The sequence below is a fragment of the Prionailurus bengalensis genome, chromosome A1, assembly GCF_016509475.1.
Source record: "Prionailurus bengalensis isolate Pbe53 chromosome A1, Fcat_Pben_1.1_paternal_pri, whole genome shotgun sequence".
Taxonomy (NCBI): domain Eukaryota; kingdom Metazoa; phylum Chordata; class Mammalia; order Carnivora; family Felidae; genus Prionailurus; species Prionailurus bengalensis.
The window spans coordinates 197,344,743-197,404,655 of NC_057343.1; the positions used below are offsets into that span (position 1 = coordinate 197,344,743).

Consider the following 59,913-nt stretch of genomic DNA (forward strand, 5'->3'; position numbering starts at 1 on the left):
GTGGGGGGCCTGGAGACAGTTCAGTGGGTCCCAGCGGGCAGTCCGGCTCCTAGGGCAGCTCCCAACCTAGCACCATATGAGGGGGAGGGGACAGGCTGGCCTTCGGCCCCCCAGCCTCCCGCCCCAGCCCTGCTGTTGCCTTTGGCCAGAATTCCTCCAGGGTCACTGTGCTTCACGAAGCCAGGTTTCCTGGAGGGAGTAGGTCTCTCCTGTTCATCTCACCACCTCAGTTCACCCGCGGTAGCCCCAGGACAACCGCGACACTTGGGGAAGGAACAGAGACCTCTCCAAGGGACACCTCCAAACTGTCTCCTGGAGGCCCGGACATATGAAGACACACGCCCTCCTCCATCCTACTATCCCATTCTCTAGCACTGAGATGTGACACTGGGGCTTGCCACCATTTTGTATGACTGAATTAAAAATAAACCCAACCAAAAAAAATAGAATATATATATATACACATTATATATATATATATATATATATAACACAGTGCGACCCCAGCACCCAGGGTATAAACTCTGGCACCAAGAAAAAAACAAAATATTAAAATACTTTAGCTTCTTAGTATCTGGGAGGGGGTTAAGGGGGTCTCTAGGAGCCCTTGGCCACAGGTAGCTGGGGCAAAGCCATGGACAGCAGTCTCACCCACTCTGCCCAGTGTCTGCCAGGGGCCAAGGTTGGGTGGGCGTGGGGACAGCATATGTACATTGGGACATGGATACTGGCAGACTCCTGAACCGCCTCAGTCTTTTACCACAGGAAACACCACACGTCATATCCCAGGGTGAGGAACAGGGGTAGGGAGGCCTGGGTCTCTGGGTCCAAATGGCATGGCGGTGCCCCGGGGTCCTGAAGAAGGCCCCAAGGACTGGGTGGATACTATAGGAATCAGTGATCCTTTACCCAAAAGGGAAGGTGAGATGAGAAAGTATTAACCAGAATGTGTGAGGAGGTCCAGAGTTCTCTTGAGGTGGCCACCCCCACATCCAGCCTAGTGACTCTGGGTCCCCCGCTGACCCCTCTGAAGTGCCTGGCTCAAAACAGTCAGGGAAGCATCCAGTCTCTCTCCCTGGTTTGGCAAAAGGCCCAGCTGGGCTCTTCTCCCTATTGTCTGGAGGACGGGGAAAATAGGGCAGCTAATACTGAGGGGATACCCTGCCCGGGGCAGGGAGTGATGGGATGACGGGGAGGGTGTGGTTGGTAGAACACAGTGAGGGACAGAAAAGAGTCTCACGGACTCCCTCCTACCAGGAAGTGGCCTCCCCCCAACAGGAAGTGGCCTCCCCATGGAAGGCTGTGAACGGAACGGACCCCTGGTGGCTAAGGAGGTCCTGTAGGCCACAGACCCGGCACTGGATGCTCTCAAGTGCCTGCGGACCTGCCTGGGCTCTTCTCCTGGCCCTGCCTGGGCCTCAGCCGAGTATTGCTCATAAGTGCTTGGCCAGCCCAGGCCCAGCTCCCCACTCTGCAGGTCAGTCTGGCTCAGCATGCGGCAGGCCGTCCAGGCCATCGCAAACGTTCAGTGTGGCTGAGGTGGCCGTGGCTACCTGGTGTTCTGGAGGTCCTCCCGCAGCCAGGTGGGCAGTGTCTGGCCCATCTTGTACAGCAGCTTAGAAAGCTCGATGTTGTGGTCCCGATAATAGTCTTTCAGGAAGGCGCGGGACTGGAACGGGAAGGAGAGTTCAGATCTCAGTGACGCGCTGATTCAAGAGGGATCCCTCCCCACCACTCTGTCCGCGTCCACCCGTACACCTTTCATTCACAGTCTTTCTGAAAATGGTAGTTTCCAAGGGAAAACTCCTATAGGGCAGGGCGCCAAAATACAATTACACAAGGTAAAAGTTCTCGTGATAGGGAGAAAAGAGAGAATTAATTAAAACCGGGGCAACTGAGAGTCACAGCGTGCAACCTCTCCCCTGCATCCTTTGGACACTCTCCTGCAAGAATAGGGATTCCTCTATGCCCAGGTCCGGTGTCACCCCCGTCCTCACAGGCCCAACCCCAGAGCCCCTCCCCTCCCTTACCCCTCCCCCCGCCCCATCAGCTTCCTGTGGCATCTCCGTGTTCTGAATTCCCACAGTACTTGTGTGCAGCTCCCCTGCTGCGTGAAGCACTTGCTGGCCTGCATCTTATTGGTGTGTGTAACTAGTCTCCCTCCTAGACTAGCAGTCCCTTGAAGGCAAAGCACATGTCTGAATCATCCTCAAAGCCCACAGCACTCAGCCCTTGGCAGAAGGTAATAAATACTCACTTGACTAAGCCATTCCTGACCCACCATGTCCTAGCTTCTATTTCCTCCTTTTAAGAACATCATCCAAGGGGCACCTGGGGGGCTCAGTCGGTTAAGCATCTGATTCTTCATTTTGGCTCAGGTTATGATCTCACGATTTGTGGGACCGAGCCCCGCGTCGGGCCCTAGGCTGACAGTGTGGAGCCTGCTTGGGACACTTTCTCTCCTCTCTCTCTCTGGCCCTCTCCCCGCTCTCTCACTCAAAATAAATACATACATACATACATACATACATACATACATACATACATCACCATCCAAGAAATGCCAAGGCCATTAAGACGCTGAGCACATGGCAGAGCGCCTGGGTGGCTCAGTCGGTTGAGCATCCGACTTTGGCTCAGGTCGTGATCTCACAGTTCATGAGGTCAAGTCCTGCATTGGGCTCTGTGCTGACAGCTCAGAGCCTGGAGCCTGCTTCGGATTCTGTCTCCCTCTCTCTCTCTGTCCCTCCCCCACTCACACTCTGTCTCCCTCTCTCAAAAACAAAGTAATAAACATTAAAAATTAAAAAAAGGTGCTGAGTGCACGGTAAAGGGAAGAGGGGATCCCCGCCAGTCAGGGGGACCCCCTCCGGTTGTCCAGCTGCCACAGGCAGTGCGTCCACTTACATCCAGGTCCATCTCTGGGTATTTCCGGCCTTTGCTTTTGCCCAGACACTTGGTTTTTCCTCCTTCGAGCAGCTGGCACCAAAATCCTTTCTTTGGATCAAACCTGTGGAGTTGGGGAAAGCCTATGGATGGGAGCTGGCCCAGCCCATCCCCCTCCCACCTTAAGGCAACGTTCACAGACCCCAGGAAGGGCAAAAGCCTAGACTATGAAACCCACTACCCCAAGCACACTCTGGAACCCACAGAGAGATGTGTGGGGCTGGTGTTTGCATCCACTGGCCCGAGTTTTGCCCTTGGGCTACACTCAACGCCCCTGCCCCTTCCTCTTAGCAGAAGGCAGCTCGCATGTTCTGAGCCTTCTCTTGTCCTGGTGGAGCAGCGTGAGTCCATCCCTTCAGTGACCCATAACAGAATCCCAGAGGATCCTGGGAAATCTTTTCTGAGCATTCTCCTACTCAGGGCTGAGCAACTTCTTTCACCCAAGAACCCAACAGGGAAAAAAAAAGCTTCGTGGGGGATTTTTGTTGTACTTAAGCATGCTCATCACTGAGAAGTTCTGGCTTTTGGACTAAATTTCAGAAATGGCAAAGCAAGACTGCCTTCAGGATTCAAAGTCATGCTGGGCCTTCGAAGGCTTTTGTGGGGGAGAGATGAGATCTGAAGCTGTCAAGGGGAGGGGAGGAGGCATGCTGGCATCAGAATTCAACCCCAGATCAGGAACCAATAGGAGCTTCTTGGGCATGAGAAAAGCCAGGAAACAGAATTCACATTTGGTGAGGGAGACAGGGATTTCTGGATGGGTCACAGGGTAGGCATAAAGGAGGAAGACGATGATGGAGAGGATTTCTGAGCATCAGTACGTGCCAGGCACTGAGCTATGAGTTCCACACACGTGCTTCGTTCAATACAGTGACCCTTGGGTGGCAGGAATTATCACCTTTGTCTCCAATTTACAGATGAGGAGAGTGAGGTTTGAAGGAGCGAAGACACTTGCCCGAGGTCATACAGCTAAAGAAGCAACAGGTCTGGAATCCTAACCCAGGCATCTCTGATGCCACAGCCCTCCCTTAGCTGCTGTTCCTGTCTGCCTTAAGGTGACCTTCTTTACCTTCAACTTCCAAGAGAGTGAGAAGGAACATTCTTACCACATGACCTTCCCAAAGAGGTAGCCAGGGAAGGTGACTTTATTCCTCCCTCTCTTGAGACCCCCCCCCCCACCTCCATCCAGCCGCATGAGTCATTGTCTGGGACATAGCACTAGGAGACACGACTCCCTAGCCCTGAGCTCCTGCAACACAGGCCGGCACCTACTCAATCTGGGGAGGGCATTCTCAGTGCACTTGTGCCAGGTTCTGAGTGAGTGGGATTATGAGCCGTCACCAATACTCATAGTTTCCTTTTCCTGAAATTATAACTAAGTCAAAATCTAATGCTAAGAAACCCTTATGGGGAACTGGGGCTGTTTAATGGTAGTCTAACTTACTTCAGTAAAAGATTCTGAAAATGTTCAGCACAGACTGAAAAGAAAACCCCAGGGTTGGGACTGACCAGAGTAGAACATATTCATCACCTCCTTTTTTTTTTTTCGAGTTGATACCTTTATTAATATGACCCAAGTCATATTAATATTAGCTTTTCTGCTAGACAGCTATCAGGGATATGCATGCTTCCTAACACTTGCTAACTCTAACTAATCAGTGTCTCTTCCATAATCATTCAAGCCTTTGGCTTTTTGGTCCAGGTGTCTGCTCAGAAAATCACCCTATCAAAAAGCCAAGGCAACACTCACGCCAAGGTTTTGTGGTAGTCAATAGTGTTGGTCACCCCAAGGAACTTTTGCACTGTGTCCATCACTTTGGCGGGTTCTGTTCGCAACAGTTTGCCATCCAAGACCAGAATCTGGAAGAAAGAGAAAAAAGAGAAGGATGATATGGGTGTGTGTTTACTCTAGTGGCAAATAGGTTCCCCATCTTCTAGTCAGCAGCCACAGTCACAAATTGGGGACTCTGCACTCTATAGCCTCTACCTTATCTTCCACTTCTGAATGGCAGGTGTCCCCACGCCTCAGTCTTCTACAGTCCAGCTCTCTGCCAGCTTCCCTGGACCAAGGTCATCTTCTAGAGATGAAGCTATCACCCAAGCATGGCTTGCCCCTCACAACCCTACCACGCACCTCTCTGCCTCTCTCATTCTCTTGCATAAACCCTCCAAGGGTTTCCCTAAAATGCCTGTGATCTGACCCTGCCTACCTTTCCGACCAGGCTCTCACTACGTCACCATATCCTTCCCCTCCTCCGAGGAAGGTAGCCCTACCCCAGGGCTTTCAGAGTCCCCTCAGGGACATAGAGCCCGTTGTAAGGGGACAAGGGCTCAGGGGATTCTCACACATCAGCCTTGGGATAAACAAAAATGAAACCTTGGAAGACCCCGAAGGTCTAGCTTGCCAATGAGGGCATATCTGGCCCTGAGACTGACACGAGATTTGAGGCTCTCTGCCAGCTGCTACAAGCCAGTACTGTGAGCGCCCTCCCAAGGGTCAGGGACAGGCAGCTACCTGGTTGGCGTGAAAGGCGCTGAGCCAGCGCTCAATGTGGGTGGCGTACCAGCCGGGGACCAGGCAGCGGTTCTGGAGGGCACGCAGCTTCACGGACGCGTCAGGCCCAGCCGTGATCACCTCGTGAAAGGTGTACTTCAGGGCCACTGGGTCGTCATGGGCTCGCTGGTGCTGTGTGCAAGGGGAGAGGGTCAGAATGTCACATGAAGGCCACAAAGGAAGAGGCTTTCTTGGGGCGGCACCCGTGGAGTGGCCAGAACACTCTGGACTAGAACCAGCAGCCATGGGTTCAAGTTCTGGCTCTGCCTCTCACTGCTCTTTGACTTGGGGAAGACATGGCCCTTGGAGCCCTAGCTTTCCCATCTTTGCAAGACGGGACTTGGACTAGATCAGAGTTTCCAAATGTTGGTCTTCTGCTCACCACCTCTCGGATTTCTGCCATATCCACAAACCGCCTGCGTGTGCCAATGTCAATATACTTTTGATTTACATCGACTCATCTTTCTTATTCACATAAATCTATTTCAATATAAAACTCTCTACTGCCTCCATAAATAGACAACCAGAATCAGTTGTCACATAAAGAAGGTAATCATTCATAAAAGCAATAAAAATAAAGCAGCGTTCTCAAATGCCAGCCAGATACAAATGTCTGCTACAGGCCCTGAGCCCGAAGCTTGTGCTCTCTTTGTTGAAAACAGAGCTTAGCAGTGTGAGAAAGGACTGAAGAGACATTTGCCCCAAACTGAGAGTGTCTCCTTTATAGAAATCAGACGGTTTTAGGAACTGAATATGTGTGTCCCCTCCCCCGAATTCATATGTTGAAGCTCTACCCCGTAAATGTTAGTATTTGGAGGTGGGAACTTTGGGAGGTAATTAGGGTTAGATGAGGTCATGAGAGTGGGGCCACCATGATGGGATTAGTGCCCTTATAAGAAGTCACACCAAAGAGCACTCCCTCCGTCCTTCTCTCTCTCTCTCTCTCTCTCTCTCTCTCTCTCTCTCTCTCTCCCCCTCCCTCTCTCTCTCTCCTCTCCCCACCCCCCCCCCACCTTTGCCCTGTGGGGACACAGTGAGAAGGTGGCTATCTGAAAGCAGGAAGAGCGCTCTCACCAGGAACTAAATCCACCAGCCTCCACAACTGTAAGAAATACATTTCTGTTGTTTAAGCCCCCCAATCCATGATACTGTGTTGCGGCTGCCGGAGCAGACTAAGACAGGACTGGGAAAGAATCAAAACGGGGAAAATGCCATGTTTGAACCACCTAAAACAATGTCTTGGGCCGTCAGCATCCAGAGACCAGGAACCTGCCCACTAGGGGTAACTCTCATGAGCCCCCACACCCACACTGAGACTCATACACATCTCAGGGTGGGGAGTGAGAGAAGGGGGCCCTGTGGGACCAGAGAGCACGTAGGGTCTATACCTGCTGGCTCCGTGGACACAGCAAAGCCCCAGAGAGGAAGTGGCTGTTCATTTGAAGAACCCAGACAGACAGGCTCAGAGGGTGGCAGGGAAGTTCCCAAGTGGCCAGGCCTGAGGAGGCCATCCAGGACCAGCTGGTGGACCAGCTACCCACCCCCCGTACCCTGGCACTGGATCACAATCCCAGGAAGATTGGCAGGCAGGGGAGGAAACCCTCAAAAGGCTCAGGTCTAAGCTTTCCTGTCAGCCTAGTGGAATGGTGCTCGAAAAAATTAAGTTAGGTCATCGAAGTTAAAGAAAGTTCTAGTTCTTACATAGTCAAGTAGGAGGTAGGAGTCATACCCTCTCTGGCACAGACAACAGTCCGGGTGAATTCCTTACCTGATCCGGTGTTTGCAGCTTCTGCCATGAATGGGGAGTCCTATGCCTTATCCTTCTCTGAACCCCCCCCCCCCCGCCCCGACCAGTGCCCAGTGAGGAGACCAGTTAGTATGGTCACTGCTCAGCAAACCTCCATTTCATTAGGGTGGAACCAGCCTCCACGTCTTATTGGTCAGAATCAGAGGCAGGAGCCACGATGAAGCTGGGAGGGTGGCCAGGTCACTGCCGGCTGGGATGCGTCGTGGATTTCTGCCTGTCTCCTCTACTAGGCTGGAGGCACTGTGGAGGAGGGGCTCCATTCTTACCCACCACCCCGTTCCTAGCTTGGGCCTGACACATAGTAGGTGCTTACTAAATGTTTGTTGAATGAGTGAGTGAGTAACTGCGTGGTGGACAGAGCCCCATGCCCCCACCCAGGGCTCCGCCCCAGCCCCAGCTCACCTGGTACCAGGAATAGGCCCGGTCTGCTGGGTTGATGAGGATGGTCAGGACCTTGGCCTTGGGCAACAGAGCGGCTGCCCGCCGGGGCGCCACTTCCGAATCAAAGTAGTTGGCGCTTTTCTCAAAGTAGAAGTCGGAGGTGGTGTTGGAGGGGATGGGGAAGAACTCCATGTACCTGCAGGAAGCCCAGACAGAAGAGCTCACAGGCAAGACTCATGAGGGGGGCATGAGAGAGTGAGGTGAGGGTCACTGGGGGTAGAACTTCGAAAAGCAAGCAGAGCACAGTGAACCCACGGACTCGCTTCTGGTAGGGATTCTGCATACACGGCCACTCGGCAGTCTCCCATTTTCGAATCCACTCCTTTCCAGGGGGGACCTTGGAGTCAGGAGGATATGAAGACTTACGGAAGTGATACGGCTTGTAAGGCATGGGATGGGGGTCACGTCTTTGAACCTAAACAAGATGCTCCCAGTTAAACTGACAGGGCCTTAACTCCCATTGCCTCGAGGGGGAGAGCTGGGACACCTCCAACCCCAGAAAGGGCCAGCATGGACTGGAGGAGCACCCTTAGCTGCCCCCAGAGTACAGGGTTTCTTTCCTGACCTAGAACGGCACTTTCTAGGCTGTCACTGTGGACCAGGAGACAAAGAAAGGGGGAGTGTGTCACCTCCTGCCAGCCACACCCTTCCCCGGCCTCACATAGGTCAGCCTCATGGCTTTCCAGATAAACCTCCCGTATCTCACCCAGAGTAACGTCCACGCCAGTCCTTTGGGACCAGCTCTGAGTTGAGGACATCTTGGAAAACTCAACCAACACTCCAGACCCTACCAGGGGCATCTACTCAGGCAAAATAGATGTACAAACACAGGGGTGCCTGGGTGGCTCAGTTGGTTAAGCATCTAACTCTTGATTTGAGCTCAGGTCATGATCTCGCGGTGAGAGCCAGCCCCACGGTGGGCTCTGTGCTGACAGCAGGGAGACTGCTTGGGATTCTCTCTCTCCCTCTCTCTCTCTGCCCTCCCCTCACCCCTGCTCGAGCACACTCTTAGTCTCTAAATAAATAAACAAACAAACAAATAAACATAAAAAAAAAAGAAGTACAACTTCAGGGGTTCATGGGAGCCAAAGCCCAAAGACCCACCTTAGCTGAGATTGTAGGATCCCTCCTGTATCCTGTGAGACAGGGTTTCTCCAGGGAGGTCCCAGGGACGCCTTTATCAGAACCCCCTGGGAGCCTGTGAGATTCCTGCACCCCACCCCATACCTACCGACAAAATCAAAATCTTGGGAATGGGGCCGAGGAATAGCTAGCTCCCTCCTATTTCTGAATTTCCTTATTTATTTATTTTTCTTGTTTGTTTGTTTTTTTTTTTTTTGAAAATTCCAGTTCATTAATATACAGTGTTATATTAGTTTCAGGTGTATCTCTGAATTTTCTTTATGAAACAGCACCTGTACACCCACCATTGTCTGTAACACCGATATTGAGAAAGCTCTGAAAACAGAGCCTTCCCACCCCCCGCCGACATTTGTAGCAAAGCCATTTGGCAGCAAAACCTGACTTATTAGTAAATATTCACAGAGTTTGCTAATAGACACATTAACTGATGTATGTGCTATTGGGGTGCTTGCTAATGGGGTGCCATCCCAGACCTGCTGAAAGCGTTGCTGAATATATGGTGTCGCACCATATTACCTCCCTAAAATCCGAAGAAAGGTGATTTCCAGGGGCTACAATGGGTTTTAGACAAGAGACAGTAGACACATTAGAGATTAGAGGTAGGCACGTAGGTAGGTAGAGAGAGAGAGATGATAGACAAAAGGAAGAGAGAAAAATACAAAAAAAACATCCCAAACAATGCCCATAATCTCTCCGCCCAGGTAAACCAGTGATGTTAGCATAATAAACAAGAGTAATGATACACATGTAGGGTAAGAAAAGGCAAATAGTGGAGAAAGATACACACTGAAAGACTCAGAGTGTAAGACTCCCCACGTAGGCTCCACACCCCGCGGTAACTTCGGGTGACGGGTTCTGGAGGGAAGCTGCAATTTCAACCACCACCTCTCCAGGCAACCCCCCAAGGGCTAGCAAGCCCCTCTGAAGGGCTCACAAGAACACCGCCCGGCTCCACTGTCAGACAAACACAGTTGAGAAGGGCCAGCTCTCAGGTCAGAACACTTGGATTTTAGCCCCTGCTCTGTCCTCAACTCTTGGGACCTTGGACAAGTCCCTATCATCCAATGGGACGCAGGATGTTTGTCGGCAAGCAAGGGCGGGGTTGGCTCGGACTTCCAGCAGTCTCTGACCCCAGGCGATAATGTAAAGGGGCAAAGGGCTTCCTCATCAAACGTCCCAGCTGGTGACAAGGCGCCAACATCATGATCCAAGGGTCACTGAGCTTTGTCCCTGTTTACAGGAACTTTGGCTGTGGGTAAGTGCCAGCTGCTTCCTGCTGTGACCAGAGCAGACCTCCTCCCGGGTAGTCTCCGTGACTGCCTTCCCATCCAGCTCTGGAGAGAAAGGGCCACTCACCAGTCGATGCCTTTGTGATAGTTGTGGCCATTAAAAAACTGGATCTCCTCAAAGGTTTCTGAGCTGGGGTAGTTGCTGCTGAGGTCTGGGTGCATGCCCAGGAACAGGTAGAGGGCTGTGGTGCCTGCAGGGATAGAAGGCAGCTGAGACCAGGGCCCAGCCCCAAACACAAGGAAGGAGCCTGGGATCCTAGGTTCTGAATCCAGCTCTCCGTGCCTCACTGGGAGATCCCGGGAAAGTCCCTTTCCTTCTCTGGGGCTTAGTTTCTTCATCTATATGATCAAAGGATTTTATGAAACCCCGGATGGCAAATACAAGGCATGCATGTGGGTATCCCAACTCCTGCATCCACTGTAGACATCAGTAATCCATCATGGCCTTCTAAACACTAAACGGGAACTTGGCCTCAGAATCCTTCCAACCTCTGTACTCCAGCAGCCATGCCCAATCCATTAGTGTCTTCCCATAATCCCAGAACTAGATGGTTTCCAGTTCTGGGCTCTATCCTCTGACACTTGGGAGGAGCTCAGAGTAAAGGGAGCTCCAGACCCTGCAATGTGTTAATGTGAAGAAGTTCTTGAAGGGCTAAGAAATTTGGCTCAAATCCCTTTTCTTCTGGGTGCCCTTCCCTCACTCATACTCTCTTGCCCACTTGACTGTACAGGACCTACTCCCTCCTTCAGAGAGCTCATTCCTTTCCTGTGTGTGAGTCTATATGGTTTATACGCTAGGAGGAGACATCTTGAAAGAGAAGGAGACTATAGGGTTTCGTTTAGTTAAGAGTAGAAGCTTCGGGGGTCATAGAGGTAAGGATTCAAGACTGGAATCGGTCATTTCCTAACTGAATGTGTCGGGGGAGGGGGGTCACTTAGCTTCCCTGAGCCTCAGGTGTTTTGATCTATAACATGGGAGGGCCTATTCATGCCTCAGAGTGTGTTTGTTGGCAAAGACTTAGCAACCACACAGTGCTTCTCCCTCTTGCGCCTCTGGCAGACATGACTAATTGATTCCAGTCCTCTTTGTACTGAACCAGTTTTTCCTGCCATCGCTCAAATTTGCAGAACGGCTGATCTGGGCTTCTCTGCCTAGACTCAGAGACTCCGAGGAAGAGGAAGACGCAGAGAGAGCTCCCTGAGGCGGTGGTTCAGGACAGGTAGGAAAATTCCACGCCCATCCTCCACCCCCTCCCCACTTCCATACTGACAGGCAGTTCGTGTTCATCCCAACGTCACTCCCACTTCCTGGGAAAGAGGGGGAAGATGGCTTGGGAGTGGACCCAGGGCACGGCGGTCCCCCAAATTCTGTGGCTGAGATAGCAGGCAGTGGGGGACACCGGCCAAGAGGAGAGAAACTTGCCTGTTTTCTGGGGGCCAATGATGAGGAGCTTTGGGAAGCGGTCACATGTCTTCTCCTTGGACCAGATGTCTTTGTGGCGTTTATCCTCACAGGGGTCCTAAAACAACAGTGGAGGGAATGTTAGGGGGGCCCCAAACCCAATGAATGGACTCTCCTTGCACATGGATATGTGGCTGTTACAGTGCTGCCAGGTAGAGTAACTACGCGTGTCCTTGTCACATCCCCAGCTCAGGACACTGAGCTGCGAGCAGGCAGGGACCACTTCTGGTTAGCCCTAGTTCAGCCCAGTGCAGGGCACGTAGCAGGAGCTCATGAACACTTATTGAATTTAACTGGATGAGCTGTGTCTGAACCAGGGGTCAGCAAACCTTTTCTACAGAGTTTAGTAAATCTATTGGTAAGCGGTTAGTAACTATTTTAACCTTGAGTACTATCTGGTCTCTGTCACAACTACTCAATTCTGTTGCTGCAGCATGAAAGCAGCCATAGGCAGTACTTACGAGAATGGGTGTAGATGGATTTCAATAAAACTTTATTTACGAAAACAGACTTCAGGCCAGATTTGGCCCATGAGTCATGGTTTGTTGACCTCTGGTCTGAACCATGAGACCGCCATCAATTCCAGCTTAGCTTCTGTGTCTGGATTTTCACAACCCCCAGCGGCCTACGTCCCCAAGAGGTGCCCCCCCAAAACCTTCCCATCAGTCCCCTTTCCTGTGGTACAGAGCCTATGAGCATGAGAAGGGGCATAAAGGACTATCTAAGAGTCTAAGCAGGACACGGGGCACCTGCTTGGCTCATTTGATAGAGCAGGTGACTCTTGATCTCAGGGTTTTGAGTTCAAGCCCCATATTGGGTGTGGAGATTACTTAAAAGTAAAATGTTAAAAAAAAAAAAAGCCTAACTAGGTCAGGCAGTTGCTTTGACCCCCAGTTGATCTACACTGTGTTCCTTTACAGTTTTGTAAGGCTTTTTCAGAAGGTGTGCATGAGTGTTCATGCACGTGGGTCTGTGTGCGAGGTATGTACACGCGTGTGCGTGAGAGCAGCAAGCGTGCCCGTGCTGGTGAGCAAGTGTGCGCCTGAGTTGGCACTTGAGAGAGAGTACGAGGGTGTGGGGGCCAAGCCCGTGTCTGGAGTGCGTGCCTGTGAGTGGCGGGCATTCCGTCTCTGCGACAGGACACCTGGGCCACCACCCCGCCCACCTGCCAGAGCGGGTCCTTCTCCTCGGAGAAGATCTGGAAGTACTTCTGTGCCAGCTGCACGGGGGGCAGCGTCTGCAGCCGGAGGTTGGTCCAGGAGTGCAGGAAGCGCACCAGGTGCTTGAAGGTGTACAGGCCCAGGCGGTCATTCCCATAGTTGGACAGGTGCGTCATGAAAATGCTGATCTGCTCCAGGGGAGGGGAGGCGGGAGGCGGGGCTGGTCAGCACCTGAGGCCCCTCCACCCCACTTCTGACTCTTCCCGTCTTGCTGCGGCTCGCAGACCGAAGCTGCGACCAGTCCGAGGTGTACTGGCGCCATTAAGAAACTCGCGGTGTGACCTTGGCTGAGGCACAACCAGGTGAATCCAGGTCTGACTGACCACCAACTTCTATAACCCTGAAACGGGAAGCTGACCTACTGCGCAGTCACTGGGTGTTCTTTTATATTTTTTGTGGAGTGTTCATGGAAAACAAGGAGTACTCGGTTACCCCGTAAAGCCGAATACAACTACCACTTAACATCTACTGAACAGTATTAAAGCACGGATGGTTATTTCCATTTTATAGGTAAGGAAAGAGAGGGCCAGAAAGTTCAGCTGAACAGTTCAAAATATATGTATCATATTTTACATATGTATTTTACATGTGTATTACACACATACGTAGTTTGTAGATTCATGATTGACTGTGTATATTAATATACAACATTCGTGTATTTATACATACAAAGACTGGAAGGAGAACGTAGACAAAAATTCTAACACTATTGCCTCGAAGGGATGCATGAAAGGGAAAAAAAAAAAAAAAAGACAACTCGGATTGCCTTCCCAAGGTCATGCAGCAGAGCAGGGACAGAGCCAGGGTCGCAGAGTGGGTTTCCCGACTCCTGACCCTCATACCTGCTTCCACCCCCTCCTCTCGAGGCCCAGGAAAGCCAGCCTCGGTGGCAGACACGCCATCCGGCAGCCGCTTCCCTCACCACCAGCCAAGGGCTATGGAGCACTCACAGGATTGAGGAGCACGGTAAGAAAGAGCTCGCCCCCATTGATGATCTTGTCCAGCTCGCTGGAGCCACCAGGGTACTCATTGTAGAAGATGGTGTGCGTGAAGAGGCCGCAGGTCTGCCGCGGGAGGACCTGGGATGGGGAAGGGGAGAGCTATGGCACCTCCAGGCACGGATGGCGGAACGGCCAGGTGTCTCCTCAGAAAAGGCAGCGTCTTGTGTAGCCACACAGCCCCCACTCTTGGGGGCCTCCTCCCCCAAAGGCCACGGGCCTGTGCCATTTTACACACTTCATGCTATTCTCCGTTAACAAAATGAGCAGACCCAAAAGTAATGGAGACAGGCGAGTGAGAACATCTGTCCAGAGAGGGTCCCCTTCCGGTCACACCTGCAACCCCCCTCAAGAGCACTAGAACCTGCCTGGGAGTGCGCCCTGCCCCGCACTGGTTTCACTGCCGAGTCTCTGTCTCCTCTCATGAAACTGGACTCCAAGAGAGGAGGAAACTCGCCTGTCAGGTGGTCACCACCTCATCCCCAGAGAAAATATGAATGCCTGGTATCCAGAGGTCAGTGGATGGATGGATGGATGGATGGATGGATGGATAAACAGACGGACAGATGGAAGCATGAATCTGGCCTTCCCACATATGCCCCATTTGGACTGTTGACAATTCAGCTTTCCAGCGTCTAGGGCCAAAAACCCTGGAGTCATCCTTGACGCATCTCTCCCTCCCACATCTTACATTCAACCCATTAGCAGATCCTGTTGGCCCTGACTTTCCAAATAAGTCCAGAATCTGATTGCATCCTGACTTTGCACCCTGGTCCGAGCCACCACTATCTCATCTGGAAGACTGCAGTCGTCCCCAAGTGTCTCCCTGCTTTCCACTTTGTCTCCTGAAGTCTCTGCAACTCATAGGGACCAGAACAATGGAAATCTTTTTAAAACAGGAGTCTGATCGTAACAGCGCCCCATGCAAACCTTCCCATCTCAGAAAAAAAGCTAATGTCCATCCAATGGCCTTATGTAGCCCTACACAATCGGGCCCATCACCTCTCCGACCTTATCTCCCCCTCACTTGCTCCCCTCCAGCCACACTGGCCTCCTAGTTGGTCCTCAAATACACCCAGCACAAGCCACCCCAGGGCCTTTGCATGTTTTTCTCTCCCTTGAATGCTTTTCTTCATATGGCAGCATGGCTCACTCCTAGGAGGGCCCTCCCTAGTCACTTTATTTCAATTAGCTTCTCCTCTCCTCTGGCACTCCCTATCTCTCTTCCCTGCTTGGCTCTTCTCCATGGCCCCATCACCATCTGACCATACATTACCCATGTTACACACTTATGAGCACACTGTCTACCTCCTGCCACTAGAATGTCAGGTCTACAAGGGCAGGGACTTTTGTTGGTTTTGTACACTTCTGCATCCCCAGTGCCTAGAAAAGGGACAGAGACAGAAGAGTTCATGAAAAATGTTTAAATGAGCAAACGAATGAGGGGCGCCTTGGTGGCTCAGTCGGTTAAGCCTCCGACTTCAGCTCAGGTCATGATCTCCCGGTCTGTGAGTTCGAACCCCGCGTCAGGCTCTGTGCTGACAGCTCGGAGCCTGGAGCCTGCTTCAGATTCTGTGTCTCCCTCTCTCTCTGACCCTCCCCGTTCATGCTATGTCTCTCTCTGTCTCAAGAATAAACAAACATTTAAAAAAAATTTTTTTTTAAATGAGCAAACGAATGAGAGAGGCCTGTTGCCAGTCCTTACCAGAGGTCCCTTTTAAAAATGTTCATCCCCTGATCCCCTATCACAAAAGCTAAGACGGAGCTCACGAAAGGCCAGACTGGCAGCCTACCTTCCCTGGGATCGAGAGCCTTGGCTACCAGAGGGGGCAGCAGAACCTGGCCTGAAACCCCTAACCAGCACACCGAAGCCACGCTTCCCCGGACAATGCGTGTGCACCTGCCCCACGGGCCGCCGGGGGCCCACTCACCATGATGCCATTGTGGATGAAGCCACGGCGGTAGCGGGCCGGCTTCAGGTGGGGGTACTCCTCCGTGCTGGTCACGCGGATACTCCACACCTGCTTCCAGGCCTCGTACAGCTGCACGTGCACAGGGTACACGCCCGAGTGGTGGGGCGCCACGGCATAGCCCATGTCCGTGGGGATGCCATGCTCCTAGGGGGAGGAGGGCCAAGGCAGGGTGAGCATGGGGTTCCTTCCCCACTGGGTCTTATTTTCCCTTTCTAGAATGGGAGAGAGCAATCAGAGGCTAGAACGGCAGGGTAGTGGGTCCAAGCCTTTCAAGTACAGATGGGAAAGCTGAGGCTCAGGGAGGAAAGGGATGTGCCCCGAGTCTCGGAGTGAGGGACTGACCAAGCTGGGACCCTTAACTCTCAGCCCAGAGTTCTTGCCCTCCAGCTCCCAGGAGTGAGGAGCAAGGACAAACGCATTTCCTGCCAGTCTTGGCCTCTGACTGGCTGGTGGGCCCAGGCTAAGCCCGTACCTGGGCCTTGTTCCCTCTTCCCTGAGCACCAGCTCCAGCTTTCCTGAGCCTTCCACTCTGGCCTGAAGAGCTTGGGCTCAGGAAACAAACAGGCCTGGGTTCAAGTCCTGACGGGACCTCCTCCTAGCTGGTGTGTGGCCTCCCTGAGCGTCGGTTTCTAATCTAAAAGTGAGAATATCGAGAACCACCTCTTGGGGTCTCTGTGAGGCTTCAGAAAGACAGTGGCTATAAAGATACTAATAAAATGCTGTCAGACGGAACTGCGCAAGCAGTGAGAGGCCAGCAGTCCAGACCCCCAGCCCAGCCCCTAGCCCGCCCAGCTCCGCCCTGTAGGGAATCTTACTCACGACAGCGAACTTCTTGTTCAGGGCCATCTGCTCGGCCAGCACCGACTGGTTGTGGAAAAGGTGGGGCTGCATGTGACTCCACATGTGGGGGAACCACCAGAACTCCTTCACATACGACAGCAGCAAATCGTCCCCAGCGTCCTCGGCATCAGTACCTAGAGTCAGAGCACAGGCAGCTCGGCCCGGCCCACCCCCATAAGGTTCTCCAGCCCGAGCTGGTGCCCACAGATGGGCGTACGCAGCCCAAGCCCACCCAAGAGGGCTGCTTGGGAGAGTTACCTGAGCTACAGCACGGGAGCAGACAGAGCCCCAGTCCAGGGCCCTGCATTCTAGAGTGTAGACTTCACTCAGTGCGTGACTTTGGCCAAGTCCTTCTCCTCTCGGCGCCCTTGGGCCCCATGTGTGCAATCCATGGTTCCCAGGCAATGATTGCGATGGTTTCTCCTAGCTCTGACATGCCTGCTCTGATCCTGTTTTCCTAGCGGGCCATTTGGCATTTGCCTTTTCCTTAATGATCGGAGCTCTTTAAACATGTACAGGATGTCTAATCCCGCCCCATGCATATTGCTACGACTACCTCTGATATGTTGAGGGCTGAGAATACGAAAAATGCATACAGACAACCCTATTTGGTTTTGGGACCCTGTTGCACACTCCCCCTGCCCCCTGCCCCCCAGAACTGTGGAGTATTAGGGTTTTTCCTAGAATTCAAGAGAGACTGTCCACATTGCTTCTGCCCAAGCAGAAGGCAGCTATAGAAAATATGTACTGCAGGAGACATCTCAGGGGTATTTCTCTCTTGCCCAGCCCAGAAGGTCAGCGTTTGAGGAACTGGGGGAAGCCCAAAAGAAGAGGGAAGGCATGAATCAGGCAACCTACACCCTCAGCCTCAACACTTAAGACTTAAAATAAAATGCCAAAGGCCATCTTTGGGGTGGGCACAATTATAGGACATTCTCACTTTGTGTACTACATATTTCTGTAATGTTCTTAAAATTCAACCAATTACTTTTTTAAGCAGCCATAGGACAAATAATTTTAAAAGACAGAGGTAAGGGGGAGAGAAGAGGGAGAAGACGTCCCCAAAAGACAGCACAGCCTGAGGGGCAGGGAGGGATGAGTGGGGGCTATTGTATTATTGTTGGCCCCAAATGCCCTCTGCCTGGGGCTGTGACTGCTCTGTGGGCTGCTGGATGGGGGTGGGGGGGACAGGGGTCAAATGTGGCCCCAATGTGGGCATGCCAGCCACCTGCTGCACTCCAAAGACATAGATGCTGAGGGCCCCTGGAAGTTGCTCGTGGGGGCAGAGCCAGGCCCACTTACCTGTGTGGAAGAATTTCCCTGAGTAGCCCAGGTTGAAGGTGAAGTTTGGGATGTGCGTGCGTAGTTCATTCTGCGTATCAAACAGGGCCTAGGACAGGCAGGGGAAGAAGGAGCAGGTGAGGGGCAAGCCAGGAGTTCTCTCTTCTTTCCCCTGATGGCCCAGAAAGATCCTGTTGTTGCAGGACCAGATGCAAAATTTGGAGGGCCCAGCAAAAAAAAAAAAAATCAAAATGTGGGATTCTTGCTCCAAAATTATTTAAAATATCCAGAAGGCAATAGCAGAGCATTGACCTTGTACAGGCCCCTTCTGAGTGTGGGGTCCCACAGCCACAAAGCCAGCCCTGTGCCGGGCCGCCGGGCCTCTGGCGAGAGAAGATGTGACTCTAGCCTGGCTCTGTTCTGTGTCCTTGAGAAAACTTTGTAACTGCTCCAGGCCTCAGTTTCCCCAAGTGTGAAATGGAGACAATAATATCTTCCTGATGGGGCTCTTGGGATGACTAAGTGACATGCTGCGTGTAAGACTGCTGGACGTTTTGGCAAGTGAAGTGGTGGCATCGCCGGGTCTGTGGTCACTGCCACCGTGAGCCTCCTATTTTTGCCTGTCAAACGTGGAGGATTTCTCTCAGTAAATGCAAGGCTGATGTCACAGGATCATGACTTTTCCAAAGATGTACTGTGTACCCAGCAATGCCATGTCCCCATGCATGGCACACCCCACACTTGGCAAGTCAATGAAGGGAAGCTGACGCTGGGGAACAAACACACGCTTGTACTCTGGAGTCAGGACTCCGAAAGTCCCCACCCTGCACAATGCACAAGGCTGTTAAGAAACCCACAAGCGCCTGCTGTCAGGATACTTTGCAAACTGGAAGTCCTGGCCCTTCGGGGGCCACCACCGGCATCCTCCAAGGCCATGCACTACCTGATGGATGTGCCCGCTCTTGCTGTGCGGCCTTGGGCAAGTGACTTCACCTCTCTGAGCCTTAGTGCCCTCCTCTGTAAAATGCGACTTACAATAATACCCACCTCACAGGGCTGCTATGAGGATCAGAGGAGGCAATGCACAGAGAGAGCTAAGCACAGAGCTTGGCACTTGCCAAACCCTGAATAAGCAGCTGCCGCTGGTATCATTTAAATTGCACTGCACAGCCAGTACAAGTTCATGAGGCGACATTCATGTCTCTAAAAGAAAGGCTTAGTTGTAGCCTGTGCTTGGGATTAAGGGACCAGGGAGGGAGAAAACCTCTGCCTTTTCAGACTCACAAGGATGTTTAAGGCAAATGGGACCCCGGCTGGCGAAGCACTTTGCAGTCCGCACTGAGCCGAGCCCACAGAAGAGGGTGTCTCTCTTAGTATTCTTCGACAGAAATAGCTCCAAACTGCTATCATCCCTCTCACTGTAAAAATGGGGAAAGTGAGAACCAAGTAGGGCCACTCAGGGCTCATGGGTGACACGGCGAGCCCGGTAGCCTGGTATCCTCAAGGGATCAACCCTGAACCAGTTCCAGGAACTCCCCTGGACAGGCAGCCAAGACTATGGTTATACCAGGCGAGAGTAGAAGGGCATCCTAAGTAGAAAACCACACGATCTACTCTGTTGGAAGTGGGTTATGGCATCGCATGAAACCTCAGAGCTGGAAGGCTCAACAGGAATCATCTTAACACTTTCTTTCAACAGGACCGCCCTTGAAGAAGTGATACCTCAGAAGCAAATGTGCAAAGCAGATCAAAGACTGCCCTGTCCCACGAGATGGGAGCCAGAAAGGCTCTGAGAGCCTGGCCTGTCTGCACATGCCCCTCCGTGAACCCCCCTGGGGTGCCAGGAAACAGCCTGACAACCTCCCACCCACCCCTCTTGTCAGTTCACCACTGGGGCCCAGATGCCAGACAGGGCTGCCCAGGTGTGCCAGTCAGTTTAGGGTCAAATTGATCTTGACTCCCCAGACAGCACCAGCTCCCCAACACCATTCGCTGGGTTCTTCTCCTCTGGAGGTGTAAGGAAGAGAAGAGCGTTTGCCTCTGACCCAGGCAGGAGGACCAATGCTCCCCCGGCCTTCCCCCCAGGCCCCTGACCGACCCCAGCGGTGACTGCAGGATGACAGGGAACACAGCGCCCACATGCGGACTCACGTGGAAGGAAAGCACTCCTCTGAGCAGTGTCTTTTGCAGTCCTAACATCAAAGGGAAGTCTGGGTTTGGTGCTAATCTCGTAAAGGAGGACCGGGTCAGCAGGCAGCAGTATCTCTGTAGAATTTAATCCCCTGGTTTTGTTTTCCTTGGCTCTACTGTTGTGCTTGCCCTCTATTTATGGCAACCGGCACTGATTTCCCCATTTACACTAGGGATCGTTTCCTTTGCAAAGAACTCTGAGTAAAATAGAGAGTGGATGGAAACTGCATTTTAAAGCTAGCTTAATGGTCTTGATTTGGAGGCTTCTCTTTAGTAGTGATGCATGTGTGTAAAATTTCATGGCTTGCAAAATGCTTTTACATACAGTTTTGTTTGGTAAATGCTTTTTGAAATAAACACATGCATTGCACTATTTATACAGACCTCAGTTAAACTATGCCTTGTGTATGATTCAAGCTCTAATTCTTGTTTGAAAAGTTTCGTGGAAGCTCTCGTACTGACATCAACATTTCTGAGAGTGAAAAATCAGGTCTGGATTCAAAGGCAGAGAAGCAACCCTGCCCAGCTCCCAGCCCACTGCTTCAGTGACCGGGTCTCTCCCTCCACAGGCGCATTTCTGAGTTCCACACCCCAGATGTAAAATTCCTCTCTGCCCCATGCTTCAATAAAATTTTCAGGGACACTTTCGTCCAGTAAAACAATTAATAAAACCAGCTGGCCGAGGGAGGGGGATCAACAGCACTGGGGGGAGACAGAGACGGCGACATCATGCTGGGGCATCCCAAGGTCCGAAGGCGGCGAGGCCCTGCCCTACGTGTCTGGCACCCCCGGCCATACCTTCACATCCTCCACCTTCATGCGTGTGCCCTCCTTGCCCACAAAGATGTCGTCGATGTCCACCAGGATGTAGCGGTCCAGAGGCAGGGAGAGGCGCTTGCCGGTGAGGAAGGCCACGGCGTCGACAAAGACGAGCTTGTGCAGCCAGAAGTTGAGGTTGTTGCCAAACAGCACACGCTGGATGCCGTCATGGAGGCCCAGGTCCTGGACCACGGTGGCATGCAGAGCGGCGTGCAGGCCGGCGTCCGCGCCCAGGTGCGGGATGGACTCGGAGGAGCGCGTCTTGGCCAGCAGCACAGGCTCGTAGGTGGAGTGGTTGGACTGGAACACGGTCCAGTCCTCGCCGGGCAGCACGCCCTTCTCCACCTCGCTGGGCCGTGTCACATAGAGCAGCGGGGACTTGGGGTTGATGCTGCAGTCCTTCAGGCCCAGGTTTGAGTGCAGGAACAGGGGGAAACCTTTGAGCTGCGCACTCAGCAGGCTGTTCTCGTTGGCCTGTGGGGGGGGGGGGGGGGGGGCGGGGGAGAGAGGGGGAGCAGAGCCATCAGATCCAGAAGCCCCAGGGGCCCGCGGGATCTCAGGTGGGGACAGATAACAGTAGCGTCAACAGTATTCTCTAACATCCATGGAGGCCTTAGCCTATCCCTGGCCCTGTGCTAACCGAGCTATGCAAACCCGGCTCCACCCATCACGATAATATACTGGCTAACACGCAGAATGTGCTCACCAAAGCCAGGAATACAGTTCATGCACTTGGCAGGCAGGTGCTGTTAATCCTCATAGTGACCCCACGACAGAGGGGTCGCTGTCGTTTGCATCTTACAGATGAGGAGACTAAGGTCCAGAGGGTCTATGTAACTTGGGCAAAATCACACAGAGAAAAGTCTAGCTGTCGGGAGCCCAGACTCTGCCACCACACGGCCTGGCCGCGGGCAAGTTAGGTAACCTCTCTGTGCCTCCGTGTCCTCTGCTGTAAAGTGTGGCCAGCAACGGTGAGTACCTCATGGAGTGGTCGAGGATGATTCTGGCAAAGTGCTCGGGACGGGGCCAGCAGCATCACCAATTGCTCATTCAGTCCTCATACCAGCCTCGGGAGGCTTTATTATCCCACTTCATGGGTGGGGACACTGAGGCTTCGAGGGGGTGCTGCCCTCAGTCACACAGGGGCAGGAGTTGTCACAATGACCCAGCCAGATGATCTGCCCCTGGAGCCCATACACAACTGGCCACCAGGTTCCTCTGCCTGGGGTTTCCAAACTGGCTTGTGCCACACAATCCTTCACTCAGGAGAAATCTTGGATTGCCAATGTAGATGAGACCAAAGAGGAGGCGTCTGCTGGGGTTGCAGGCGCAAAGACACTCTGCCCCATAGCGTTCCCAACCCTCCGTATGCACCTAGCACCCGAGGCCCCCCCTTCACAGGAGTCCAGCTTCTTCTCCCAGGGCCTGGTGCTGCCCAGCTGCCTGGGATCTGCAGACAGTACCCACGGCACCCCCACTCCTCTTCCCAAGACTCACACGCCATCCCTCCCCTTTCCAGCCACCTGCTTCTGCACATGGTACAGTTCGTCCTTGTCCCTGTGCCAGTTCCATTCGGTATTCTTGGCCTGACAAACTCCTGTTCATCCTTCAAAACCCAGTACAAATGCCCTCTTTGCACTGGCCTCCCTGGAACCAGGTTTGAGCCTCACCTGCAGCACTTTCACCTTGGCTGTTGCATTATCTGTTTAGGGTCTCTGTCTCACGAGCCTGCCCTCTCAAAGGCAGGAGCTACATTATTTCCACCTTTGGATCCCCAGTGCCCAAAACAAGGCTTAATACCCAGTGAGAGCAAACACGTGCTTGAGGAGTTAATTGGATTTTTAAAAAGAATAAAAAGGAGGGGCGCCTGGGTGGCTCAGCTGGTTAGGTGTACAACTCTTGATTTGGGCTCAGGTCTTGACCTCACAGTTCGTGAGTTCGAGGCCCGTGCCAGGCTCTGTGTCGACAGTGTGCAGCCTGCTTGAGATTCTCCCTCTTTCTCTGCCCCTCTGCTGCTGTCACTCTCTCTATCGCTCTGAAAATAAATAAACTTTAATAAACGAATAAATAGAATAAAAAGGAACAGACAGATCCCTAGTACCTGGCACATGACAGTTTTTCTGTGTGGGTTTCATTTGTTCATTCCATAACTGTTCAGTGTGCCAGGCACTATGTTAAGTGAGGGATACAGTGAGGAAAAACAGACATGGCTCTTCGCCCTCACAAACCTTCAAATCAAGCAGGGAAGAGAGACAGCAACCAAAATCGCAGAAGTAGGGATAAAGCTTCAGTGTGGCACATCCTACATAGAAGTTCATAGTTCTGGAAGAGTCCGTAACTGGCCACAGTCAGCTGGCTCAAGGAAGACTTCCCAGAGAAGGGACTTTTGAACTGAGGTTTAAAGAATGAGTAACTTTGGGGCGCCTGGGTGGCTCAGTCGGTTAAGCGGCCGACTTTAGCTCAGGTCATGATCTCGCGCTCCGTGAGTTCGAGCCCCGCGTCGGGCTCTGTGCTGACAGCTCAGAGCCTGGAGCCTGTTTCAGATTCTGTGTCTCCCTCTCTCTGACCCTCCCCTGTTCAGGCTCTGTCTCTCCCTGTCTCAAAATAAATAAAACGTTAAAAAAAAAAAAGAATAAGTATCAACCAGCGGGAAAGCTGGGGCTACATTCAAAGAACAGCAAGTGCAAAGGCCCTGAGGAAGGAGAGGACTCAAGGAAGAGCAAGAGGCCAGCAGGGTGATGAAGAGGGAGAAGAGGCAATGAGACAGGAAGGTCGGCTGGGGCCAAATCTGAGGACCCTGGAGGCTGGAAGCAGCAGTGGAAGCCATCAAAGACTCTATCAAAGGGTTTTGAACAGAGGGATGACAGGTTCCAATTTGCATTTTAAAAAGATCCATCTGGCTGCTGTGTGGAGAATGAGTGGGGTGGGTGGGGCAAAGCAAAGGGGCACCAAATGAGGCTAGAGAGGAAGGTAGAGCCATAGGGAAGACCACCCAGGAGCGCTGGCCAGGGGAGCACTGTACAGGGATATTCAGCTGAGGACTGAGCCCATGCCCCAGGTGGAGCTGCCTCTCCCCTGAGGGTTTCTTTTGCTAATATCCACCATGCAGAAGTGCTTTTTTCTAATTCCCAGAAAGGCTCTGCAAGGTTCTGGCCTTGTAAAATGCAGTAAAGGACCTGCATTCAATTCTCCACATACCAGGAGTACCTGCCCACACCCTGTCCTGAGCCAACCTGGAGTGCTGAGACCCAACGCAGAGTCCCATCCTGACAGGCCACTCCGCCCAGCCCCAGGTCCCCAGGACCCCTGAGCCAGCACTGGCCAACTACTTGGGCCATGTGGGAGCAAAGGCAGTGGGGCCCGGTGACATTTCAGGCCCTATCCGTCACCTGCTGTGGCCTGGGAGGCCACACTGGATCACAGGCACTGGGGGATCCCATTTCAAAGCCCCGTTCCTGAGCTGATAGCCAGGCGCTGGCAGCTCAGCCAGCTGCCCAGCTGGGAGACATCGAGGAAGCAAGAAAGCCAAGCTGCTGATCGCCCACCCCAGTGGGCAATGAAAGGAATGGAGAGCAAGCCTCGGCATCACAGGGACTGGCCCATACTGTAGGCCTCCGCCCACCAGAGGGGAACCCCTCCAGTTCCTCAGCACTGAGGACCCGCTCAGGAGACACCAAATCTCCCAGTGGAGTCATCCAGGTAGAGGGAGGAAGGGCCCTGACCTGGGAGTCAGACTCTGATGGTAACTAGCTGGATAACTTTGGGACGCCCAAGGTTCCCAAGGTACCACTTCTGCGCGTCTCCGGTCCTCACATCTGTCGGTCTGTTTGCTCTGACATACTCACCTGTGGCTGGGTGGGAAGGCATGAGTGTGGTTGTCAGTCTTGGCCCTGACTTACTTCGCTCTGTTACTTCAGGCAGCCATTTCACTTGCTGAGCCTGTTTCTTACCTGAAAATGAAGTGCCTCCTTCACAGGGTGGTTGTGAGAATTGCACACGGTATAGCCGGCAAAGCAATGAGGTCAGTGTGGCACATAGTAGGTGTGCGATAAAAGAGGCTGGGTAGCCCTTGTCAATCCTCTGCCGGGATGTGGTCAGCCCCAGGGCCCCTGGAGTCATGAGGTTGAGCTATGACAATGCAGGAACCAGGGCTCCCATCCTCAAGGATCTCCTAGGGGCACAAGTCAGAGCCACAAGACAGACAAAGGTGACCACCAGCTGTGCTTGTTGAACAAGGAATTGGCAAGGCACAGCAGCTGCCACTTACTGGGTGGCAGACGGTGCCACCCGCTGTCATCTTCGACATGGCCCAGTGACGCGGGTGCCGTGATAGGTCCCGCTTTACAGATGGGTTGAATATCCTGCCTGAGGTCGCTCTGCTTAAAAGTGACAGAAAGATTTGAAGCAGGGTCTGGACTTTCCAGCTCCTACTCTTACACGGACCTGGGAATCCAGCACCAGTGGGAATTAGAAAGGGGGAGTCTCCAGACCTCGGGTCCACAAACCCTCTGGGTTTGCAAACCCAATGCAAACCCACTTGTACTGTGGAAAGAGCCAAAAGATGGAACCTGACCACCAGAGGGCTCCATTTGAGCAGAAAGTCCCAGGCCTCTACCTGAGACCAAGCAGGGGTCTTGTCTTACACAACATGGCAGGAAGAACACGAAGACTGGAATTTCCAGTGACCCCACAGTAAGAATGTGAGCGTGTCCCTGCTCCCCGGGGCCTCATGTTCACCTTCTGTGCAGCAAAGAACTGGGGTTAGACAGCATCCAAGTACTGGCACACCAACTGTGCTCACTGCCTGGTCCCCAGAGACTGTGGGAGTTCTGTGCGCTGATGTAATTTCTACTACATAAATGGCATTTGGGGCCCTGGACCTATCACAGTGTGGTTAAGACTAAAGCCTCTACAGTCAGACTGCCTGGGTTCAAATCCTCGATCTGTACTTATTAGAGAGATGAGGGTAGTCACATTTCTTCACCCCTCTTTGCCTCAGTTGCCTTTTCTCTTAAATCAGGATGCTATCCACCCGCCTTAGAGGATCGTTTGATGAGTGTTATATGAGTTCATTCACATAAAGCACATGGACAGGGCATGGTTCTGGGTGAGCACTCAATAAATGTCAGCCATCGAGATGTTTTCCAGCCCTGGGGCTCTGAATCAAACTTAATGAAGTTCATGGCAGGGAATGGAAGAGTCCAGGGGAAAAGAAAAATCAGACAATGAAGGGAGCCTGAGGTTATGCCACTGTAAAGCCATAAACCAGGCCAGCGTTTCCTAGAGGCTGCTCTTTGAAATAAAGGGCTTTGTGATCAAGCCAGCTGGGGAACAAATCTCACCAGGCTGTTCTACTGCAGGACTTCTAAGGGCCTTCAATTTCTTGGCCCACAAAACCTTTTTTAGTGGCAGAGCATCCTGCTGCATTAATGCATGAAAGGACACACCGGGGGAACCCCTCCCCTGGGTCAGGCTCCTCCCTACCCCGAGCACAGGGCCCAGTGCACATGGGTGGCCACGAGTGCCTGGGGACATATGGGCACCCGTCAGCGGCTATGGGCCATTTCTGACCCACTCCTGCTCCTCTCCCAGCTCACACCAAGCAAGAACCTGCTTCAGGACCCGTCACCTCTGTCTGGAAGGCCCTCTGCACAGAGAGCTATGTGGCTCCTTGCCTCACTTCCTTCCAGTACTTCGTCAAAGACAACCTTCTTGGCCATTCCATCCAAAACAGCATCAACTGCCCATACCCCTCACCCCCTATGCCCTTTCCCGGCTTTATTCCTTCCTGTACTTGTCGCCACCTGCCACTTGTTTACTTGTTCGTTGTCTGCCACCCACCCCACCCCACTGCACTGAAATGTCAGCTCAGTGACAGCAATGAGGGACTCTGCACACTCTGATCACCATTATGTCCCCAGTGCCTAGCAAAGGATCTGGACACACAGTGAGTGCTCTGTAAAAATTTGCTGACTAAAGAGATACACGTCCCCACGTACCTCCCTAGGGTCCCTACCACCCATCTTGAAGAGGAGAGTTCTCTAGCCAGAGCCCCTAGATCCCCCCATCCAGCTGTTCCCAACTTCCTCCTCCCCACAGACAGCTTCTCCATGGCACATTCAGCAAGGACTCTGATCCCAGCAGTCATTCTCGGTGCCCCACAGAGCCCAGAGTGGTGCACCTGCCCACTGGGATTTCTTTCTCCTCTTTCCCCCAATGCAAAATGGCCCTGTTCCGGAGGCGCATAAAATGCCACAGCCCGCCACAGGCAAGAGGAAAGAGCACAGGATCCAGAGCCCAGAGTGTCTAAGACTGCATTCAAATCCTGGCTCTCCCACTTATAGGCTACCTAGCCTCAGACACATAACCCTCCTGAGCCTCGGTTTGCCCATCTGCAAAATGAGGACACACCCCATGCCTTGGAAGGACTGCCATGACGTTCAAGGGACCTAGCCTCTCCTACCTCACACCCATTCCCGAGGCTTCCTTTAGGCAAGCGCCTACTGTGTGCCAGGTCCCCGTGCGAGGCAGGCAATCCCCCTGCCATGTGCTCCTAATAAAAGCTAATACCTAAAAAGCATTTATTAGACACCAGGTACTAGGTGCTCCAAGTGCTTTACATGTACTCACCCACTTACCCTTCGTGACCATCCTAGGAGGTAGGGGCTACCATTATACCCATTTTACAGATAGGAAAAGTCAGACACTCAGCTATGGAGCGTAGAAATGGGATTCAAACTCAGCCAGCGCTGCTAATGCTTGGGGACCCCAGCCCCTGCGTACCTTGAAGAAGCCGATGATGCCCACACCGTAGGCCACACAGTACTTGTCCAGCAGCTCCCGGTTCCAGGCGTCCAGGTTGACGTACTTGAGGATGTTCTCATAAATGATGAGGGCGAAGCGGCCGCGGCCCTTGTCGGTGAGCGTGGGCATATCACCCTTGCCCGGTGCGATCTCCGTGCGGTACTTGAAGCGGCTGGACTCCAGGATAGCCACGACCTCCTGGCCCAGCTGGGAGTAGAGGCTCTCCACAAACACCAGCACCAGTGGGTCCGTGCGGGAGGGGGCGGCCGCCTGTATGGGCTTGAGTGGCAGCAGGCGGCTGGGGGCCACAGGGGGCGGGTCCCCACAGTCAGGCTCAGGGGCGTCTGCCGAGGGCTCCAGGCCCCGCTTCCAGCCATACAGGTAGTAGGCCGAGACAAAAACGCTGAACAGGCAGAAGATGAACAGCAGGAAAAGGACAGCCTGCGGGGACACGTGCCGACACAGCCTGCGGAGGCGCGCCAGGGCGGGCATTCTGGCCCCCGGACCTCGGCCTCCGGAGGCCCCTCTGCCCCGGCCACCCCCAGGCCCCACGCAGGAGGAGAGAGCAGAGTCGTCCACTGACCAACGAATTCACAGTCACTTAGCAAGCGCGGCCCTCAGTGGGCAGCAGGAGTGGGGGATCCGGGCCCCCGGCCCTTCCTCCCAGCCAGGGGCACAGTCCGCAGGCCGGTTGCGCTCCTTCCTTCCTCCGCGCGCCTTTATGTCACCATGGCAAACCCCCACGTGGTCCTGTGCACAGCAGAAGTGCCCCCAGGGCGTCAGGGCCTCCTGGGGGGGCTGGGCATCGGGCCGAAGGACACGGGGCAGGCCCGGGGGTGCCGCATGCCGCTCGCTCAGTGGGGCCCACGGGGCCAAGGCTGTGGAGAGGAGAGGAGAGCCAGAGGTGAGAAGGCCGAGTGTGGGCTTTGGGCGCCCGCTGACTGTGGACACACAGGACCTGACCTAGGGGGGTCCAACTCAAGTGCTGCTGCCTAACCCGGCTCTATGATTTCACACAAGCTCTCTCTTGGCCTCAGTTTTCCTCTTTGTGAAACAGGGTTGACAATAGTACCTGCCTCACAAGAGGCTCAGGGATTAGGTCCCTAATCCTAATGTGCATAATGCGCATAAATCACTCAGAGCAATACCAAGCATATGGTGTCCACAAGGGCGGTTGCTATTTATTAGAATTGCACGAGCCCAACACTAGAGCTAGCAAACTCCAGATGCAGGAAGGACAGAGTGAAACAAACATGTGCAAGGTCTGGGAGCCAGAGGTGGGGTTCTGAATCATGGCTGAACACCGCATCCTCACCCACACAGTGCTTCCCCACCCATTTCTCTGTCTGAATGGGCCTAGCAGCCTTATCAGGCAGCCAGAACTTGGGGTTCCTGGGTCCCCCTCAGCCCCATCCCCCGCCCAGAGCCTCCACCTGTATCAATCGCACTGCAGAGTAAATGAAGACCACACACCCACACCCGGTAAACTAAGGCCCCAATTTCCTCATCCCAAACAGCAGCCCCTATACCACGGCCTTCCAGGCTCCCTTAAACATAGTGGAAGCAGCTACTGAAAGCTAGGAGGAGAGAGATGGGGATGGGACAGAGACAGAAGGTGTGAGGGTCTCAGCGGACACAGCTAGGGAGTGAATGTAAGCCTTAGACCTGCCCTAAGGGGTGAAGATCTTAAAAATCCCTCCCAGGCCCAAGACTACACGGTGCCCTGGGGGTGGGTCCAGCATACCAGAGACCAGACAACTGCACTTCTAGGAACTTATCCTAGAGGTTGTAATTTCAGAAGTGTGTAATGATTTCCCCACAAGAAGACAAATCCCAGTGCTATTTACAATAGCAAATGTCCAACAATAGGGGATTGCCCTTAGCAATTACAGTGCAAGCATTAGATAGAAGCCCAGGCAGCCACTTACAACATTTACAATATGTGGAAGAAAGACATTTACTGACGTAGAAATATGGTTACCACACATGTTGTTAAAGCAGAAAACACTTGTAAAACACTATGCATGGTCATATTTCTGTTGAAAATTGTTATGCATAAGCCAGAAACTGGTACTAAATCCATACAAACAAACAAACAAACAAAAAGCCAAAATGTTAACAATGATTATCTCTGAATGATTTTTATTTTCTTCTCTGTTTCCTAATTTTTTTTATAATAATCACTTACTATTTTTGTGAAAATAAGAAAACAAATGGTTTTATTTTTTAAAACATTTTTTAATGTTTATCTTTGAGAGAGAGACAGAGACAGAGAGACAGAGAGACAGAGCATGAGCGGGGCAGGGGCAGAGAGAGAGGGAGACACAGAATCTGAAGCAGGCTCCAGGCTCTGAGCTGTCAGCACACAGCCCAACGCAGGGCTCAAACTCACGAACCGTGAGATCATGACCTGAGTCAAAGTTGGACATTTAACCAACTGAGCCACACAGGTGCCCCAGAAAACAAATGTTTTTAAAATATGTGCTCAGGGGCGCCTGGGTGGTCGGTTGAGTGACGGACTCTTGATTTTGGCTCAGGTCATGATCCCAGGGTTGTGGGGTCGAGTGCCATATGGGGCTGCATGCTGCTTGAGATTCTTTCTCCCTCTCCCTCTGCCCCTCCCCCCACTCTCACACACTCATAAATAAATAAATTAATTAATTAATTAATAAAGTGCTCATAAGCAAGAGGCAGGACTATGAAATGAGGACATGTCTAGGCCACCAGTGTTGCTCCCAGTTCTGCCAATCACATGTTGTGTGACCCAGAGCATACCCTAACCCCTCTCTGGGCTTCCTGCCTGTTAGAGAGGAGCTTGGGCCAGACGTTCTCTGGGGGCTCTTCCACCTCTGATATTCATTCTTAATTTTTTTTTTCAACGTTTATTTATTTATTTGGGACAGAGAGAGACAGAGCATGAATGGGGGAGGGGCAGAGAGAGAGGGAGACACAGAATCGGAAACAGGCTCCAGGCTCTGAGCCATCAGCCCAGAGCCTGATGCGGGGCTCGAACTCACGGACCGCGAGATCGTGATCTGGCTGAAGTTGGATGCTTAACCGACTGCGCCACCCAGGCGCCCCATGATATTCATTCTTTAATTCAGTCCCAGTCCCTACTATATATCAGCACCACGGGGAACCCAAGGCAGCCAAGAAAATAGGTTCCTACAGTGCAGGGGGACGAGTGTAATAGTGGGGGAAGGGTGTTTGAGAGAACTCAGGGACACTTAACGCCCCTTGAAGAGGAGGGGGAGGATCAAGGAAGGCTTCCTGGAAGAAGTGGTTCCTGAACTGACCAGAAGAACAAGTACAGTAGACCAGGGGTAGGAATGGGGAGAAACGCATGCCTCTGCTTGGAGATAAGGGACTGTGCAAAGCTTTCCAGGGACTCCTTGCAATTCCAGCTGAGAGCAGAGCAAGAAGGAACAGGTCTCCTGGGCGGAGGCTGGAGGGCTGGGGTGACAGTCCTATTTATTTCCAGGTTGCAACTGCGTCCCTTTTCCCACTGATAAGGGCAGCTCTCTGCCCTGTGGCCACAGCTAGCCCCACCTCTTGGCTTGGGGCCAGCACAGTGGGTGGGGAGGTACAGCTGCCTGGGTGATGCCCTGCCTGCCTGCCACGCCTGGGGACACCTGCCCACTCCAGCCACCCAACCACACTTCCCCTGCAGGCCTAGGTGCTGTGGTCACTGCCTTGGTCTATTGTGTTAACAGACTTTCAGCGTACATATTAAAGATGCAAGCAACAGTCTCAGGCATCTAGGGGTCATAGACCCCTGTAGGAATCTGACAACATTGTCCCATAAAAAATATGCATAGCTGCTGAAAAATCTTGTAACAGTTTCAAGGAGTCCAGACCCCATGTCCCCAAACCTGTCCCTGGACCTAAAGTCCTATGTTAAGAAAGCCTCATGGTTACACGCAGACTGGAGCTTCATTCACACCCAAGCTCAGTCGCCCAGCAGCTGTGTGATCTCGGGCAAGTTATTTAGCTTCTCTGTGCCCCCACTTTCCTAATCTGTAAAACAGCAAAGTTTAACACGCTCTCATGGTTGTGAAAATTACAGGAATCGATACACTGAAAGCACAGAGACCACGCCTGGCACACGGCACTGAATAAGGGTCAGCCGCTCTTACCAATCACTCCAGTTGCTTCCTCAATGTAGGCACAGTGTGGGTATAACTGAGCCCACAAAGCCTGAACAAGCCAGCTCCAATGCTCTCTCTCAAGTCTCTGACAGCCAGTCCTTGGAATCCCAAACCCCCATTTTAAGAGGCCCTGGCTTTTCCCTCGAGCCAGATGGATGAGCAGGGGCCAGATGGTCAGAGGCCAGGAGGCCAGAGAGAAGGCATGGCAAAGCCCAGGCCCAGGAGAGGGCAAAGGGAGAAAGAGAGGGGGCCAACCAGCCCCTGTCCCCAGAGAGGCCAAATACTCTGGGGTGGGGGTGGGCAGAGGGCTAGATGCTTCGTGAGCCAAGTGCCAGCCACCAGCATACTGGTGACAGGGGCCTCCAGCACTGTCCCCCACTGCAACCTTCTCAAAGGCCTGGCACCAGCCATTCAAAACCTTCCACACCCACCTGCATTCCAGAGCCCCTGTGGCTCAAGCGATGGAGAACTGGGGGGCTTCTAATCCCCTTGGAGCCACCAAGTCCTTCAGGACAGCTGGGGGCTGAGGCCTCAACGCTCCCCCTGCTGCCCAGGGCCTGCTTGGGTCTTGCGGACATCACCAGCAGTTTTCCTAAACTCCAGCCTCGCCCAACCAGTCACCAATCTTGGTCATGCATCTAGGCCTTTGCTAATGAAGTTCCCATTGCTGGAATGCCTCCCCCTCCCCCTTGGGACACTTACTCATCCTTCAAGACCCCGGTTCCAATGTCATCACTTCTCTTAAGTCATCCCTATCCACCACCCCCTTTCCTGCTCCCAAGTCCCATTCCTCAGGCTTTCACGGGCCCCATCCCCCTCCATAGTGCCGCACAGGAAAACCAGGACCCTCGGGCCAAGACAGGATGCAAATGTGCATTGTTTGGCTTGCACAGCTTTTTACTTAAATTTGAGATCAGTTATCAACATTTTAATATCACGAGACTTCACATAAAAGTTAGGACTTCTAACTTCTCTTTAAAAAGAACATGTCCAGGGGCACCTGGATGGCTCAGTCAGTTAAGTGTCCAACCTCGGCTCAGACAGGTCAGAGCCTGGAACCTGCTTCGGATTCTGTCTCCCTCCCTCTCTGCCCCTCTCCCACCTGTGCTCTCTCTCTCTCTCTCTCAAAAGTAAATAAATAAACTTAAAAAAAAGGGGGGGGCATATTCAGGGGACCTGGGTGGCTGTCATTAAGCATCTGACTTCCGCTCAGGTCATGATCTCATGGTTGGTGAGTTCAAGTCCCACATCAGGTGAGCACGAGCTCTGTTTTGGGTGAGTCCTGCTTCTGTCTGTCTGTCTGTCTCTCTCCCTGCATCTCTCTCTCTTTGCCCCTCCAGGGATTCTCTCTGCCCCTCACTCACTTGCACCCTCTATAAATGAATGAATGAATGAATGAATGAATGAATAAATAAATACTTAAATAATAAAAATAAAAAGCACGTTTGGCTGACACTGGGCACGCATCCCCAGAGGCCACCGTCAGCTGAGGTACGCATTCTCCAGTTAATACAGTCCCACAGTCCACCTCCTTCCTTCATTTGGCTTCCCGCCCAGTCCCTGGGTGCACCTGAGTGTGAGGTCCATGCAGAGGAGACTCCAGGTATTTCTATACACAACTTGGCACCCGGTAGGCTCCAGAACCCGGGGCAGGAGCAGGACTGACTGACCTCTGCAGGGGCAGAGGCCCTTCCTGACACCTGGCACATAGGCCCTCCACAAATACTAATTTCATTCCTTCTCCTTCCCCACATGCCTGGGTGCCCCAAAGGGCAGGGACAAGTCTGATTCATTGTGGAAGCCCCCACCACTCTCCCCAGGCCTAGGTTCTAATTGAATACTCAAGATATGAATGACTCATAATGACCTGTTGTTACTCCTAATGTACAGATAAGAAGACTGAGGCTTCAAAGTGAAATGACTTGCCCCAGTCACATAGGAAACCACTAAATTTTGACTCAAATGGGTTTCCTCCCTAACTTCAAATTTGGCCTTTCATTCCTCCATGAAACCCAGGGGCTTCTATAATAAAAATAATAACAACAATGATACCATTATAATTATCGCCATTGTTATTTTTACTGCTACCACATTTCAAACGTTTACCACAAGCCTGGCTGGTACTGTGTTTAGCACTTTTACATACCATATCTCATTTAAGCCTTAAACTACTGTCATTATTTACATTTACAGTTGAGGGAAATGAGGCTCAGAGAGGTTACGTCACTTGCTCAAAATCACACAGCTAGTCCGTGGCAGAGCTGAAATTTGAAGCCAGACCCCAGGAGACAGAGGTGGCTCCAGAGCCTGCAGGGACATGTTAGCTGGGATGGGGAGAGCAGGAGGGGGCCTCGGCCACTGAGGCCTCTAGCTCTTAGCCAGGCTCCCACTGTGCTCTCTCAGCCCCAGACCCAGCTCTCCCTGCCAAGGTGCTGGGGATAATGAATGAGATGCTCTGGTTGTCATGGAGATACCATGGCAACGCTGCACTTTCGGGAAATACCACGGTAACTGTGGCCACTGCTCTGGAGTTGAAAGTCACTCCCTACCCCACCCACCCCCCCTTACTCCAAAATGCTCTGGTTCCCCCACAATCCTGTGTAGGACCTGGAGAGAAAGGAGGCAAAGGCCAAGGGCCTTCCAGAAACCAAGGTGTTTAGAATCAGGACTGGGGAGAGGGTCCGTCTCTGCCCTGGATGGGCAGGTCAAACCAGGAGTAGGACCAAGAACTCTCGGAGGCTGAGCATCCTGTGCCTTTCATGGTGAAGCACACCTAATGACCCAGCCCTCACGTTTACCTGGCGCCTACTGTGTGCAGCAGACCTCCTGTGAAGGGCGGCACGTGTCATTCTGTGAGGTGGCCATGCACCAGCTGCTAGCATTACAGTTAAGGGCTTAGACTAGAGCCAGCCTGCCTGAGCTTGAATCTTGCGTCCATTATTTACTAGCCTTGTGATCTTTGAGCAAATCCCTCAACCTCTCTGAGACTTGGTTTCCCCAAGTGTAAAACAGGCTTTATATATTCGCAGGGCTGCTGCCCAGACTAAAAGAGATGACGTGTGCAAAATAGCGCAGGGCCTGGCACACGGCGATATAGGCTAATAAAACGATTAGCCATTTAACAGATTTGGAAACTGAGGCTCAGGAAGCAACTGGTCCAGGGCCACCTACCAAATTCACAGTGGATCCAGAAGGAGAAGAAACGGCGTCAGGTTTGGGAGGACACTGGAAGTGGGGCACAAGCAGATGGTCCATTCCCTGTCCCCTCGTTGTACTTACAGAGCACCACTAGGCACCGAGAATGGCACCGGGCACTGGGAAGTAGGCTTTACCAAACCCCAAGGTTTTAGGTTTCTGGTGTGAAGCTGCTGCAGGGTAAAATGCAGGAAGGTCCCTGCAGCCCCGGGTGCTCACCTAGCCCAGCTTTTATTTCCCGCCTGGGTCATTCCTGACACCCTCCCCAGAGGCCCCATACTCCTATGCATATAGACGCCCGGGCAAACTCACACGGTGCCGACACGTTCAAATGGTGTCGCCGCAGCCATCTGGGCCACAGGCACAAGTACGGGGTGGGGAGCTGAAGGAGGTGCAGGAAGAGCCCCGCAAACAGCCTCAGAAGTATGTGAATGGGCACCCGGGCCTGGGGGAGGAGGGCTGGCTGCAGGCCCGGGCAGTGGCAGCCCCACAGGCAATCCCAGAGCCACTCCCCACAGCTGACCCAGCCCCTCCCGGCCTGTCCCACCCCCAACACAATCACACCCACCACCCACCACCCGGCCACACCCCGAAGCCGCCCAGCTCCACCAGCCACCGGGCCTCAGCCTGCCCCACCCACCACGCACAGTGCAGCACAGAAAATCCTCCACATTTGCTTCCCAGCTGTGCAGGAGTTTCTCCAGCCCAATTACACCCCTGGGAGGCCGAACCAGAAGCAAATCCCTTCCTCTGCTGGAATTCACTGCACACCCCATCCCCCACAGGCCCGCAGTGCCGCCTGGCCGAGGGCCCAGCCGCTGCCCATCAGTCACCCCGGAGTCCGGAGTCCGGGGCCGCCACCAAGGGACTGTCGGCAGTCTGGCTCAGAGCCTCGGGGCTGCAGTGTGGAGTCCACCCCGCGGTGAGCACATGGGGACACTGAGATCCCGAGAGAGAGAGAGAGAGAGAGAGAGAGAGAGAGAGCGAGCAAAGGATCCCCTGCCCCCACGCCCACCTACCTTGACCCATTTTCTTGTCCACTAAAAGCCTGCCCATCCTCCTCCAAGGCCAGCTGTGGCTTTCAAAGTCCTAGATGAGCTCTCCTGCTCTGTGTCCCATCATGCAGCGCTGGATGCGTGCCACCAGATGCCAGGGCCTCTCGGGACTGGAACACTGGTCCCCCAACCTCACCAAAAGCTCTCCAAAGCAGACGTGGTCTCCTACCCACGGTAGGTGCTCAAGAAAGATGTGCCCTTGCCAATTACCTTCCCCTTTGGGGATCCAAGCTAAATGCATCAATGCTAGGAACTCTCATTTATTGGACAAATATGCTGGTATGACACGCTCATTTAACCCTTACCGCAGCACTGTGACCTATCTTCCCCTCATCTTACAGATGGGGGCAGTGAGGCCCAGAGGGGGCCGTGCGACTTGCCCCAGCCCACAGAGCTAACGAGTGGGTGACAAGGATCTCGCACAGGCCACCAGCTCCAGAGCCTGTGATCCTCAGCTGTCAGCAACACGGGTCCCCTGTGTTCGCCCGGGACGGCTACCACACTCTACCGCTCTGGACATCCTATTCTCTGCTCCCTTTGAATGGTGCTCTGTCTGTCTTTGTTTTCATCCATTTTATGCGTGTTTTAACATCAAAAGCAGCCTCTCACGATCTGTCTTGGAGGAAGACCCACAAATCAGCCATCAATCAACAAGCAAACAAAGCATTCCCTGCTGGTTCACTCCCAGGTTCCTAACCTGGGATTTGTTCTGGGTTCCCCAGCAGGGAATGCTCAACAAAAAAACCTCAGGAACTTAGACCCTACTTGTTGAGAAGCTGTCTTTCCTCCAACAGGCCCGGAGTTGAGAGTTTACCTATGCACTAGCTCTGAAGAAAGGGTTTAGCAAGCAAACAAACAAGACAGCCTGTGGGGAGGGGCGGAGTCAGGAACAAGACAGGTCAGGACCAGCTGCCCCCCAGTCCCACCAAAGCTCCTAACAAACCAAGATGGGGAGGCCCATCACAGGGCATGCTCTTCACTAGCCCATGAAGCTTCCCCAAATAGGGCTCTCTCCACCCAACCCCCAAATCCATCGATGACAGAGTCGAATCCATTCCTATTTTTCTTAGGCTCAGATCACAGGCATTCAAAAGGAATGGAATGATAGTTCCCTGCAAATCTCATAACCTCCCTGCCGGACGGCAGCCAGCACTGGCTGAGCTCCTGATAACTCATCAGCCCCACACTGGGTCAGTGCTGAGAGCCTGCTCTGATCTGTCACACCCAATCCTCACACCCAGAGAGGTGGGGTCACTGATATGTGCACTTTACAGATGAGGAAACCTAGGCTCAGAGAGGGTAAGCAACCTACTGAAAGTCACCCAGCTAGGCAGAGGCAGAGCTTAGGATGACCCCGGGCCAGTCCTCCAAGGTGGGCTATTTGTAACCCATAGACAGTCCTTATGCTCAGCATTCCACACCATTCTTGAGTGAGGTCTGTGGCCTAGAGCATGTCCAGAGAGAGGTTTCCTGCCGATGACCCATCCCAGCTGCCTAAACACAGGCTGACCCAATTTCTTCAGGAATGGGAAAGTCTTCACTGGCAGAGTAGGACACCACAGGTTCCCAGAAAGGCAAGACCTCAGCCAGAGGGTCCTCACCTTCCCCTGCCCCAGGGGCCTCGGTCATCTCTGACAAGCAGGTGTCCACGTTAGAAAGGGGGCCGCCTCCATGGCCCAGGCAGCAGCCTCAAGTGAAGGAAGAAGAGACGAAGGAGTGAGGGTAAGAAGAAGTAGGACATCTCAACTTCGAGGGACAACTCGAAGGAAAATGGTGACCAGCATGCCTCACGGGTCTGTGGCACACCAGGTACTACCATGACCCCATTTATTTGTCATTTTTTCCCAGTGACGTAGAAACAAGTTTATCATGCCCTGAACCTCCCCACCCCCATCTGCCACCCCTGCAGAGGAGCCAGGCAAGGCTGGTCAGTCCCAGCGCCTGTCCTTCCACGGGTCCCCCCCAGGTCACCAGATGCCCCCCGAGAGATTCCATAAAGCAGGTGTACTGTTAGGCGGTGGGGAGAGCTCCATCTCATGGGTACAGAAGCCAAAACCCATGTGGGCCTGGGGTCCACATCAGCATCCCAGCCCCGCCACTCGCTCCCTAGGTGCCCCTGGGCAAGACCCTTCCCTTCTCCTCACCTCTGTTTCCTCCACTAGACAACGAGGGGTGTGCACTAGATCGGAAGTTTGTGACCTCCTGGGTTACAGAACCCTTCCAGAATCTATGAAAGCTGTTAGAGGGCTCTCCCCAGACAGATACTGCATTCCAAACAAATGCAGGGTGGCTGTGACCGCTCCCCCATCCCACCCCACCCCACCCCCCACCCCCCCCCCCCGACACACCCACGACGAATAAGAACAGGGGAACTGTCCTGGAGTCCTGGCTTTGACATGTTGTGGCTTTCACAAGTGTAGACAAGACTGAGGCCATGAATGTGACCTCTCAGCGCCCTGGGACCTCGTCATTCCTGCTCCCCCCAATGGCCCTGCAGTAATCTTTAACTCTTGGACCTGTTGGCTTCCGTGGGTTCACAGGATCGCCAAGCTATCAAGAGAAACAACCCTTCCTTCCTACCCCTCGGCCACTACCTCCTTCTCCTCCAACAGGAATCTGCCAGGTCAGCCCTGAGCCATCTCTCTGGGGCTGCCCCAGGGGCTGGACACTTCAGGAACCCGCTCCTGGTCCTAAATGCAGACAGGACCCAGGGCCAGGCTTGGGGCCAGGCTGTCCCACTCCCTGCACACCCGGGCCCCTCCTGCATGGCTGTGAACATGCCCACACTACTGGTGCACACACATCCAGACAGACCTGGGAGGACTGGACAGAAGGGAGGGGCCTAGGGGCTGTGGTCAGAGGGTAAGGGAAGGCCGGGGAGAGAATGACAAGACCCACCAGACCTCCAGGCAGCAGCGCTGGGCTCGGCTTCCCTTCACTGCGTCCTCTTAATGGCTGCACGCTCCTCACTTGACGAGGCCGCACCTAATCCCAGAGCTAGGACAAATGGCATTACTCTCAGCCAGTCCCCTCCCTGGGAGGGAGGGAGGGAAAGAGGGAGGGAGTGGTGGCTCTAGGGCACCCTGAGCCACCAACCATGTTCCGGAAGCCTCCAGGCCCCTCACCACCAGGTTCCTTGCCAGAGGCCACCGGCCCCTCCCTCCTGGACCTCAGGAAGAGGATGTCCTGCTTGCTTCTGCCCCACACTCAGGGGCCCCACAACAGGCAGAGGCCCCAGCCAGGAGGCACCTTCCATGGAGGAGGAGAAAGCACGTCCCTGGCCCTCATGCTGATGGGCCCTCCAGACACTCTCATGAAAGGTGCAGCCGGCAGTGGAGGAACCCGCGCTGGCCGCAAGGACATCTGCACTATGGCTACAGCTCCACCTGACTTCCTATGTGAAGCTAGAGCCTTCCCCCTCCAGACCTGCTTCCCCACCTGTCCTGAAAAGAACAGGAAGTAGGCCCGATATGATGACATGATATCCGCTCAGCTATCTGGGCCCGCGGGTGGTGACACTGGCTTCTGGGCCCTGCCCCCATCCCGACTCAGCTGCGGGGTCCTTCCCACTGTCCGTCCAGCAGAGGAGGAAGAAGGGTAACTGCCAGAGTGTGGAAGGCGTAGAATCCAGGCCAGCGTGTTGAGGTGTTAGGTGAAAGGGCCTTACGTAGCCCAGAGAGGAGAAGCAACATGGCCACGGTCACACAGGCAGCTGGAAAAGGGCCAGGCTAGCCTGGCTTTACTCTTCAGCAGTAAACACGTAGGACTGTCCACATGCAGGAGTATCTGCCTTTTTAGAGGACGTCAAGGAGAGCACAAGGCAACTTGCTAATGGCAGAATTCCAGGCCCTGAGAGTCAGGGTAGGAAAAAAAAAAGATGGAGTTTTTGTATGCGTGGGTCCAGGGACAGAGACTGGCCTAACTGTCCAAGTCCCCTCATGTCACGCCATAAGGGTGGCCCAGGACCACCTTCCGGGACCTGGATAAATCCTAAGAACTTGTGCAGGGATTAGCGGCCTTGGCTACCTCTTAACAGCCACCTGAGGACTAGCCAACAGGCCCACTGGTGGTGATGGGGCCACTGGCCCAGATGGATGTCCCAAGACTAGGCTGCCCACAAGACAGGAAAGCCTTAGGGAGACTGAAAAAGTTCCAGGCCCTGTGGCCAGCGCAGAGGGAAGCCAGATGCACTGGGAGCAACAAAGAGGAAGGGTAAGCTTCGAGTCACTTAGAGCCACGGAAGCTCCCTAATCTCCTGGAGGCCTGGTGGGCACAGCACGGGCCTGCTGAGACCCAGGAGGCTTTCCTCAAGGCACTCATGAAAGTGGCCTCATCTCTCTAGGTGTGCTGGGGCTTGTCGCCACGACAGGGGCCCGCCACCAACACGCATTGAGTGTGAGGGCCTCAACATGCTTACATGGAGGCACAGCTGGCAGGGGAAGGGGTAGGAGGTGGTGGGAGGCAGGGAGGAGGGCCTCACTTTCTCTGGAACACAGAAACTAGAGAGCATAGAGTGAAAAGTATCCGGTGACCTACTTACGGCAGATTCCTTTTAAAGGGGCCCGAGGGGCCTCTGTGAGACTCTTAGAAGGTGCCTCACAGGTGTCCCTGCACTCCCAAGGCTGGTGGCTCAGTTCCTGGGGTCAGGAGACTGGAGTTCTAGTCCCAGACCTGGCTGGGGGGAGGCAAGTGAGGCAGCAGGCACAAACGGTAAGGAGGCACCCACTCTCAGATGCTGCTGTGCGCACTTGCCCGATGCTGAGAGGGAGCACCATCTCCCAGTAGCACCCGAGAGTGAGGGGCTCCTTCAAGTTCACCCCAGGCCCAGCCCTCCCCTAACCTACCAGTGACCTCGGCCAAGCACCTGCTCTTCTCCAGGACTAGCTTTGGTCACCGGCAAAGCGAGCAGTGCCAGATAACTCCAAAGGCCCTGCTGCATCCAAGCTGGGCGTCTCTGACCTACAGCTCATCCCCAGAAATGGGCACAATGGTTCCCTCTCCCATCAGTCCTCAAACTCCAGGCAGAAAACACATTATACCACCGTCCTACATAACCACGCGTGACGCCCTTTGCCGAATGCTTGGCCTCCACTTCATCAGGGCTTCATCTTACAAGTATGGAAGCTGAGGCTCGTGGAAGTTAAGCAACTTGCTAAGGCCCCCAGTTGGGAAGTGCTTAGCTGAGATTCGAACCAGTGTCTGGCTATAATCCTACATTCCATGGCATTAGCCACAGATAACCCAAAATCCACCAGGGCCTGGAAGATGCCACTGGGTCTTTGCACCTCCCACACCTTCGAGTGTGCGGTGGTGAGGCTGATGTGAAAGGCAGGCTGGTGGAGGCTGGGAGCAGGCAGGCAGGCATGGGAAGCCCGTGTGGGCGCTGAGCATTTGCAGACTGACCAGACTGCAGCCAAGCCAGTTGTCCACCCCTGTGGCTACAATATCCTCATCGCCATCAGCACACCGCAGCCACTGCCGTGCCATTTTTAAATCATTACACAGATGCAAAGTTTTTTCACAGACATTGCTTTAGCATCACATGACAGCCTTACAAGAACATAGCAGGGATTTCTTCCACCCTTCTCGAATGAGGAAAGTGGGGTTCCCAGAGGAGGAGTGATGTCCCCAAATGCACACAGTGAGGCAGTATTTGAGAGTGAACTCGGAGCGCCCATCTTCTGCCTCCCAGTCCAAAGCTTTGTTGACTCCTCTGTGCCCTCGACCTTCAGTTCAGTCAGCGTTTATAACAATGACCATTTTTGAGAGCTCAGTCCTTGCAGGTATAATATCCTTCACACATGATCTCATTTAACCCCCCCCCCCCATTAATTAAGTACTACTACTGTTTGCCTTTCACAGAGACACTGAGGCTCTGAAATTGTGGCTATCTCGCCCCAGGTCACCATGCTAGGAAGGGACACAGCTGGCTCAGAACCTCTGTGCTGCGCTGCTCAGTCTGGGACCGGAAGGGAGACCAGACATGCTCAAGCAGCACGTGTGCCTGGCAGGTCAGGCAAGAGTATGATAATAGGAAGACAAACAAAGCTCTCAGAGAGCCCACAAGACAGAGGCTGTTACAAACATCCGGGCAGGAGGCCAGGAGTCTAAGCAAAGGACATGGGAACAAAGGGAGGTGACAGATAGTAGGGAGGTGGCCTTGTGAGACCTTGGTCAAGTGCCTTGCTCTCTCTGGATCTCAATTTACCCAGCTATTAAGAGAAGTCCCTGGAATATCTCCAGAGCCCCCTCCATCTCTAAAAACGCTTGGACCCTGGGAAAACAAGCAATGCCTAATGACAGCTTGGCTGTGAGCCCTGGGGGCTCCGAAATGACCTTTGCCATCCTGGCATGGCTCAACTGAGGAGAAACAGGCTTGCGAAAGCCCAGGGCTCAGCCGGCATGCCTGGGCACCAGTGAAGTGTGGGTCTTGAGGGGGCCACATTCCTCCGCCCGTCGTCAACCTCTCCACGGCTCCAGTGCAGCAAGCACCACCCAGCCTGGACCGAGACCAGGAACCGAGGGCACAGTCAAGTGCCCAGTGGAATGCCATTCCGGGCCTGCCCCGCCCCCCCCCCCCCGGCCCTGTCCAGAGCCCTTCATGTAACTCAAGTCCCCTCAATGTCACCCACCCCTCAAAGCCGCACATTTACATTTCCTAAGGTCAGTCACTGGCATGTACAGCCCAAGAGGCCTGTAGGAGAACTTAAGGGAAAGAATCACTCCATCCCCGAGGGACCTGTGCAAGGCAGAGGCTGCTCATGCCAGGTCAGTGAAGACCCCCACCTGAGGAAGGCAGGAGAACCCAGTAGGGCCAGCCCCCAGTTCTCACTCTGGGGGGTAGAAGGGGTCAGGGACTTACCAAGAGGACTCAGGCCAAGTCCCCACACTCGCAGCTGCTCTCACATCACATGTGCAACACACTCCTACTTAGTAACCTTCCATGGCTCCCACTGCCCCCAGGCAAAACCCCTTCCCCTGACCCACCGCACAGGTCACTGCTACTAACAGCCTGAGTTAACAGAGAATGGGATGTGCCAGGGCCTTTGCTACGTGTTTTGTGCAAATTTTCTCATTTAACTCCCACTGCAACTCGGACACAGGTACCATGGTTGGCCCATTTTCACAGATGAGAAAATTAAGGCTCAGAGAGGTTATGTTCCTGGCCGAGAGTCTCACAGCCAAGCAGCAGGGCAAAGATGCACACCCATACCTGGACTCCGAAGCCCAGGTTCTTAACCACCGTGCTATGCGGCCGCCTCAAGCGTCACCTTCCACCCTCAGAACCCTGGGGCAAGCTCACCACTTCTGTGTACAAGAGGCGAAACCAAGGCCCGGAGTGATAGCTCTCTCTATTGGTAGCAGAGCCAAGACAAGGCCTGAGGCCTCCAGGGCTGGCCTCCAGCCTGCCCCCTCCGCCCCCCCCCCCCCCCAACCAAAGAGCCATGCCAGGTAGAAAGGCTGGGACCACCATGACAGTGAGCCATCGGAATCTGCCTTTTTCCTCCGAAGGGAAAGGCAGTAGGAGGCTGTCAAAGAGAGAAAAGAACATGAAGGGCCCAGGAAACATTTGTTCTTAGAGAACAGAGTCTCAGAGTTCGGGAGGGCAGCCCTCACACCCACACAGGAATTGCCCCTTCAGCAGCAGGAATACAAGGCCCAGGACCAATCTCTACCCATGTGCCCTCCACTCCAGCCAATGCTCCGGTGTAACGCATGTGACCTGAAATCTCCATTTCTCTCCCCAAACCTGCTCGTCATGCAGCCTTCCCTGTCTCAGTAAATGACAATGCTGCCCTTCCAGTGCTGCAGGCCAGAATCCTTGCTGTGGACACCCGCTTCTTCTCACATCCCACACCCAATCCATCAGCTTATCCAGTGAAATTGAGCCAGAATCCGACCTCTGGCTGTCTCCCGCACAGTGGTCACACTGAGCCCTCCTTCATCTGAGTGCCTACGGGGGCTTTCCACCCTGCCGTCACTTCTCGGGTGGCAGTCCACTCAGTCCTTCCCAAATGTGTGCTGGAACAAGGGCGGCCCCTGCCCCCCCTCAGCAGCCCCTAAACAGCAAAGTCCTCTCGAGTCTGCCCTCCCTCCGGTCCCATCCCCAACAAGGGTGACTCTTCTTTCTGTCCCAGCCACACCAGCCTCCTGGCTGTCCCTCAGATACACCCCACACCCTCCTGCCTCAAAGCCTTTGTGGTGCTGTTTCCTCTGCCTGAAATGCTCTTCCCCAGACAGCCTGTGGCTCCCGCCGCCTCCCTCGTGGAGCCTGCCGGCCCTCTTACCAGAGGCTTTCCACCACTGCCCAACACAGGAGGGCCATTTGCTCCAGTCACTCTTTCTACCCCCAACCAAGCTTTATTTTTCTTCCAGGCACCTCTCGCCACCTGAAAAACAGCCAGTATCGAACTGGTATTTGCTGCTTTGTTGATCTTGCCCCACCGCTAGAATGTCAGCCCCAAGTCCAAAACAGGGACACGGTCTGTTTTGCCCACCGCTGTGTCCCAGGGCAAGGAAAAGTGCCCAAACAAGGCAAATGCTTGACAAAAAAAAACATTTTTTTGAACACATCTTTTGGTTTCTGCAGCTCCTGGAGACCAGCGTCGCTTGGAGGCTGATCACCTGTGCCAGCTGAAACCCCAAGGGTTGTCACATGAACAGTTCCTGGCCAAATCCCCAACCTGTCCTGGGACAACTGACTGCTTGCACCAGAACAGGACTTTTCCTGGCCCCTGTCTGAAGCCTTTACCACCCTTTTGGCCACTGCAGGAGAACTTCTGGGTCTGACAGCTGGCTCCACAGGGCGGCTCCAGCCACTGGCAGGAGCAGAGACTGGGCTGCGGCTGCCAGCTCTCCCAGCCCCCCAGTGCTGCCAGGTCCCGGGTCCAGCATCTGACAAAGGTTGCCCCACGCTCCCAGCAAGAGGAGGCGGAGGAGGCCGGCCCGGTGCCACGCCTGCCCTTTTCCTGTTGGAGCACTGAGGGCCATCAGAAGGAAGCTTTGTCTCCAGAATAAAGAGCATGAAGCCCAGTGCCAGGGAGAGACGGGCACCGAGGGGGCTGGCCCATCAGACAGTTTAAGGAAAAACAAAACAAAAAAATGGGATGGAGAATGTTTGAAGGCTAATTTGCACACCCAACCGGTCTCATGCCTCCAGGGTGGCTGTGACGGTGTAACTTCACTTTTCCAGGCCCCAGCCTGGAGGTCAACACAGACAATCAGATGATTGTCCCAGCTGGGTCAATTGGCACTGACCCTGCACAGAGGGAGGTGGGGACAGAGGAGTGTAGTCTTACCTGAGAGTCAGATGACCTGAATCTAGGCCTGACCTTCCATGCACTTGTGTGTGACCCGTCTGTACCTCAGTTTACCCATCTGTAAACGGCTTGTCCAGGCCTGCACTTTGAAGTCTCAGGTTGCCTGCCATTGGATCACACAGTGCAGCACCTCTCAGCCTGTGGCCAGGTCACTGGGCCACACAGGCGAGACTCCAACTTTGCAGGGCTCAGGTCCTCTCTGTGGGGCCTGATACCCAGGCCATAGCCCCTGCCCACTCTGACAGGCTTATAGCCTCCCTCCTCCCATGATGACCTGACAAACGTGAAACCTCTCTGGGCCTGGCCCAGTGACAGGTGGCCTCACCCCACCCAGACACTGGCACCTGCACTGATCCCCTCTGTCATCCTCTCCAAGGATGGCTCACAAGGCCCCTTCGGCCACAACCACAGAAAGGAACCCACACAGAGGGCAAAAGAGAAGCCCAGAGAGGGAAAAGGGCATATTGATGTCACACAGCCGACTGCCACCCACGGGTCCTCCCGAGCAGCCCTGGGCTTCATGAGTTAAGACAGGGTCCTCAAAACCTGTCTACAGAGCCCCATGTCTGAACCTTCCGGGGAGGGGGTGCTACACCATAGACTGAAGGAACCAAAGATGGGGGACAGAAATCTGCGTGTAGTTTTTACAAGCTTCCCAGCTTTTTCTTACACCCAGAACAACTGCAACCTCTCAGCCAAGACCTCTTTCAGGAGGAGCACAGATTAGCTGGCCTCAAGGGATGTGCAGGATTTCAGCGGAAAGAGTGAAATAAACCTTGGACAGACATCTGGACAGAGGAGTCAACGGATAAAGCACGTATTCTAGGAGCAGAGTAAAGCAGAGAAAGGCTCAAAAGAGGGGAAGCCCATTCCAGTAAACACCTGAGCTGATGCCCCCCTTTCCCTCTGTACCCCCAGGACGCAGAAGTCTGGACTTGGTGCCATCTGAGGGCTGCTGACCCCGGCCTCTCTCTCTCCCCAAACTCCTCCAAACCCCCTGGGAGAGTGAAACGTGGGACTGTCACAGGTCAGATGCTCCTCTCTGTGGTTATACGGCAGCATGGGGACGACACTTTCAGTGACTGTGTATCCGCAGCTTAAGAAGCTGCCTGGGTCAGTGGCTAAGCAGTCACAGCTTATCTGGGAGGAGGATTCGAGGGCCACAGGGCAGGAGGATCCAGAGGCCTCTATTAAATGGAACCTTTGCAGCCGGTGGTGGGGAGCAGCGCTGCCACACCTTCATTCATAAAGGAGATATTTAATTTGCTCCTGCTGTGCACACAGCCCTGAGCCTGAGCACCATGCTTTGAGCAGAGATGAGCCAGCCCCCTACCCTCCACCATTCTTTTTTTTTTTTAATGTTTTATTTTATTTTTGAGAGACAAGAGAGAGACGGAGCATGAGTGGGGGAGGAGCGGAGAGAGAGGGAGACATAGAATCTGAAGCAGGCTCCAGGCTCGGAGCTGTCAGCTCAGAGCCCGACGCGGGGCTGGAACCCACAAACGGAGATCATAACCTGAGCCAAAGTCAGACGCCTAACCGACTGAGCCACCCAGGTGCCCCCCTCCATCATTCTTAAAGAGCTCACAAAGCAGACAAGGAACAACACTATATAACACAAGAAAGAAAGAACTCCAGGATAGGGTTACAAACTCAAATACCTGGAGGGCCAGAAAAAACAGGTAAGTGTGTGTTAAGAATGCAGGCTCAGGGGGTGGGAGGGAGGTGAGAGTGGGTGATGGGCACTGAGGAGGGCACCTATTGGGATGAGCACTGGGTGTTGTATGGGAACTAATTTGACAATAAATTTCATATTAAAAAAAAACAATAAATAAATAAATAAATAAATAAATAAATAAATAAAAGAACGTAGGCTCAAGGTCTTCCGATCTTCCAATTTGTGAAGTAAAGCCAGAAATAGGGATTTTTAGGTGAAATCTCCTCTTGGCAATTAGCTCAATTTTTGGCATGGGTTAAGTAGGATGTGCCCATGGGGCAGATGTGGCCTGCCAGTTTGTGGCCTCTGTTTTCCTGAAAGGGACACAGAACGTGCCATGGAGCTCAGCCGAAGCCAACTCCCCTGCAGCTGAAGTCCCCGGAAGGCTTCCTGGGAGAGAACTGGTGTGGGCTGCCAGATGGTGGGGCTTCACTCCTGAGAGGGAATCCTGGGGAGGGGTACGCACACCCACTGGAACCACAGGGGCCATGGGTCAAAGGCCCCCTAGCGTATGGCCTATCTTTCCTCTTAAAGAAGAGTCCTTGTCTCCGTCCCCAAAGCAGGCACAGAGGCATCAGCTCTGAACATCCCCAGGAGGTAGGAGGGGCCACCTTCCCAGCAAACCTCCTGATTACATCACTTGGCGGCAGGATAGCACAGGTTAATTTCATCCCTGGAGCTTGAGGAACAGATCAACTAATGCAACAGCTCCATCAGAGGTAGAGACAATGGAGGACAAAACGAGGTTAAGAATCGTGTCCTGCCTGGCCAGGCCTGGCTGGTTACATAAGCCTGCCTCAGGACAAAGCCACGTTCAAGGCACCAGGGAGGGCCTGGGCTAGAGAGGCCCAGAAATACAGAGAGGGTTCTCCCTCCCTCCCTGTCTACCCCTACTCTCCAACCTTGCCTTGAAGCGCCTGGAAAGCCCAACACAGAGTTCAGAGCTAAAGGTGGAGACTAAGACCCCAAGATAAGGCACTTAAGAGGACTGCAGAGCTGGAACTAATAATAATAGCAAACTTTTACTGAGTAATGACTTTGTAGCAGGCACTGGGATAAGTCCTTTCATGGATTCTCTTATTTAAAAGTCAGTAACACCATGAGATGACAATTATTACTCCCATTTTACAGATTGGGAAACTGAAGCACAGACACAGCAACCTATCCAAGGTCACAGGCCTTCTAACTGAAGGGTGTGGCTTAGACCCCAATACTGGCCTCTGAGACCACACTCTGCACCACCTGCTGCCACCAGGCTACTTTCTGCTAGAACACTGGAACCACCCCGCCCCTTCAGCAACTCCTCGTGGCAGGCAGTACATGCATGTGGGCCCCTGTCCTCCTGTCAGCACTTGGCGGGGAGGCGGGGGGGGGGGGGGGTTGCGGCGGGGAGTCGAGTCCTCTGAAAACCTGATGAAACCTACAGACTCTCTCTGCAGGAAAAAATGCATAGAAATCCCCACAAAATGTTGTGCATGATTTCAGGGGCACGCAGACTCCTGCACTGGTGACAATGGATGAGTCAAGATCATAGGATACGTAGGATCAAGAGATAGGAGGTGGCAGAGAAAGAGGATTCCCCCGAGCCCTTTGGGATGCCTCATATCTATAAACACGGGGCCCAAACTCACAGCTGCTTAAGTTCATAGGCGTGGGCACGAACCAGGGCTCAGGGTCTAGTCATCCCTTCGGGGCTAGGAGAACAGGATAAATCACGACGTACAATAGCCCTTGCCTTTGCACCCACTGGGTGTGAGTCACAGCTCCCAGCTGCCGGGCAGACGGGGAACAGCTGGGCCCCGGCATCTGGACGGGGGTGGCATCACCAAGCACACCATCCCAGCCTCCCGCCCACCACACAAGTCAACATCCAGTGAGCCCACCTCACTACAGACCAGCCCTGGCCTTGCCCTACCTCCACAGCTTTGAGTGTTTCCCAGGGGGACCCCTCCATGGCCCCTGCCCAGCTCCCATGCCAGCCACGGCCCTGGGAGGAGTGGGTCAAGACAACAGCCCCTTGCAAGGCCCCAGAAGACCCAGGCTCCAGTGCCAAGTCTCCCGCTGTCTCACTGCATGACCTCAGGTAGGCTCGTCCTGCCTCTCAGAGCCTCAGTTCCACCAATTGTCAAATGTGGAGACCACCCTATCCAGTCCTTCCCAGCTCAAAGCCGAGCGTATAAACAGTGGCATCTGACAAACTTTGTGCCGCCCTGGGACCCTGCTTTCAGGAAGTTACATAAACATCCTTCAGAGAAACAAAAGTCCAACCTAAAGACGACTTTTTTTTAAAAAGGATATCAAGAAGCCCTTTTTATAGTCCAACTTCCCCCATCCTACTTCCATTGTTCCAAATATCCTCTCAGGACCTAGAAAATACACTGGGTTTCCGTCTGGGGTTTGGGCTTCTGAGTGTTCTTCCCTCGGAGGCGGCCCCGCCTCTCCTTGGCAGCTTTCTCCCCAGGACACTCCCGTCTCGGCCCCCAGCACTGCCCTGGGCTACCCCGAGGGCTATGGCTACCCAGTCCGCCAAAGATGGGGTCGGGTGCAGGGGCAGTTTTTGGGAAACAAAGCCTTCCCTGGTCAGAACAGAGACAACGCCGGGTTCGGGTCCCCATCATGACGCCATATGTGGCCCTGTGTGGGCAAGTCCCTGTTCCTTGGTTCACCACTGAGAAACGGAAGGGTTCCCGCTGTGTCAGGAAAGCCCTCCAGTTCCTCAGCAGTACCTTGGTGACACTGAGGCAGAAAAGGACAGCACTGGACAGTGGGCTCTGATCTTGACCCCCACCCCTATCCCTCCTCCTAGAACCAGAAGAGGGTTCTTTTCTTTCTCTGATTTTATCTCCTGTCCTAGCTGTGGGACCTTGAACTCAGCACTGAGTGAGTCTCTGTGTACCTCAAATGGCCATCCATAGGATAGAAAGAATGACAGTGTCCAGCAGAGGCCCCAACATGGAGGCTTCAGCCCTAATCATCCCAACACAATCCCATCACCCCGCCAAAACCTAATTCACTCATTTGATATTTGACATATTTTTGCATCTTTAAAAAACCAATCCAAGTGGGGCCTGCTACATAAACATTCCAAGACAATCTCCCACTTCCCTTGTTCCAAAGAGATCGTGTTTCCAAGCACCTCCATAGAATTCTACAGAATTCCTAGATCTATCACCTTATGGCTGTATGGCCTCAGTATTTTCATCTATAAAATGGGGACAATAATAGTGCCTACTTTATAGGATTATGCCCAGTAAGCAGATAAGGTCTCAAAAAATGTTGAGTGAAAATGATATGATCATCTTCATTAAAATTATTGACATAGTTGGGGGGCCTGGGTGGCTCAGTCAGTTGAGTATCTGACTCTTGGTTTCAACTCAGGTCATGATCCCAGGGTCATGAGATCGAGCCCTGTGCCAGGCTTCTTGGGATTCTCTCCCCCTGCCCCCTGCGCCTCTCCCCCACTCACATGCACTCTCTCAATAAAATAAAAATAAATAAAAATAAAAATATTGAGATATTTAAAACCACTGGACTGGTGACAGCTAAGGTCCCTTAACCCTCTCAAGTCACATCTGACCACTGTGATCACACACACACATGCGCAAACACACACGCATACCCTTCTCTGGAGCAGGATCCACACTCTCTGCCTGGCCCCAGCCCCAGAACACAGCTGGTTTGTTCCTGGAACCCACTCTTGCCTCCCACAAAGTCCCCCACCCTTCAAGTCCCCTCATCCTCCCTTCCTTAAGGGGCCCCACCACTGTCTCCTGTAATTGTCTTGGGGTTCCACTGAACCTTGTTATTGTGTCACAAGAGTGTCTCCTGGAGATGTGACAAGATGATGGATCCTTGACGACAGGGTAGAGAAAAACTGGCTTTTCTCTGGGTCTTCAACATTTGCTGGGTGTCTGAATATGCTGAGAGCCCAAGGAGGGAAGTGTGTTGTTGTTTTTTTAATTATCTAACCAAGTGTTTCTTTTCTTTTGTTTTCTTTGCGTTTATTTTTGAGAGAGACAGAGCATGAGCAGGAGAGGGGCAGAGAGAGAGGGAGACACAGAATCTGAAACAGGCTGTCAGCCCAGAGCCTGATTCAGGGCTCGAACCCATGAACCATGAGATCATGACCTGAGCTGAAGTTGGTCACTCAACCGACTGAGCCATCCAGGTGCCCTTCTAACCAAGTTTTTCTTCAACTTTAGCATACACCTACATTACTTGGACGCTTCTTTTTTTTTTTTTTTTTAATGTTTATTTTTTGAGGCAAAGAGAGACAGACAGAGAGAGAGTGAGCAGAGGAGGGGCAGAGAGAGAGGGGGAGACACAGAATCTGAAGCAGGCTCCAGGCTCTGAGCTGTCAGCACAGAGCCCGATGCGGGGCTTGAACCCACAGACCGTGAGATCATGACCTGAGCCGAAGTCAGACGCTCAACCAACTGAGCCACCTAGGTGCCCCATTACTTGGCGGCTTCTTCAAACAGACTGCTGGACCCCTCCTTCCCCCCTCATCCCAGTTTCTGATTCAGTAGGTCTGGGGTGGAGTCAGATAATTTGCATTTTTAGCGACTTCCCAGGTAATACCTAGGTAATGCTACTAGTCCAACCCTGAGAACCACTGACTCAACCTGCAGGTGAATAAGAGCCTCCATGAGCATGTGACGTTAACCCTCCTGTAAAAGCGTGAGCAGGAGCTGCCGTGGTCTAAGAAGAGGAGGAAGGGAATCTGGACAGACAGTGATGCATAAGTGAAGGCCCTGTGATGACGACATTCATATCTCCTCACCTGGCCTCTGCCTGGACAGGTAGTGTAGACCAGAGGTGGCTGCCACTGAACAATGATTACGGCAGACCTCCGCCGACCGCCACCCCAGACCTGCCCAGACAGGCCGATCCATGGCCAGCCTAGGGGTGATGAGAATCCACACCCTGCCTCGTTCAGCCAGACCTCGGGTGTGAATGAGGCCAGAGTCTCCACCACATCTCAACCATGTGAGCACTGGGATTCTGCCCCACACCTCCCCACACAACCCCTTCCGTCTTGGCTAGCTCTGAGTGTGCTTACGTTTCCTCATTTCCAGTGCCTTACAGAGTAAGTCTGTTCTGTCTGGCCAGAGCAGCCCCTCAGAAACCAGCAGCCCGTAATGGTAATTCCTTGAGCCTGAACCCCCCCCCCCCCCCCAACACACACACACACACGCTGCAAAGGCTGAGCCTTCCACTTCGCTAAGCCTTAGTGGCCACACCTGCTACCAGGAGGGGTGACACAAGTGCCTATTTCCTCCTGCTCTGGGGAGGATGGAATGAGCTCCCTGTTCAATAACAACATCACCAGCTACAACAATAATCATAACTCACATGGACTCAGCTTATAGTTAAGCATCTTTCCTGCATTATCTTTCTAAATGCTGTGAGATGGGGACCGTTACTATCCCCTTTGAACGGAGGAAGGCACTGAAGAGCTTCCCAAGGTGCCACAAGTAGGAAATGACCCAGCAAGGCCATCTGGGTCCAGAGCCTAGCTCCCAGCCTCTGCCCTGCCTGTGTTCTAGTGACCTACCCCAAGATCTACACCAGGCCACCTCTCCCTGACATCATCCCGTCCCCCTTCCCAGGGCACAGGGAGGCTCAGTGGAAGGCCTCTGGAGGTGCCAGCCCACAGTGTGCACAGTCTAGGGCATGGTGCCCTCGTCTCAAGGACAGCCACAGGACCTACCAGCCAGGCCAACTTATCTGGCGTAAGTTTTAGATACCATTCAACATGGCCACTAGGGAGGACACGGGCCCTTATGGAACTTGAGCACCTTAACCTTGATGGAAAGGACAAAAGAGGAAAACAGGTGTAACAGAAGAAATCCTGTCCGGCCTCCTGGATAAGACTGGCAGCTCCCACACCCCGTGCAAATTGCCCAGTCTCTCTGGGCCTCAGTTTCCTCTTCCAAATAAACATTCCCAGGCTATGAGACAGAATGTTCAGGAACTCAAACCCTAAGGATTCTTCCTTCCATCTCGGAAAAGACAGACCACCCCCTAGGTATAAACAATATTAATACCCATTGTTATCTTTGAAGAGCTACTTACTGGGCTCTTACTCTGGGTGAGGCACTGATCTGTTCAACTCTCCTAGCAAAACAGGACTATTACTATCCTCATTGGTTAAAGCCTAGAGGGATTTAAGATTTAGGTAATTTTCTCTAGATCCCACAGCTAATGATGACAGAGCTGGGACTTGAACCCATGACTTTTGACTCCACTCTGCAATGCTCCCCCCTGGTGAAATGGGTCACACACAGCCCCTGCCTCCAAAGCCTGGAGCCTAGAAGAAATGAGATATGTCCCTAAGAAACCAGAATTCAAAGCCAGGTGTGTGAAGGGCCCCATGACAGGGCCATATAGTAGGCTCTTCCCATGCAAAAGCAGGGAGCAGGCAATGTCCAATGGCATTAGGAATAACTGTAGGGAAGTGGTAACACCAGAGCTGGGCCTCGGTGGGGGACTATTGGGCAGTGAGGGCAAGTGACTGGGGTTCAGCATCCTCGCCATGAGCAGAGACGGGCAGGTTCTGCTGAGGCTTGTGGGGGAATGGGAGATGGGACACTGGTCACATAGTGGGCTACCTCCCATACCTTACCCTCCAAATGCTCATTTACAATGCATATGTTTAACATTAGATTAATCCAGTCTGAATCAAGAAACAAGACAGGTAGAAATAAAAAGGGCTAGGAGGCAGCTTAATGTAAACTCTCCTCCATCTAGGGAAGAGATCTGGTCCCCTCTGTGACTCCTTTGGTGGCAGACTATCTCTACCCCGGAGGCCATACAGTTCCAGACATTCACATCCATACCTTCTATCAAGCTCCAAACAAACCTCCAAGTTGAAGCTGATGGGCAGAACTTTGTACCAGCCCCACAGGCAGGAGAAAGTGCCTCTACTGGTGACCTTTCAAGACCAGGAGACCCTGCATTAACCATTGCTGAAGGGCAGGCGGGGGACAGCCCTGCCTCCACCCCTCCCGCTCCTCACTTTCAAACCCACTGGCCCTTCCCTTCAACTCCTACTGGTTCAGACTGATTCATGATTCAGCTTTCTTTCCACACATTTGAGGAAAGAGAGACTGAACCCATTTCACAGACGGGGAAATAGAAGCCTAAGGTTCCAGCCCCCTGAAACCACAGTCCCGGCAGCTCTGGCAGCTGGTCCAGACATCCCGAGGGGCCCCTGGAAGGTCAGCTGTGCTGAGTGTGTTCCACAGGGTAAGGACTCTCCCAGGCAGAGCACTGCAGGCCAGGCCAGCATGGGGAACTTCCCAAGAAGCACAGGAAGGGGCAGCTCTGAAGAGCTATGAGAAAAACAGGGGGTGGAAATGGGCCGAGCACTACCCCAACTGCTGAGATTCTCGGAAGAAAAGGGAACTGAAAGAGGTCACCCAGGTCTGACCCCCCCAGCACACGCCTTTGGCATCCTTTCCCTCTCTCCAGGGTCACTGTTTACCTTTAGCAATGGAGACCTCGCCTCTCCCGAGGCATCGTATTCCCGTTAGCCTCCTGTCACTCTTGCTGCTGTCTCTGCCCTCAGGAGGCACGGGACAAGACTATGCCCTCTGCCCACAGAGAGCCCTGCCAGGGGTTGGAAGCAGTGACGCTGTCACTTAAGGGTCCTTCCCCAAACCTCAGGTCACCTGTGATGAGCCCGAGCCCCAAAGCAGCTACAAAGTCCTTCAGCCTCCTCCTCCTCCTTTCCTCAGTCCCACCGCCTGAGTCAGACTCTGCTCAGCTCTCTGCTGGACCCCAACTCGCATCATCTCTGAGCTGGTCTCAACACAACCAGTCTCACCACCATCTTTGGCCAAATGACCTCTGAGAGGAACAGCACACTAGGGCAAAAGCAGTTCTGGCCTGCGTTCCAATACCGCTCTGTAAGTGACTCAAGGCCTCTGAACCTCCATTTTCCCATCTGAAAATGGGGCAGGGGTGGGGATTACCGGTGGCAGCAGCTACTCGGCAGGGGTATTGTGAGATTTCAGTGGAGCGTCTGTAAGGAGCCTGGCATGAGACATGGCCACAGGCATCGACTCAACAAGCTGCTTACCACCCTCTGTCCTCTCCACCGGCTACAGAATAAAATCCAAACTCCTGAGCAGGATGCTGCAAAGTCCCCAGAACCCAATCTTGCCTTCCACTGCCTCCCTTCCCACAGCCTGCATCCTCACAAACACTTCCTCTCCCAGGAAGCCCTGCCGACGTTAACAACCAGAAGAGCTTTTCCTCTCTACTGACCTTCCAAAGCCCATCTATCACTGACCACGTCCTGCCTCTCCACCATCACTGAGCCTCGTCTTCCCTCCCCCATCAGACCAGCAGCCTCTCCACTCAGAAACAAGCAGCACCTCACCCTCACCCCATTTCGTTTCCCCATTGCCCCACCCCGCAGACAGTTTCCATACATATTTAACAAATTACCCTAATGTTCCATTTCATGTAAAGTATGTCCAAGTCCTCCAAACAGTCCAGATATTTCAAGCCATACCCAAACCAAATTCCAAGCCAGCAGAAGTCTGCCCAGTCTCTAGGGACTTGCAGGCCTGGCTTTGGTCCCAAAGTATGGAAGACGGACGGGTCGAGCAGGCCCAAAGCCCAGAGCAGAGAGAGCTTGGAGCTGCCGAGACCAGAGCCCGTTTCTACGTGTCACAGATGCAGTTTCTCAGTTGGCTCCTGGGCCAACCCTCAGCCTATGATTTCACACTCGACCACATCCTCAACTTGTGAATTAAAACTGTTTCTTGCATGCCCCTTATTGACAGGAGGCTCACTATCCGTTTTTTCTTGCTTGCTGGCTCCTTCCCTCACCTGTTGATTCTCCCAGAGGCCTCTCTTTCTGCTCTGATCACGAGGACAAGGACAGTCTGGCCGCATGCCAAAGGGTCACCCCCATCCCTCAGGGCTCCTTTCACCCACCCAGCCCCTCCACTCATCGCCCCGCATTTCTGAGTCCCCTCAAAGCCCAGCTAGTAGTGGAATTTCCACTCTTGTTCCTAGAAGCTGACAGTGGTCAGTCAGCCCAGGAAGGCCCCCTGTTCGTGGAGCCTACCAAAAACCTACAGACCCTGCAAATCCCAGACGCAGTGCTGGCACAGCCCTCGGAGCATCTAGGACAGTAATGTGCACGCAAACTTTCATTTCCCAAGAACCTTCATTCTCTACCCCACTCCATTGTTTTAAGATGTCATTTATTAACTAGAAATTTGTTTTCCATGTTTAAAGAAATTACTCAAGGCCCCCAATAAGAGCCTGATCAGCAGTCATGAGATGGTACCCTCGCCAAAAGACTGGGCCAGCACAGAGCACTGAAACCGGCGGAAGTCTGGGTCCATGCATATTCACTCAGAGTATTTACTGAGGGTCTACACTGTGCCCCAGGTTCAGAAACCCAGTACACACAAGCATTTTCCATTAGGATTCTGTAATCCTGACCGTGGCTCAAAGTCCACCCCCCATTACTGTCCTCGGGGACCTTTGGGGCTGCAGCACCTAGGGCAGGCCATTAGTTTTGCAATAAGGACCCTGCTGATGAGTCACACAAGTGGACACCTGTGATATAAATCCTTTGGCCTTCTGTCTCTCATCACCCCCAAGGGCTCGGCTTCTTGGCCCTACCTCTGCTCTCTGCTGATCTAAAAGTGACCTGGTCTGAATGGAGATGAAAGGTTCTGCCTTCTCCTGGGTGCCGGGGACAGGCCTGTTGACAAAGCCACCAGCTGTCCCTAGCTGGAGCCAGGGAGACCAGCTCCTCCTGCACCACCCTCACTGGGAGAGCATTCCTGCCACAGACCCAGCCAGCAACAGAAGTCGGACCACCATAGAGGTCCGGGCCCAGGCTCCACTGGACTTCCCTCCTGGTCCAGCTGCCCACAGTAACAAGAGCCAGGGCACAAGACCTCAACCTGCACCAGTACCAGGCAGAAGGAGCATCACCTGGGGGTGAGGGTGATGGGGAGAGGGGACAAGTGTCCTCATAATTTCAACTGAAAATGACACCATGAGCTCAGTCACAGCAGGACTTTATAGAGACCTGTAGGTGAGACTCAGGCTAGGGGAGGAGAGTCAAATCCAAGTTCCACCACTTCTCACCTGCACAGCCTTTACCATCCCGTGCCTCAGTTTCCCCCTCGGTGAAATGTGGTTCATAGTAAAGCGGGAGAACTGAAGAAAATAATATATATAAAACAGTTAGCCCAGGGGCGCCTGGGTGGTTCAGTTGGTTAAGCGTCTCACTTCCGCTCAGGTCATGATCTCCCTGTTCGAGGGTTCGAGCTCCACATCAGGCTCTGTGCTGACAGCTCAGACCCTGGAGCCTGCTTGGGATTCTGTGTCTCCCTCTCTGCCCCTCCCCTGCTTGTACTCTGTCTCTCTCTCAAAAATAAGTAAACATTAAAAAACAAAGCAAAACAATTAGCCCAGTGCCTGGCACATAGTAAACATGCAATAAATACTTGTTGAATATAAACATGCCACAGTTTACTGAGGTACCACAGATTTTCATCTCATCCTTATTCTAGAATATACTGTATTTTTCCCATTTTACAGGTGAGGAAACTGAGGTGAGGGGAAGGTAAGGAACCAGCCCAAGGTCACAGAGCTGGGAAGTGACAGACATCCAGGTCAGTCTGCACCTCAAGACCAGGGGCAGGACTGCCTGAGGCCATTCTGAATGACTGGGGGAGGAGGGGGGAGGGAGTACAGCGCTGGGGCTAGACAGGGGTAGACAGGGGTGGGGTCCTGAATCCCCTGGGCCTAGCATGGCTCCTGGCTGACCCCTGTGCTCAATCCAGTTAAGAGCCAGGAGGCCAGTCCCCAGATTCCTCCCATCCTGTCCCAGTGCCCCCTCCTCACCCCGTCCCAGGGTGTTAAAGAGCAGCGTTCAAAGCGGAGGCTCCACGCTCCGAGAACCAGAGAGAGAAAGAGAGTTAGAGACCAGGCCGCTCTCGCAGCCCCGAGAAAACCGGTCCGGCCGCCTCACCCTGCCCCAAGCGGGGACCCGGCCTCTAACCCCCTCCCTCGCCAGACAAAAGTTTCCCCTGTTCGGGAGTAGGGGAGGGGGAGGGGGCATTCCTCGTGAGTGACATTATCCGTGACCTACAGCTGCCGCGCTGCCCTCGCCCGCACCCCGGCCTGCCCCCAGCCCCAGCGCGGCCCCCCACCCCTTTGTCCTCCCACCCCCGTGCGCGGGGCCCGGCAGACTCGGCTCGCCCGCCCGGCGCCCGCCCGCACTAAACTTGCGCCGGCGGCCGCTTGGGCCCCGCGCGGCCTGCACGCCCGGCTCGGGCCCCGCCGGCCCGGCGACAGGGGACTGGCTTGCCCCGGCCCTCCCAGCCTCTTACCTGCCACGGCTGGGGCGCCCCCCGGGGGGAGGAGGCGCTCCCAGCGAGCCGCGGGACGCCCGGGTTTCCCCCCCGGCCGTGCGGGCGCCGCCGGGCTCTGGCCCCGGCCGGGGTTAACCCCTCGCCGGCCGCCTCCCGCCGCTCCCACCCCGGCTCCACGCCGCAGCCGCCGCCACCGCCCGCTCCGCCTCCCGCCCGCTGTCCCCCTCCCCCTCCCCCGCCCGGTGCCCAGCCCCCAGTCCCGGCCCCCGGCACCGCGCTGGGGCAGCTCGCAGTCCCCACCCCCCCACCCCCACCCCCACCCCCACCCCCACCCCGCCGCCCCGCGATCCCGCGGGGGGAGGTGGGGGTCTCCCCGAGAGCTGGAAGTTGGGGCGCGCTGCCCCCGCACCCCGCAGGCCGGCGGCGCACAGAGGGGCGAGCCCGCGCGCCCAGGGCCCCCAGCCCGTCTCCCCTTCCCCTCGCCGGCCGCGGCGCCTACCTCCCCGAATCGCGGCCGTGGGAGCGGGGTTCGATCCCGTGATGGAGCGTGGGTGCCGGCCCGAGATCGGCTCCGGAGGCCCCGGCGGCCGGCGGGCGTGCGGCGAGCGCCCCGGGGCGGGGGCCGGGGCGGGACCGGGAGCTGCTATCGGGGCTGGATTTCTCGGCTTCCACCCGGATTCTCCCTCGGCTCTCCCGGCCGATTCGGTGCTGCTCGGCGACCACGTGACGCGGGCTGCCTTTGACCCCTGTCTCCGAGCGGGTAGGGGGCGGGGGCCGGAGGGGGTGTCAGATGCGGGACCCACGAGGGCCCCGGGCGGCTGCCGGGCGTCCTGGAGGCGGTGACCCCGGGGAAACAAAGCCCGGGGGAAGCCCACAAGTTATTCGGGGTCAAAGAGGGAACAGCGCTGGGGGTCGGAGAGGCTTCAGAGAAAACTAGGGAGACAAAGACCCGCGCCCGCCGAGCCTCCGGGGGCCCTGGGAGCGCCCTGGCCGGGCCCGAGGGGGCCTCCCGGCTCTGCCGCCGCTGGGCTTATGACAACTGTCCAGGGCCTCCCCGGACGGCTCCCCGACAACCAGGTCTCTGCCGGAGTGACCCCTCCTGGGCAGGCCTTCCCCACCCCACCCCACCCCACCTTTGCCCTGACTCTTGAAAACCCCTTTATTTCCTTTATCGTGATTATCTGGTTCATTTACTGGTCTCATTGTTTACTAGAATGTCATCTCCCCCAACAAGTTGTTCCCAGCGGAATCCCTAGCGCCTAGCACGTAACAGGCAGCTGAAGAGGTGGATGACCTTGTGCAGATTTCTTCTCCCACTGAGCCTCGGGTTCCCATCCCCAGTGTCATTTCAACC

At 53.9% G+C, this 59,913-nt stretch overlaps 1 protein-coding gene across 2 annotated transcripts; it reads right to left on the bottom strand.

The window, feature by feature from the left end:
- Positions 1-549: 549 nt before the first annotated feature.
- NDST1 (N-deacetylase and N-sulfotransferase 1) lies at positions 550-59,253 on the bottom strand. Of its 2 annotated transcripts, none has more exons than XM_043597853.1 (15): positions 59,059-59,253; positions 27,747-28,645; positions 20,943-21,437; positions 17,976-18,063; positions 16,653-16,807; positions 15,792-15,977; positions 13,813-13,941; positions 12,808-12,990; positions 11,604-11,700; positions 10,248-10,371; positions 7,710-7,884; positions 5,462-5,632; positions 4,697-4,806; positions 2,908-3,010; positions 550-1,669 (listed from the first exon to the last, which is right to left on the bottom strand). In XM_043597853.1, the coding sequence occupies exons 2-15, from the start codon at positions 28,257-28,259 to the stop codon at positions 1,550-1,552; spliced, it is 2,649 nt and encodes an 882-aa protein (XP_043453788.1). In that variant the 5' UTR covers positions 28,260-28,645; positions 59,059-59,253; the 3' UTR covers positions 550-1,549. The 2 variants fall into 2 exon arrangements, with proteins under 2 accessions (XP_043453788.1, XP_043453796.1); XM_043597861.1 differs by lacking the exon at positions 59,059-59,253 and adding an exon at positions 58,578-58,693.
- Between the last annotated feature and the right edge of the window lie 660 nt (positions 59,254-59,913).

Excerpts from the sequence above, each read along its gene's own strand:
- NDST1 (XM_043597853.1), bottom strand. The coding sequence starts at position 28,259 with ATGCCCGCCCTGGCGCGCCTCCGCAGGCTGTGTCGGCACGTGTCCCCG. Across the intron at positions 15,978-16,652 it reads TGAACAAGAAGTTCGCTGTC|GAGCATGGCATCCCCACGGA; the intron begins GTGAGTAAGATT and ends TCCTCCCCCTAG. Across the intron at positions 13,942-15,791 it reads TCATCCACAATGGCATCATG|GTCCTCCCGCGGCAGACCTG; the intron begins GTGAGTGGGCCC and ends TCCCCATCCCAG.